At 39.0% G+C, this 72,089-nt stretch overlaps 1 pseudogene; it reads right to left on the bottom strand.

The window, feature by feature from the left end:
• Window positions 1–26,419: 26,419 nt before the first annotated feature.
• On the bottom strand, window positions 26,420–27,517 carry LOC127527995 (THAP domain-containing protein 6-like; annotated as a pseudogene).
• Between the last annotated feature and the right edge of the window lie 44,572 nt (window positions 27,518–72,089).

Here is a 72,089-nt window from a genome sequence, read left to right as displayed (position 1 = left end):
CCCCACAAAGGTAACGGAAAACACCAATGGCTATTTTGCTGAGTTGTGTCATCTTAGTGTCATAGCCAGTGATGGCACAGATCTGTGGAGATTAAATATATTCCACATCCACATGCGATCATACTATGTCTGGCACAAAATCAAGTTTTGCTTTTTCCCCAATTGTTTTTATAATTGATAATAGGGCAAATAATTTTGGTACTTCACTGTCACTTGTTTCTGTCTTTGACTGAGAAAAAATTCAGTTTCAGAATGAAACTATGAGCACAAACTTTAAAATAAATGGAGCTGTGAATCATACGTGGCTTCTGGTCAGCAAAATTAGATAACAAGCCAGCAATTTAACAAAGAAAGTTCCATAGGAAATTACATCTAAACAGGCCAATGAATAAATAGGGATTTATTGAGACATCATGAATGTCAAGACAGTAAAATCTACTAAAGTCTGAGTTGAAAGTGAAAGTAAAATATGTGGCCGAGGAGTCTGGTATCTAGCTGCATCTGTTGTAGGGCTAATTCTTATCTTTTAACCATTGCATGAACCATTTTAATAGAATTTCAGACATGGAAAATCATTCAATGTATTGCAATAGAGTGATTTACAACCATTTTTGTACAGGATTGGTTTATCCCAGTCATTCTTAATGGGGGCCATATGAAGTTTTGGGGACAGTAGGAAGTTTCTAGGAGGCTGAAATATTTTTGAGTACTAGTAAGTGCTCAAAATTAAATTTTGAATCATGCACTTACTCAAACACTCATTCAGCGGTGAAAGCCAGTCAGTATCGATCTGGAATCGATATGGACCCCAGTGATGATATCTTCTTCCATCCCATTCCTCCATCAGTTCTTTGTCAGTCAGTTATCAGTCTCCTTTCAAATAGTTGGTGATTGTAGTGATCAAGAATCAAGAATCTTTATCAAGAAATTTCACTGCCTTTGACCTATACGTTTTGTCTTTTGATACTTTTGCATTATCTGTACACCACTGATAATTGAGAAGATGTCCGCTTAGTCTCTTATTTTGGCGAAATTAGTTGCATCATGAGTGTTGTACGAGTATAGTTGAATATTTTGTGAGGTGTTTGTCTATAATAGAAGTGAGTATATTCTTTATGTGACTTACTCAAATCTCCGTGATGTCGCATTCATGAATTCACAGTCCCTGTCTTAATATGTTTTAATTCAAATAGTCAACCACTCTAAAAAGATACTGGGAAGTTCTCTCTATCTTGCTCAGATATAACTCTGAAAACCCTGAGAGGGGAAAGCTTTCAACATAAATTAAGATAAAATTTTAAATGTGACCTTTTTTTACTGTTTTTATTCTTGCTCTTATGTCTGCAGCAGATTTGTTCATTCCTTTGAATGAATTTGTATGATTATGATTTTTTTGCCCACTTGGAATTTTTTCTGTTGTTTGCTAATGAAAATCTAATGAACATTTTTGTTGGCTCTTACAATTTTTTTTTGTGATATGTTGTGTTTTTTTTGTCCATTTTCCATTTACCGTATTTTAGCTAGTCGTAAATCTTATTAAGATCTCTGTCGGCTTTTGTAAGTTCTTGTTTGTTCATTTGCCATCATTGTTTTATTTCTGTTGCTTGCTAGTCAAGAATCTTTGTTGGCTCTGAAAACTTTATGATATGTTAATGTTTACTTTTTCCACTTTACTTTAATGTTTACTTATTCTTGCCTACATGCTTTTTTTTTAACTGTTTGGTAGTCGAAAATGAAATGAAGGTCTTCATTAGCTTCTGAAAATTTATGATGTGCTAATAAGCAAAAGTTGCATAAAAACAATTCATTAAAGTTCCAAAATAAGACTGTATTAAAAATTTTGGAATGTTGAATTTAATATTCAATTTAATTGAAACATATTCATTCAAATACATATTATTACTTGAGATTGATTTGAATTGCACCCCTTTCTTTTCCTTGTTCCCCCTTTTTTTATTTTTGTAATATATATGCAGTCCTAAACTATTAAATTGTCAAAACGCTTGAGTTTCCAGACAAGGGAGTCTGCAGTAAATGGAAGATTAAAAAAGGGGACTCTAAGAAAAAAAGGCTGAGATTGACTGGTCTGTCCAGTTGAATTGCTGAATTTTATTTTGTTTCATAATTTATTTTAGGTATCTGTTATTGAAAATATGTAAATTAGTAAACATAGAAAGAAATACAATAATCGTAAATCATATACAATTACTTTATTTCAAATAATGGTAAACACCAAAGAAATCAAATGTAATTTTGTTTGTAGGTCATCTTAAATAATAGCATCAGTCAAATTAATTATTACTATTCATGCATGAATAATAATAATAATAATAATAATAATATTAATAATAATAATATTCTGCAACTTTCATATTGTAATTCAGGGCTGTGGAAGCCAGAGTTTATCACAGCTTCATCCATTGGATCCAATGCATAACTGGGGTCTAAATCCATTGTAAGGCTCACTCATGAACACTCAAACAAGAAGAATCAACTTAATCCTTAAAACTGCTAATCATCCTGACCTTCACACCTTTGGAATTTAAGAGAAAAATTCCAGACAAAAACCCACCCAGACATGGCAAGAATGTGGAAATTCTACACAGACGGTGACCAGGCCAGGATGCTGGATTTGTACACCTCAGTACACTGGCACCAATAATAATAATAATAATTTAGACTTTATGTTTCAGTGGTGTTTTTTATACGTTCACAATTTGTTTTAAATGATTTATTTAATAAATGAATTTAATTGATTAATAATTACAGAGCTGCGGTGGGTTGGCACACTGCCCGGGATTGGTTCCTGCCTTGTGCCCAGTGTTGGCTGGGATTGGCTCCAGCAGACCCCCATGACCCTGTGTTCGGATTCAGCGGGTTGGAAAATGGATGGATGGATAATAATTACAGAGCCACTTTGAAAAATCACAACACAATTACATTTTTATATATTACTCTATACATTTAATGTAGCCAATAGTTTCAAACTATTCTTTTAATTGTTTGAATTGCTAACACTTACTTTTATTCCAAAACAAATAACATTTTAAGGGTGGGTTGTACTTATAGAAATAAATTGTCTGATTTTTTTACATGATATATTTGAGTTTAAATAGTCTACATTACTAACGAATGAAGCATGTCAAAAATTATAACAAATGTAAAAAAGCAGAATTTAGTAAAATTAGTAAAATTTTAGTAAAAATGTGTAATCTTACACTACAAAGACTTCCTTCCATAGCTGCCACATTTAATGTAAAGAGTAGCTGTTGAATGCAGACACATTACTGTGTCTCTCTATTATATAAAAAAAATCCTTGGACGAGATGTGACTTTTTCAGAGAGATAATTTCAAGTCCCACTAGACAAGACTTTGTGTCAAGAGATTTAACCATGCCCTGGGCCGGAAATAAAAGACACAGAGTAGATGACAAAGTAGAATGTAATAAAGAGGTTAAAAAATGTTGGCACGATACACGTGCAGAGCAGGTTAGAGATAATGAAAGTACTAAAATTCAAAAGTCTCAAAAAACTGATAGTAAAGATCGCATTAGTGTAAACAAGCGGAAATTATTACTCAGTGAAATAACGGATCAGCTAAAAGAGATTGAATATATGGACATAGGTGATATGACAGTAATATGTAGATATTGTTCAGCTTTAAAGTTTAAGTCGGAGTTACATATGATTTTTGGGTGGAGTATTCCTTGAAGGAGGTTGGCATAGGAGGAGTTAAATGATGTGATAACCCAGCAATATATTGTAAAACAGTTAACACCACATAGCTAGATAAAGGTTTTGAGTACCAACGGTAATACCATTTAGTAGCCTGCCATCACTGTAGACAAAAAGAACAATGGTTCTGGGTTCTCTCTTGTGCTGTCTGGTCATAAAGACAATTTTTTAGTGCTGAAGCTCCAGAAAGACTGGATTCATAGGTGGAATTGGGTGATGTCATGCGGTGCCTGCTCCTCCATACTAACAGCAGCAAAAGAAAACAGTAGATTTTGCAGCCTATGTAATTTGTATTTGAAAGATTATGAAAGATTTCTAATCTCATATTTTCATGAAGCAAGTACAAAACAAAGATTGCGATTGAACAAAACTCACTGGTGACCAACAGCAAACGATGTTAAAAAGTCCATAGAAATTTTTTTTTTTTTTAAATTCTCATGTAACTCATATTGCATCATCCACATGTCTATTATCCATTCACATGCTCTAATTGTGCCCAAAACATTCATTTTTTTTCTAAAATGTTATAAATACTTACTGTACTTCTGGAGAACTCAGTGTCCAATGCAAACAGGAAAAGCACATTCCCAAAATACAATGCTTTTGGATTTAAGATGCACCTCTTCCCCTCATTTACTGGTCAAGAATCCTGTCTTCAATTCAAGCAGATATCAATGCCTTTGGGGATTCTGAAGTCCTGAATTAGGTACCCATGCAGAATTTTCTGCTTCAGACTGAAGGGGTTTCATTCCAGAAGCCTGTTAAAGCAAGACATGCCATTTAGTTCTGAAATGCACTTGGTTGCTCTGTTCCCCCACTGCTCAGTCACAAATGCCAATATGTCTTTTTTGTAGTGTGGTGACCAGAACTGCACACACAACATCAGATATAATCTAATATTTTATTTACACTGTAATATAAGGTGTAAATTGGCTCACAAGGTTAATATAAAGCCTTAACAGTGAGAAACTGCCTCCCAAAGCCATGTGTCCCTGGGGCTGGCATTGTGACCTAGTTGTTAAGGCTTTAGCTTTTAAACCCTGAGGTTGTGGGTTCAAATCCTACTACTAATACTGTGTGGCCACAAGCAACTCACTCCACCTGTTTGTGTTCAAACTGGAAAAACAAAATAAATGTAATCAGTTGTATCCCAAATATTGAAAGTTGCCTTGGGTAAAGTAATAATAATTAATACGTTTCCCTGGTATTCTGGGAGGAAACATCCTTCTGGACGAGCCCTTGTTTGGACACACGCAGAGCCTTAGAGAGTTGTAGCTCCAACAGGTAGCCCTATTACAGTCTTTGAATGCCTTTGGGTGAAGCTACTGAGAGGGGTTCCACCTAACCACTTTTATACAGGAAATACTTAAGAGTTCATCTAGAAATTAAGCCCCTCCTCAGCCAGGTGAGCTGTAGTCCAGAGTGGATGAAGACAACACTCATCTGTGAGAGAAGGGGAAGGAAAATAGAAAGAGTACATTTTCAGTGGCTTTTGAGTATCTTTATGGTGTGTTTTGTGTATGAAAAGTGGTTGTGTCTGGGGGTACATGAAGTCCCCTACAGGCCACACCATTTTAATATAATATGCAAATTGCTTATACTGTATGTACCTTTCAATTCTTTTCACAGTTTGTTTCCTGTAGGTCAGCATCATCAATAACATATTTTTAATTAACGTTCCATTTGCCTGCATGTAATCGTTTTCAAGTGTTTGTCTGGTTCTGAAAATAGTTTTTTGCATTGTTTTTGCTGCCTCTTCATTATCTTCTCTCCTTCTAATTTATATAGATTTTGACCTGGAAAATTAGCAGGTTCATTTTCCCCAAATGTTTAAATCCAGCAATTTTCGTACATGCCTTAAACCAGGGGTCTCCAACTCCAGTCCCGGAGAGCTACTGTGGCTGTGAGTTTTCATTCTAACTCTTTTCTTAATTAGTGACCAGTTTTTGCTGCTAATTAACTATTACCCTTTCTTTTAATTGACTGTTTTTGAGACTCTGACCGCTGAATTGATTCTTTTTTCCTTAAACGACATCTAAACATAAATTTGATGTGAAGTGAGTCAACAGATGACCAACTAAGTTGGGGCCTCCAACTCCAACCAACTTTACTTCATTCAGTTTCTTAATTTGAAGCCAGTTCTTGTTTCTAATTAAACCCGTTATTTAATTCCATGGTGCTCATTCTGTCATGGCAGATATTTCCAAAACTGTTTTCTTTTTTAAGTGCACTGTCAAAATGTTTTGTGGACCTGAGCAGATCAACATTACTGAGGCCTTCACCTTTCTTTATTTTCAGTTATTGCATGATGGACACAGGTTGTTGTTTATGTGTTGGTACATTTTGTGTCTTAATATTGTTTGGTTGCAAATTAAGGAAAAAAGAAATAATTAAGAGGACTGAGTCTTGAGATGTGCATCAATTAAAATTAAGGCAAAGAGTTAATTAGCAGCAAAATCTGGTCACTAATTAAGAAAAGGGTTAGAATGAAAACCTGCAGCCACAGTAGCTCTCCAGGACTGGAGTTGAAGACCCTCACCTTAAACCCTACAAGGGGGCTTTAATGTATAACAGGGGCTGAAAAAATATGTGAGTTTACCATGAGAAGAAGTAATACAATTCTTTGGAGCTCTGCTCAATCATTAACCAGACAGTTGTGAATTAAAACACAATGATTTAGTTTTTAAACAAGTGTTCTGAATTAAATCATTATCTGTTTAAATGTTGCCAGAAGGCTTTTTCAAGAGTCCACACTTTAGAATGGTTTAAATATATTACACATTATAGAACTGATTAAAAATAGCATATTGTATGTATGTATGTATGTATGTGTCTTAAAGCCTAGCAACAATGTGCAAAATTGAATATAACCCTCTGACTTTAACTTACATCATGTTATAATATTTTGGTAAGCTGAAATGCAAAAAGGTACAACACCTTAACTATAATAACACAGCAGTAGCTGCCCATAACATATTAAAGCCCAGACTTGATAGGGCACGCGGACAAATGAGCAGAATGCCAAAGCCATCGGCATAAACATAGAATTGCAGATTTTACCTGCCATGGGGCTCACGATCACAGCAGCAAGGCAAATTTAATCAGGCATGGAGTGTCTTTTGATCCAACTGACAAGTTTTTCATTTCAAAAAGAACTTGGCAGGCTGAATATCTTTCACGCTATGAATCATAAACATATTTGTCCTGCATACAATTCACTGACATTACAGATGCCTTACAGAAATCACAAAATACAATACGCTCAATAATTGTCTTTTAAATCTCAGCAAGTAGCCAGCCAAAGCCTTCTTTTTTTCCTTTCATTTCTTCTTCAGGGAGTCAGCTCCAACAAACCAGGTGATACCTTCCTATGATGGAGTGCATTCCCTTTATAAAGGCTCTCCTTGTGGTTTAAATGTCAGGAAGAATCTGGCTGAGCAGTCCGATGGGGTAAAAGGTCAGCAGCGGGTGTCTGAACTGAAAGAAAGCCATTTGGTGGAGTGATGAAATGTTAGCTTCTTGATCCATGCCTGGGTTAATGTGTTTCTGGAACTGAGCCACATGTCGCATACAAGAAAAAGCTAACCTTTGAGTGAAGCGCTTCAGATATGAAGAATAAAGGCAGCCTGGGTCTCCTGTTCTATCAACTCAGTTTTAGTGTCTGTTTAGATTAGTTGAAGTTATTATTTAGCCTTGAGTTTTAAAACACTTTATAATTGAGGTTCTGTGTGAACTAATCATTTGTTAATTATTTGGCACTGCTACCTTTTGTATCCCAAGCTCAGCTGTTGTCTATATGAGTTTACTGTATATTCTTTCCCCATGTCTACATGGGTATTCCAATGGATACTCTGGGTTTTTCTCCTTATCCCCTAAGATACTCAGGTTGAGTAAACTTTTAACTCTAAAATGGCATCATTGTGAATGAGACTATAATTGAGAGGCTCCTGTAATGCAGTGGCAACCTGTTTTCTGTCTTGTGCTGAGTAATGCTAGGTAGCCTCCTGGCCTGCACCCCTCAAGTGGATTATGTGTGTTTGAGAAACTCATATTATATTTGTTATGTAAGGCGATAAAAAAAGTCTTTTTTTATGCTTTGTTTTTTGTACAGTGAGTGCAGTTCCAGCTCTTTTTTACAGTGATCAAGTTGATCCAAGTAACTGCAGGCCAGTAAGCATTACATATTAAGAATGTATCGTGGCATGAAGATTCAGCTCCCCAAACCTGACACAGACAGACATAGACACAGGCACAAGTCTCTGCAATAAAGGCTTTTTATTCAGCTGTGGGAAACTCTTCCCTAAGTGTTTCCTACCAGCACACAGCATAATACAAATAAAGCAGCACACAGCAATGCCCCTTTTCATTCTTTCTGTCTCTCTCTCTTAACCTCTGCCTCCACTTCTCCTAGTATGCTTCATCTTCCCTCCTCCTGACTCTGGCTCTTGGAGCAGTGGCAGCTGGCTCCTTTTATGTAATTCCCGGAGTACTTCTAGTGTCCTGTAAGGTTAGTCTGGAAGAACTTGTAGGTAAGGTGAAAGCCTGATGAAGCAGAGCTCTGCAGTCCCTGCAACACCCCGTGGTGACACCCAAAAGGGGTGAGGCACCAAACTCCAAGTCCCAGCATGTCCTGTGGGAATCGGGGTTCTTTAGCAACCTATGAGGATCGCCATCTAGTAATCCAGGGGAGAAAATGCCCTGAGCCCACTTTCTCCACTGGTCCTTTGATTAAGAAGGCATCCTGGCAGGCAAGGGTGACAGCCTTGAGCCACAGTGTATATCAATAAACAGCATGGGTTTAGATGGACTGATCATGTTTACATTTACATCTACTTATTTGGCTGACGCTTTTATCTGAGGTGACTTAAAACATTTAAGATACAATTGATTACATTTCTGTTGGTTTTCCAATTGGAGCACAAGCAGGTCAAATGACTTGCTCATGGTCTCACACTGTCAGCAGCATGATTTGAACCCACAACTTGAGGGTTTGAAGTCCAAAGTCTTAACTGCTATATCACTCTGCCTGTCTGTGTTTTACTTGTGTGGTGGACTTCTATAAAGGAAAGAACCAAAACATACAACCAAAGAGATTCAAATGAAATTGTTTAAGTTGGTTTTCAGAAAGCTCACAAGTTCTGATGATTAAACAAAAAAAAAGTGGGAACTGAAGGAGCAGGATGGCTGCAAAATTGCCTTAAATGTGAGGAACAAAGGATTATGGTGAGAGGAGCCTTATCAGAATTAGGAGATTTTAAAAGTTGTGTTTAAGTGGATCATTGTTTTTTCTTAATATATACAAAAATGATAGAGATAGTAATATAAATTACAAGATGATGACGTTTACAGGTGATACCAGAGTAGGTGGAATAACAGATGATCTAGAATCCACAGAATATTATTATATTATTATTAGTACAGAATACAGGCTTGGGCAGGTTTGTGGCAGGTGAAATTTAATGTAAGTAAATGTAATGCATTACATGTAGGAAGTAAAAATAATGCATTTTAATATGCAAAGGGCGAGGGGAAGTTGAAACATATACTGTACATGCACCAACTGAATTGGACCTAGCAGTTGTAGTTTTTTTATATCCAGACAGTGTACAGAAGTGATTAAGAAGGCTAATAGGATGCAAGGTTCCATAACATGTTATGCAGAGTATAAGTCAAGACAAGTTATGCTTGAGCTTCATAAAGCACAGATGAGGCCTCACCTGGAATAGAAGATATAGTTTTGGTCTCCATATTACAAAAAGAAAACAAGCATAACATTGCTAGCAAAAGTCCAGAGAAGAGTGATTGCACTGATTTCGGGACTGTGAAATATGAGCTATGTGTAGAGATTGAAGGAGTTGAAACTTTTCAGTTTATGCAAATGGAGATTAAGAGGAGACATGACTGAAGTATTTAAAATTAGGAAGGGAATTTGTTCAGCTATCTCACAGGACACAAATGCAAATTGCCGATTCTCACTTTGTTGAAGAGGAATTTCTTCAAGTGCTCCAGCATTCTCCAAATCCCAATGGCATTTAGATTAGGTGAAATGGTGACTTTATGTTTATTTTATATATGAGTACTTGGGAGTTCAAACATGTCCTGCTATGTACTGATTCCATGTTTGAGCTCAGATCTACCAGTGGCTCTGCAATGGGAAAAGCACATCAAAAAATGAATAGCTAGAGTGTTATTTTATTATAGAACAGCTCCAGTACCCTGGATTAAGCCAATAGGCAGATGGACACATGTTTATTATACAAATGATGCTATCTTTTTAATTGTCGCTCATATTTTCTCTGCCATTAATTAATTATCTATTTTTTCCCTTATCACAAAGGTGATGTTATGGGTATCACTACCATTTCACAGACTCAATATCCTGGGTTCAGATGCTTCACCTGGATTTGGTCAGTGTGTGGAGTTTATGTATTCTTTCTATGCCTTTATGTTTTTTTCCTTTGGGTAGCCTACATTTCCGGTTACAGCATACATCTATTGATGCACTTGGACTCTTCATCAGTGATGTAACCCTGGGTGATTGGGTGTTTCAGGTCTTTTAATATCAGACACACTCACCCAGGTGACACAACCAGAAGTGATCAGTTCCTGGATAATACTCAAGGAGCAAATGCCCACAGTGTACTCCTCTTAATCCACAGCCATCTGGAGGCTTTTTCTGCTGCCTCTGCAATGGTTCTGATGGCTTTACTCCTGCACACACCTCTCATGCACAGAAGACAGTAGGCCTTACACAGAAACAAGGCTGCAGTGCCTCTGTGGCCCACTTCTATGGATACACATCATATTCACCACCCCAGTCTGCAGCACACCTCCACCAGCCTTAATTACTTGGCACGCCTGTGTTAAATGGCTTCCTCCATTCTCTTCTCCCAAGGTACTGTGAGTTCCAGCATAACCATTTGTTTAGATGTTTTTGAGAATAAGATGAATTCAGGCCTCAGGGTGGTGTCTGTGATGTGGGAATTCTGGGAATTGAATCTGCTTCCCCAAGTCTACTTTCCACTGACAGTCAGGTGATGTTCCCTAGACCCCCAACTGCTGCTCTGGGCTGTGATTGGAGTATTTCCACATCTCTGGCAGTCCTCAGCCTGATTGGCCCAACGCACGTGGTTGGGCCTTTGGCACAATAGATGGTTTAAGCAATTACCTTAAGCACATGATCATAAGGCCAATGATAGCACCCCTCATCTAGTGCTTTCGGGCAGCTGCAAAGGATGCGTTTGACTGTTACTCTTTTCTGGTACAAAAGACATGCAGGAGAGCCAGTCTTGCCCCAGCAGAAGAGGTTGGTTGAGCTAGATAGGGCATCATAGACAGACTGTATCAAGAAGTTGATACAGAAGGTCACAGCTAGTCAGAGCTTGGACCAGGTGATCTGCCCAACACATACAGGTTAATTTAATTGGCAAATCCATATTGGTCTGTGTGTGTGTGTGCATGAGTGGCTGTACAGATGGACCAGTGTCCTGTCCAGAGTCATTTCCTGGCTTACACATAGTGCTGTCAGGATAGCTTTCAGCCCACTATGACACTAAATTATATTCTGCTGGTATTAGAATTTTATGTAATTTTAAGCACATCATAAACATGCAATTTGAATCCATAGTTAAGTGATAGCCTCAGCACAGTAATAAATACAAAAATAAGGGAACATGAGAGTTCAGCATATTTATTTGATTTCTGCTTTGTTCTCCTTTTCCACTCAGCTAAACATAAGGAGACAATAAAAATTTATGTGAAATGAACGACTTTTAAAGCCTAAAATGATCTGATTCGGATCTTATTCTCAATGGCTCAGTTCTTAATCCAGACAAATAACAAGACAGGCACAGCCTGGTCTGTGGTGTCTGCAAAGGAGGAATTTAAACTCTGGAAAAAAAGAAAGTGGATCATGAACATTCAAAACACCAAGAGCCAAATTACTTTATTCAACCTCTTGCCATTTTTAAGTCATAATTTTAAGTTTGCCTTATGTAATGTGATTCAGCAATAGTAGAAGAAGTGGAAAAAAAATGCAATTGATTATTTCTACAAGTGGGCTAAGAATTCAATCCATTGCTATTAAGCAGCAATGCATAATTATGTGGAGTTTTGTGAAAAGCACAGAGTTGAATTTTAATTGGAAACATCCTGAGGCTAAGGATCTGCACTGGTATTTGGAAGGTTGCCGGATTAAATCCCATTATTACCAGAAGGGATTCTACTCCATTGGGCCCTTGAGCAATGCCCATAACTTGAAAATTGCTCGAGGGGAGCTGCACAATGGCTGACCCTGTGCTCTGTCTTCCAAAGGTCATGCCCATTTGGAGATTAATAAAGTGTACCAAAATAAAAATAAAAAAAAAGTTTAACAAAAGGTTATTGTTTTTCTGAAAACCATAAAAAACATATCCCAGAAGCTCCATTAAACATTTTGCAAATACAAATGAGATACAATAAAATAAACCAATAGAGAAGAGATATGAGTAACTATGAATTAGCAGATCATATTCAAAATTGTAGGTAAGTAGTCAATTTTAAGATTGTGTATTAAATGAGAAAGGCTCTTTAAATTTTATTTTGTTATAATAACAAAATTGCATATACATAAATAGTGTAAATAAATGTGCCACAAACTGTAATGCCTAAGAATTATCCACCATAATAAAACGATAAGTGTCTGTGTGTCCATCCAGTTGCTATGTCATTCCAAAAGATGATGCATCGAAAAACATTTTTAACAATAAATTACGTTGCATTTGTCCTTCCAATAGATGGCACATCTATTATATTATTAATGAATTTGCCCTTTTGATCAACTCTGTTATTAATATGGTATTTCTTAACATACTTACTTTTGTATTTGCAAGTCAGGAACTGTGAATATGCCTAACATCCCCATTTGTTCTCCCAATGGGAGAGAATTGTTTTATCTAGTAATGAGAAGAACTTTGGTAGTATTCAATAAGTAATATTATGGCATCTACCATTAGACAATCTTAGGCAATACTCAGATACGGAGTAGAATTTAATTATTTATAACATTAATTCTTCATCAGTTTCTGCAAAACATGCTGTAATTCATCTTAAACGTATACATAGGACATAATTCCCTTGATTAAAATGATCTAAAATATCTCAGGGATGGGATTCTAACTGCTGCTGTGTCATGTAGTCCGAGCTTTATTAGGTCATATGTTTTGAGAATGTCCTAAATTGAACCCTGGGAAAAATATTTACTTATCTGTCAGATAGTGCCAGATTTACCATCATCCCAAATCCTCTTACAGCAGTATTTGGAGTAACATCAGATATTAGACTATCTAGTGGCAAACCTACTATGATTTCCTTTACTACACAGACAGGGCATTAACTCATTTTTGAAGAATCCTAATGCACACTCCATAACTCAGTGACCAGACAATATCTTATATTATCTAACATTCAAAGAAGGCAAGACTACTTTGTGTGGAGCTATCCTTAGCTTCTTTAGAATTTGTGAATAATTCATTAAAGCTTTTCTAAAGTAAGTCTGTTGAGCTTCTGCCAACATTTGTGTTGACCTCCTGTTATTTTCATGAATATGAAGAAGTATCATGTAACAGACATTTCATTATTATTTCCGCATTGGGTAAAGGTGCAGTATTTTAGTGTTGTTCAAGATTAATGGATAGTATTTCTTTGTTATTTATCAGTTTAAGTGAATTCTTTATTAGACTCATTTTTCATCTTTTGGTTATTGTAATTGGTGTTTAATTGTTGTACTGTATTATTACTTACTTATTGTAAGATTTAATTAAAAAATAATTTCTGAAAAAATGTTTTCTCTGTAGCATGTTTAACATTCGCAGCATCTAAACTTCAAACAATGTAATTTCATTGGTGTTATTAGCAGAAAATCATATCTATAAAGATGGAAATGTCTTGCTTACATGTTGATATTAATAAAATATGTTTTCACAGTATGCTTTGCCCAATTGCAGGAAACTATCTAGGAGCTCGTAAAAACTAGGGAAAACTGGGAAATCCTCGCAAAAATTAAAAATGATATAGATAGATAGATAGATAGATAGATAGATAGATAGATAGATAGATAGATAGATAGATAGATAGATAGATAGATAGATAGATAGATAGATAGATAGATAGATAGATACTTTATTAATCCCAAGGGGAAATTCACAATTATATTGCATATACACAGTTATATTGCAATATAACCAAAAAATATGTGGACATTATTTTACTAAAATGTAAAACATATGTATTGCAAATGTATATCTTAAGAATATATCTGGAATGTATTGAACCATATATTTTTACATTACATAACATCCATCCATCCATTTTCCAACCCCGCCTAATCCGAACACAGGGTCAAGGGGTCTGCTGGAGCCAATCCCAGGCAACACAGGGCACAAGGCAGGAACCAATCCCGGGCAGGGTGCCAACCCACCGCAGGACACACACAAACACACCCACCACACACTAGGGCCAATTTAGAATCGCCAATCCACCTAACCAGCATGTCTTTGGACTGTGGGAGGAAACTGGAGCGCCCGGAGGAAACCCACGCAGACACAGGGAGAACATGCAAACTCCACGCAGGGAGGACCCGGGAAGCGAACCCAGGTCCCCAGATCACCCAACTGCAAGGCAGCAGCGCTACCCACTGCGCCACCGTGCCACCCAACATTACATAACAAGCATTTTATATTTACATTGTGTATAAGACATGCAGTATACAGTGTGTTCAGACCCAATTTCTCTGACAGATTATTCATTTATTTGGCTTATTATTTTACCTGGAATAATTTGAAAACAGTCTTCCCCAGTGAATCTAATTTATTTTGAACTCCAAATAACTTACTAAAAACATTTCAAGTAGGTAACTGCCTCCATATGTAAGCTTTTCAGGAAATTCCTTAATTATTTCACATTATAAGCACTGAAATTGGACAGTAAATTAGAATAATTAATGTTAAAACGAAGCATGGTGAGCTGCAATGGATCTTACTATATCCCATTCCAGTGAACATGCACTTCCCAACAGGAATATTGTGATGGAATGTAACGCCCTGGTGTCCTCAGCCTGTCTGTGGGGCAGGACCCAGGAGACCAAGGCCAGTGGATCAGTAAGGTACAGTTTGAAAAAATGTAAATATATTGTACAATGAATAGATCAAAAAATTAAAACAGTTCCAAAAGAGTGCTTTCAAAAATGTGAAGAATAACAAAAACATGGTCAAAATGTGACATATGTATAAAAAATCCACAATTAATACCTCAATTTTAAAAAATATACAAAATCTTGGAGATTATGCACACCCGGTTCATCTTCCTCTATGTGCAATTCAAATACAAACAGATTCAGTCCCAAAAAATTTGAATGTATTTACAGTATATAGTAGCATTGCCTTCCCTCTAACAAAGCTTGGAGGAACTATAAGCTTTTCCTTAAAAAGTATTCCAGACCGCCTTTGGTCTAATGTGGCAGCTTGCCATTAAACTATCTTTTCTTCAAAGCATGCTCATAGTCATAACGTGCTTTGCTGCCTACATAACCAGAATTTGCTTCTCTAACCTAAGACTGACCTCCCCATACTGAACTTTCACAAATCTTTAATAATTATCATCCTGACCGGCTTTAAGATGACAAGTCAGTCCATTCATTGTTTCACATGTGCACACAATTCTTTAGATACAAGATAACAACCCGTGCGTATGCTCACTTGCTCACAGAATGGCACAGGAGCATGCTCAAGAAAGTCTTGTGGTTCCAGCGTCCTCTTGTGTGGATTGGGTAGTGACAGCCTCATTTATACTCGGGTGTGTGAAGCTACAGATGCTGTCATGCATGGAGGACGTGCACCCTGGTCTGGTTATAGTTAAAGTGTTCAGTGCATGACACTGTGTAGTTGTAGAACATTCCGGCTTTACAAGCAAAGTTTTTTCTTTGTCTTTTCAAATCAGTATTCACAGATATTTACATTTCTGCCTGCAAAAACGTTCATCTTTGCCCGGGGTCTGGGCGTTTTCTCACCTTGAATCTGTAGACATTTGGCTATCACTGTGTGCTTTTAATGTGGGTTTGTGCAGTTGCAGGTAGTGATACATAACAAAAATGTCCCTCCAATGAGCGCATGTCTTCTTGTTTAGTGCATGCAAAGTCGTCACGTTGATACCAGCAATGTTACAAAATTCTGGAGGCAGGTGTTGAAAAGTAAGCAGCGGAGGCCTCATGTATAAACGGTGCGTACACACAAAAATGTTGCGTACTCCCGTTTCCACGCTCAAATCGCGATGTATAAAACCTAAACTTGCCGTAAAGCCACGCACATTTTCACGCTAGCTAAAACCCTGGTGTACGCAAGTTCTCCACTCGGTTTTGCAAACTGGCGGCACCCAGCGTCAAAGCAGTGCTGCTGTTCCTGTGTGGTTTCCCTTTCTTTTTTAGATTCACATACCTGACGTGGCTTTATCATATACACTGAAATTAACTACATATTGTTTATTAGTTTAAGGCATCTGATTGTAATTAACCTGTAACAATATAATGGTCCACGGAATAGCTAAAGTATTCCAAATATCATAGCTGCTTTAGTGTTGTTACTCTCACTGCACCTTCTTCTTCTTTCAGCTGCTCCCGTTTGGGGTTGCCACAGCGGATCATCTTTTTCCATATTACTCTCACTGCACCACTCGGAGTATTTATATCACTGTATCTGAGTATTGGATCACAGATCTACAGCAGAGAATTATCGGCATACAGCATCAAGCACACGCTGCCTCAGAAATGTTGCCTGTTTGAACTGATCTCATGCGACAAATGCTTCAGAGCATTTCCAGTACTGACTTCGCGGTTCAGAAACAGTTTCATCCCAAGAACTATAAACGCACTCAATCAGTCCATCAAGTGCTCCTTATAAAACTGTTTGAACTTATTAGTATAATTACCTCACTGTAAACTTGCGATACAGTTATAATATTGCACAACCTGAGCCACTTTTTAAACCACATATTTACATATGAGGACAATATAATTTTTAAGATGAAATGCAGAAAAATATGTTTATTATATTATACAGATAAAACTTTAACTTCATTTAAATAATCTATATTGTTAATAAATAAACATGTGAGGACAAGGTATCGCAGCGCTAGCAAGGTCCTGGTGCTCCATTTATGGATTGTTCCTGCCTCACGCTGTATTCTTGCTGGGGCTGGCGCGACACTGGAAGGATAGATGGCTAGAATAATTAAACACGTACTATGAAGATATTTCAGTGTTCCTTAATAGTTTTTATTTTTCCAAGTATATCTTAAAGTATATTAATCCTGGTACTTCAAAAATGAATTAAAATATTTTTATATTCTGGAAAATGTATATCAATATCAAAAATTGTAATACTTTAAATATTTTAAAATACATTTACATATACTGTGAGATTTGTAACATATTTATTCTTGAAGTAAATCATAAGATATTTTAAAAAATTAATATTGGTAATAATATTTTTTTCTAAATATATTTTACGTTTATATCATTTTCCTAAGTCCAGTTAGAATTTAATAATTTTCTGAAAAGAAGTACATTTTTATAAAAGTTTATTCTTTTTTCAAGAGGCTGCACTAAAAAATGTTATATTTAAACTAGTGAAACATGTGGACCTATGGTACTAAAAGTAAATTCTACAAAAGGCTGAACATAAACAGCAGCAAACTCTCCGCCCGTTGTTTCCAAACATAAGAACTTGCACTTGATATGAATTCTGAATACATGTGTACTGTGTCCTGAAGAATTACAAATAGGTGGTCTTGCAGGAGGGCGGCACGGTGGCGCAGTGGGTAGCGCTGCTGCCTTGCAGTTGGGAGACCTGGGGACTCGGGTTCGCTTCCTGGGTCCTCCCTGCGTGGAGTTTGCATGTTCTCCCCGTGTCTGCGTGGGTTTCCTCCGGGCGCTCCGGTTTCCTCCCACAGTCCAAAGACATGCAGGTTAGGTGGATTGGCGATTCTAAATTGGCCCTAGTGTGTGCTTGGTGTGTGGGTGTGTTTGTGTGTGTCCTGCGGTGGGTTGGCACCCTGCCCAGGATTGGTTCCCTGTGTTGGCTGGGATTGGCTCCAGCAGACCCCCGTGACCCTGTGTTCGGATTCAGCGGGTTGGAAAATGGATGGATGGTCTTGCAGGAACTAGGGTTTAATTAAAATAGAATTTTCTGCTCACCAGGTTGCCGCTACCTACATTTTTTTTAATTTCAAGAACATCAGTTTTTCGATTAAGATCAAGATCAACCCCATTAATTCACAACTTAACGCCTGACAGACTGACAGACATTAGCATTTTTATATACAGATGTTGTTTTTATTTTACCAGAATACTATGTTTGTTTATTGGTGGCACTGCTGTTTTGTGGCTTTTATGCTAACTGCAACATATGATTGCTGTGTGCTTGGCCTTTGAAGATGGCTATGCTGTCGTCATCTCATCAATATTATAAAAGGTCGCCATTTTCATTAGTGTAATGTCCAGCTTTGTGGATGTGAAAAAGAAAATGTGCATGTGTGTCTGTGTTTCTTAGTGATATTCTGGTCTTGATTCTTGCTTGTTTAAAATTACTACACTTAGTGTTCTCCCTTGGGTTTCTGTTGCTTTTGAGTTTGTTTCTATATGTTGTGGTGTTTCCACTGCGCTTACTTCCTGGTCCCATACTCCTTATTTACACTGTGAGCGGTTTCATAACACCACTGATTCCTGAGAGTCTGTTCCTGTTTTTTGAAGGAAATTGCCAGAGATAGGAAAGGTCATAGTTAAAGTCAAAAGAGAGGTAAGTAGACAACCTCTGTCACATGTCCCCAGAGAGCTATAAACTAGGATTGATTGAGTTTGCTTGTGGTGTGTACAAGAGATGGGATTCCAAATGAAAGGCTGCACCCGGTAGTATATAATTTCTAAAACAAATTCCCTACTGTGATATATGGGGAGTGGCGTTTCCTTGCTAAAGGTTTATTTTCACAAGACAACACATCTTCGTAATATAAAGAAAATTGCACCTTTACAACTTAACCAGCATGCTTGGAAAGACAAATCAATTCAGTGGATCTGTGCCTTGGTTTACTAAGCACTCCTAGCAATCAAAGTTTTAATTTGAATTTAATGTATTTACCTTTACTCATTTTTCTTGAGTAGGCTGCCCATTTTGAGTGTCCTCAGAGGCAGCAGTAGTGATGATACTTTTCCAAAAGGTTAGCAGTAGACCTTTGTCAGTGTAATGCATTAGCTACAGGAAATGATATTTGTGGCAAATAAACCATTATGAAGATACTGGAAATGAGAATGTGAAAGAAAATAATGGCAGTAGACTGGGAAAAGTAAATATCAAAGACCATTTCAGATTGATTTAGTGGCTAAGGCACTAGATGTTAAATCTGAAGGATGTCTACTCAGTTCCCACATCTGTCTCACTGCATGACCCTGGGCCAGTGCTCCTATTCTAAGACATATCCATAAGCAGTTGTAATCTATCTCGATCTCATAAATGCCATCCAAATATACAATTACAAATTGTGAGAAACAAAATTAGTCAATAAAGAATTGGAAACAAATGAGGCTGTCACAAAAGAAAGTAACTGTAACAACTTGAATGGCTATATCCCTCTGTGTTTTTTGTTTAACATAACTTCAAGGCTGATGCTTTCTTTTTGTGTACCCCAGTGTCAACATTTCAGAAGAAATCATCAAAGCGTTCAAATGCATCAAAGCCAACAGAGTAAAAGAGTCAACAAGATCACCCAGTGGGATATCGAGGAAAATGGAAATGGCAGAGCTGTCTATACAGAACTGTTTATTTGGGCAAAGGGTGGAGAAAAGAAATGTAAAAGTGACCACCGTGATGGCAAATAAAGGCAAGGATGGGATGATTGAATCAGCAACAGTGTATTTTTTGTCTATTTTAAAAGTTTTAATATTTTTTAAGTTTATAAAGGTAACATAGAAACCTTGTAAACCTACTAGTTTACCTGAAGGTTTTCTGATGCTGCTAGCCTTCTTGCTTTCTCAAACTGATGACACAAAACTCTTTAAAGTTTCCATTCACCTTTCCAGCTTCTTTGGTTGGGAACTCAGTGGAGCCCAAAAGACACACCTAGTAACCGAGCATGAAGTTCACATGTCTACTACAAACCAACCCACCTATTTTATTCATGTTTTACTTTCTATTAATTCTCTTAAAATGTATTATTTATATTAACACCTGGCAGCATGTTGGTGTACTGGTTAACATTGAAACAGCAGGTTTTTCCCAGGGTTTTCCTTCCATATCTGTGATGCTCTGTGCCAGTACCTATGAGCACAATGCATTTTCTGGAGCATCTGAGGATGAACTGAGGCAAGTGAGAACACAACAAAAAATTGAAGATGCAAAATGTGCAAAAGCACATGTTTATGAAGCAAAACCAAAAAAACAGTACCAAAATGCAGTGCAGTTAAAAATCTTCATCAGTACCTGCTTAGTTGACTAGTGCCCACTCTTCTCTCTGCTACCTCTACCATTCAGCCTGGCTCTCCCTCTCTGACTTGCTTGCTGCCATCTCCACCAGACACCGCAACAAGGCCCCCTAGAGCCCATGATCTTCCCCTGCTCCTTCCAAATAACTAGAAACCATGACCAACATCTTGTGAGATGGTACTCCTTGCTAGTTCCCTGAATTATCCACAAGACCAGTCTGTTCTCTTTCTCTTACACTAGCTTTGTTTTGCTGGTTCTCACTTTAATGAAACTATTGTTTTTGACTTTAATCCCATTTCTCTCTTGGCTCAGGCTTTTATCCTGCAAAAGTAGACTCTGTGCTGAATGACCTGTGGAGCTGTAAATGAAGGGGTGGCTGTGCTAATCTTTCTCTGCACATGAACAGCTAATTAGTCCGTTCCCCCTGTAAGCACTCTGAGGCCGCCCAGCACTCCTGCACACATTTACACTAATGAGTATGAGTGGCACAGTTTATCAAAACCTGAACATCTCTGATCCACCACTGACCCATGACATACAGTGCCATGTGTGATAAGGTAATTGGCAACACTGAACTGGCCTAGTGTGTGTGAGGGTGCCATGGGATAGATGGACGTTTCCTTGAGGGTTTGTCCCTACCTTGGGATTGAATCAGTCAAGATGGTGCCTGCCCCTGTTGTGATAAGCCAAGGTCAGTGGCTGTAGATAATTTAAATAAAGAGGCAGACACTTGGCTTGTCACAGACATTTGGGGGGAAAAATGTTAAAGAATTGAAGTTTTTATTTACCTGCTTTAGCACCGATTCACAGATTAACACAGCAGCAGCACAAAGTTATACCAGCAGTTTCAGCGCCAGGATGCTCGAATGGCTGTCTGGTGGCTTACAGGTGCTCCAAGAACAAGCAGTGGGGCTCAAACTTCTTGATGCAGAGGTATGCGCCTGAGGCCGTTTTTTGAGCGCATTCACAGTTTCTGACGGCCGAGTGCAGAGGTGCGCTTCCGTAACAATTGGAGGAGAGAAGGTGAAAGTACAATATTTAAAGTCAGAGAAACAGGTCACATGATTACAAAGCTCAGTTTTAAAGTAACTGGCAAAAGGAATTCACACGTGTGGCAAATCATAGAATTGAAAGTGGGAGAAAGTTAAACAGTACTCACTTTACACTCACTGCACACGCACACACGCTAGAGCAGGAATATTTAAATAGGGTGGACCATAGACATATATAGGTAGACGCCACATTCACTGTGTTGCCCAGTTGATACAATACGTCAGCGCGTCTGCCATATTGCGAGTGGCAAAAGTGCCATTTAAACTAATACTGGTAGACGTGGAAACCGGGTTTTCTGATGAAAAAGCAATAACGTTTAAAAAAGTATCATTTACATACAACAGATTTTGGCGAATCGCTTAAATGCAATTATTTATATTCATTTATACACTAATAATGGCAATTATTGAGACGAAAACTTGACTAATAGATAGATAGATAGATAGATAGATAGATAGATAGATAGATAGATAGATAGATAGATAGATAGATAGATAGATAGATAGATAGATAGATAGATAGATAGATCGGATAACACGCTCAGCGACTTTGACCACCTTGACTGTACCCTCAGAAGGAATCATCAAACCTCCTTTGCTTTTTAATGTGAGCAAGTGGTAGCTTTGATCATGTGATGCCAGTACAGCATCTGTTGCCAAACTAGCACAGCACACATCACAAGACAGCTTTCTCAAAATCTGTCAAATGACAAACCCTGAGATGTAAACAAGGGCATTTTTCACCCGGCCACCAAAACGGGTTGGTAAGTAGCTATGGTCACAGACAATTGCAGGGATATTTGCAAAAGGGGATGGAAGCTCTTCTTCTGCTGCTGCTGGTGTAGATGACATCTCAACAGCAGACAGGGAGACAGTCTCAACCTGTGCTGCCACGTTTCCAGATGTGCTTGGAGAGGCACCACACCGAACCATGAGATGACGGAAAATGGCCTGGAATTGACCAGCTGAAGGGTTGTTATTCCAGCCCCCAAAACACACATGCACCACTTTTACAGATTTTTACTCCTCTTCAGTTGAACTTCTTGAGAAAGAAAAAAAACTTGCACTGCTGGTAACAGTTTGGCTTCATAAATTGTACAAAGTGATAGATTTACATGCTTGTCTGTCTGTCCCCACAAAGTCGATCAATCACAGCTGTCAGTCTGAAGATATTATAAAGACAATGCAATTACCAAGGTAACACAGGATAGCTGTGACTGGTCACAACAAGGCACCATGGTAAACAAATAGTCATAAGCAAACCTTTATAGAAACAGACAGATATCCATACATACACACAAATTGTTGTGCGTGGTTAAATAAATAAAACTAAACTCTAAAATACCTACCCGATGCCCTGATTGAATTAAATAGGAGCTCTAAGTAGTCTTGTCTGAAACGATATGTGCAGATGTATCGCTGACACTGAGGCAGTTCTGGAATCATCATCATCATCAGGGTGTCAATGTTGATGATGAACCCCACGGCAGATGGATACCTTCAAAACAAAATGTTTTGTCAATATTATCACTGTTAACCAAGATACATCAAGAGAGCACAATATAAGACAACTAGAAAAAATACAACAAAACTGGCCAAGGTTGAAAATATGAACACTGCCATACATATGGCATACTGTAGGTGTCATGGTGCCATACTGCCATTATGACACCTCCAAGAACTGGAAAAAAACAAAAAAACAGCAGACTGCAACAACATTAGAAGCAGAGAACAGAGCATCATATGAACTTATGATGCAGCATGCAGGAAAAGAAAACAGAGTAGGATTAGTAATGTAATACGAGTCAAAAGTTTAGACAATTACTCTTTATGGGGCTGTTTTATGACTAAAAATATGATATAACAAAGATGGGGTTATGAAGTAAAGAAAATAAGTGTACACAAAGCTAAAGGAAAGGAATTCCCTCCAACAGTCCTGAAAGAGTTCCATATGTGTTGAGCACTTGTTGGCTGTTTTGAAACCTACTTTGTTTTTCTTCAGTTAAAAAACACGAAATGCACACCTAAATTTTTGACTGGTACCATATGAACATAAATGAAAGTTGCTGCTGGAGTATGTGAATTTTCCCTTGGGATTAATAAAGTATCTATCTATCTATCTATCTATCTATCTATCTATCTATCTATCTATCTATCTATCTATCTATCTATCTATCTATCTATCTATCTATCTATCTATCTATCTGAAAGCATCAGTAGCCATCTCTACAATATTCTTTGAATATTGATAGAGGTGTTTTGGTCAAAAAATTATTTTGTCCATTTCACCCAGCCTTGAAATAACATCATATGAACTTGATGTCATGAACTTATGAACTCATCATGAAAACAAAAGCTTTACTATTTCCTAAAACCTCTTTGATCGATGAAGGGGTGTGCCATCTTTTATCACCAAACTCATCAAGTAGTTCCTGCCTCTCAACAAAAACTCTACTCTCTCTGCCCAATTCAAAGAATTCAGTGGAGTTTTGAAACCTTTCACATGGGGATTGCGCTGTTCATGATGTCAAAGAGCTTGCCAATCATCTAAAAGCAAATACTGTATATGCATTATAACAGAAGGAATCTGAATCATCAGCATAAATAACATGTTTCCATTTATCATTAGCTAATTACTAAAATATAGCATCAATGTTTTTCATTATTTGCTTCAAACTTTTCATTTAACATTACCTCAATTAATTCAGCTGTTACTTCACAGTGTTGAAACTGTGAATAGCCGAGGTCCCTCAATGTGCGCAGAGCTACTATCACAGAGTGAGTCCGTTTTTGCGCAGCCACGGACACCTTCATTTTCTCTGAATCAAAATTCACATGCTTGTCTGTGATTTTGTTGGCACCATGCAGTCCTTCTTTTGCATTCCCCAGATTTTATCAGCATGTACATTGTGAAACCAGAGGGGAAAACACCTTAGACCAGTCTATACAAACATAAAAGACGCCTATAAGGTCATTCCACGCCCCCACCTTGGCAAATCTGATCATCTCTCTTTGTTTCTTGTTCCAGCGCACAAAGCCCTTATCAACAGTACTAATCCAATTAGCAAGACTGTTAGAGTTTGGCCTGAAGCTGCCATTTGCCAACTCCAGGACTGCTTTGAACAAACAGACTGGAATATATTTTTTAATCAGACAGACTTAGAGGCATATACTTCATCTGTGCTATATTATATTAATTACTGTGTGGACAATGTCACTGTCAACAAAAGGATTAAGGTCTACCCAAATGAGAAACCATGGATGAATAGTGAAGTCAAACAGCTACTCAGGGAAAGGGACAAAGCCTTTAAATTAGGAGACACCTCAGCCTATAGAGCTGCCAGAGCTAACCTCAAGAAGGGCATCAAGTCTGCTAAACTAATGTACAAACAACGGATTAAGGAGAACTTTGACAGTAACTCGAACTCACAGCAGATGTGGCAAGGCATCCAATTAATCATGGATTACAAAAAGAAAAATGATGTACAATACCCACTGGCCAATAACAATGCCAACCTAGCAGAGGAACTTAACAGTTTCTTTGCACGGTTTGGCAAGGACAATAACCAGCCTCCAGTCAGCTTCGAGCTGACCAGAGACTCACAGCCTTTAGTCGTACACATACATGATGTGCGGCTGGCACTCGAAAACATCAATACAAGGAAGGCAGCAGGTCCTGATAATGTGCAAGGACGTGTGCTCCAGGCCTGCGCTGACCAATTAGAGGAGGTATTTACACACATATTCAACCTCTCTCTCTCCTCAGGTGTAGTCCCCTTGTGCCTGAAATCCACAACCATTGTACCTGTTCCCAAAAAACTGAGAATAACCTGTCTTAATGACTATCGACCAGTCGCTCTCACCCCTGTCATCGCAAAGTGCTTTGAACGACTGGTAATCACCCACATCAAAGCCTCCATCCCAGCTGATCTAGACCAACACCAGTTTGCCTATTGGTCAAACAGATCAACTGAGGACGCCATCTGTGTGGCTCTACATGCTGCCCTCTTGCACCTAGAAAAGCCCAACACCTATGTTAGGATGGTCTTCATTGACTATAGCTCTGCATTTAATACCATCATACCTAACCAGCTGATCTAAAAACTCTATGCAGTAGGACTTGCTCCGTCCATTTGCAACTGGTTACTGGATTTTCTCACCAACTGCCACCAGTCTGTCAGGATGGGCAAACACACATCCTCCACCCTTACCCTGAGCACTGGTGTGCCACAAGGATGTGTACTAAGTCCCCTTCTCTTTGCACTCTTCACCCATGACTGTCTACCCATCCACCAATCAAACATTATTGTTAAATTTGCGGATGATACGACTGTCATTGGGCTTGTAACAGACAACAATGAAGCTGCATATAGGGAAGAGGTTCAGAATCTGACAGCATGGTGCAACACTAACAACCTGGTCTTAAATACCAAAAAGACCAAAGAAGTTATTCTGGACTTTAGGACCACTAAAAAGACCAATCATAGTCCGATAACAATCAATACAGATGCTGTGGAGAGAGTTTCCAGCTTTAAGTTTCTAGGAGTCACCATTTCAGAGGACCTGTCCTGGGCTGACAACAACTTGGCTATAATAGGCAAAGCACAACAACGCCTCTATTTTCTCAGGAAACTAAAGAGAGCTGACCTCCTCCAGAAGTTGCTGGTTAATTTCTATAGATGCACTATAGAGAGCATCTTAACTAACTGCATGATGGCCTGGTACAACAGCTGTACCAAGGCTGCTAAAGAAGCCCTGCAGTGGGTCATAAAAACTGCAGAGGCCATTATTGGAACTGAACTGCCATTACTCGAACTCTTGTATAAGACTCGCAGTGTGAGAAGGGCCAAAAACATTCTCAAGGACAAAACTCATCCTGGAAATTCTTTGTTTGAGCTCCTCCCGTCAGGAAGACACTTTAGGTCAATCCGTGTACGCACAAACAGACTAAAAGATAGCTTTTTCCCATCTGCCATAAACTTTCTGAACTCTGAATCTCCTCAGTCTGAGATCATTTTTAATTGAACATGTGCAATAAGCTATATTGGTAAAGTGCAAAATACCCTCTTCATTAATGAGGTTCTTCTCCCTCAAATCTTGCAGAAGACCACGCACTGTTTTCTTTGCTCTCCGTTCTCAATCCTTAGCATTTCTCTTCTCTCTTTCCATGCTCTCCACCCTAGATATGGTTTCATTGAGTCTAGCCCTTAGATTTTCAAGAGATGCAGGCAGCGCATAGAAGTGGTCCTAGTAGACACAAGGAATCAAGTTTATATCACATCAGTCAATTCATAGTTAGTACAATGTGCTGTCTGCTGGTCTGCATTTGTAATCACATCACCCCTCAATTCCACTGTGAGCACTGGATGTGTGCGTGTATCTGATTCAACAGCAGCATGTTTCAATATATATGCATGTGTATGCATTAGTTTATCTGAAAAGCATGATGGGGGGGAAGGGGTTGTGTTAAAAGAGGTTTGAAAAGGACCTTAGTACTCACAACATTGGGATCAGGCAGAGCTTCAGTCTCTTGGACAGGCAAAGAACAGTCTACTGACAGGCTGTCCTGTGCCCTCACTGAAGACAGTGTGGTCCTGGTTGCCACTGGCTAATGTGAAAGAAAATAAAATGCTTAAAAACATGAACAGAGTTAGGTATGTCACAGCATAACGTTATGGAATACATCACTGATTCCTTTAAAAAACTCACTTTTCACTGACTATTTAATCCTTATAGCCTAACTACGCACCTACTCTTTGGAGATGAGTTGGAAACCTGAACACAGAGGGAACAGTTCCATCTCTGATTCTCACAGTCAGACCTTGTCCAGTCAAAATCCTCCTGTCTAAAGTGCTCACTGCAGAGCCTGGATGTGTCATTGGCGCTGAAACCTTCCCGTCTAAGGGCTACCTCCCACTGCTTCCTGAGGTGGATTTCTTTGGGAAACCTTCAAAGTTTGAGAAATGTTAACAGTTTAACAGCAATAGTTAGTGACTAAATGCGTTTAGCCAAAACATTGTTTGGAGGCTCACTTGAGCACATAAATGCATAGCTTTGCTAGGTTAGCCAAGCGTAGCTAAAGTTAAGATTACAAAGCAGGATTTTCTAATGGCCAAATATAACCAAAACAATTGTCCAGCCTTACCTATGAAATGTAATCACTTGGGATCTGGCTTGGAGCGTACCGCGGTTGGTATAATCCCAAGCAGCACATGCGTGAGCCATCTTTATCCACTACTGTACTCCACAGCAGTGCCACTCGCAATATGGCGGCGATGTTGACGTTGACGTACGATGCTGCTGGTCATGCGGCGTCTACGTAATTCTATGTCTATGATTGGGAGCCGGCAAGTCACCAAGACGGATGGTTGCTCAAGCACGTGAGAGCAGGAATATTTAAATAGGGTGGACTGCACCTTAGCAGCTGTTGACAAATTGTGTACATCCTGACATGACAAATTATTGGAAGTCCGTGGGTAACGTAAAGGGAGATTGGATGGTCAAAAGGGCTTGCTGTATAAAACCAGGGTCCGAATGCCAGAGGTCGTCTTTTGACCAGGTCTTCAGGCTTCAATGTAGATCTGGTTACTGATTTATTTAACTGCGTAGTGGAGATATGTACCGTATAGTTAGGGGCTTAGGTTTTCATTTTATTTTGATTATTTTTTTTTAACCTGTCCTTCGTGATCGGTTCTATAGCTGGATGAAGGAGGTGGAAGAGGTTTTTTTTTGTTCTTTTCTTCACTTTTGATTTGGAAACCACTGTAAATATTATAAGTAACACATTTTAAATATTATAAGTAACAATTTTTCTTTTTGCAAGTGTCTTTGCAATGGACTTTGTAAATATCATTGGTTTGTAAAATAGATTGAACACTGCTGGAATAAAACAGAATCCTATTATTGAGTAGTTTTTTTAGTCTGTCTATTGACACCCCAAGTCTGGAATTGTACAACAGGGACCTTACCCAGGGTGTCACACCTTTCAATTGAAAAACGAATGAATGGATGGGTGAGTTAGTTTGGGCATGTCCTGGGTCTCCATGACCCTGTATAACAATTGAACATTCTCAGAGTCGGTTAAACCAAAGAAGGGCCTATCCTGCCAGCACTGAACAGAAGAAAAGAAACAGCCCTTAACCTCACAGGGGCCCAGTGATGCATACATCCACATTCACACAGTGTTGATTTAGAATTGCCAGTTCACCTAACCTGTAAACCTTTTGAGTTGTGGGAGTAAAACTGGAGATATGGAAAGAATGTGCAAGCTGTACATGGACGATTGGATATAAGATTTAAACCTAGGACACTGTGTCACCATTCTACCCTCCTTGCATAATTGTTGTGATGTGAGATTTTGCATATACAGTAAGTTGATAAATATTTTGTATGTCTTTATTTGTAGCTTAGGCAAAGCAATGTAATATTAGTGTTACATTAGTGAGAAGTATTCATGTTTACAAACCCCCCCAACTTCCCGCCACCCCAGGATTAAGTGTCTTTGAATTTTACGGCAGGATTTAATAATAATAATAAAATAATTCATTACATTTATATAGCGCTTTTCTCAGTACTCAAAGCGCTATCCACACAGGGAGGAACCGGGAAGCGAACCCACAATCTTCCACAATCTCCTTACTGCAAAGCAGCAGCACTACCACTGCGCCACCTGTGATTTGGGGGAAGTGCCTTAAACAAGTTTAGTAAATGTTTCTCTGAAGTCTCTCAACTCCCACACAAAGCCAGGCTGCCTAACTGTCAAACTTTACCTTAACACAGTGTTTCCCAACCTCGGTCCTGGGGACACAGTGTGGCTGCAGGTTTTTGTTCCAACCGGATTCCTAATCAGTGACGACTCCTGATAGCACTGAGCTCACTTACTTAGCTGGTATGTTTTTTTCTCATATTCTACATTCAGAAAAGTACAGCAGCATGATTTTTACATTTATAAGACATTTAGAAATATTTCTGCTTTTGCTAAAGATTTAAATGCTTAACTCTCTTCTGTTGATTTCATTATATTTTGCCCTTTCTCTGTGCAGTTTTTCCCATTCACTGTATCTTATTAATGACAATTAAAAATGAGCAGAGCAGACACCCAGGCAAACAACACTGAATAATCAAAGGCTGCAAGTACTTTAGCGTCAGACCCACTAATTAATAAATAATGGATTAAACAAAAAAGTAGAACACCTAGAAAAGTAGAATGAAAATCAAGATGAAAATATTGCTAAAAAGAAAAAAAAAAAACATTATTCCTGTATAACTGTTTGATAGAGAGATAAGAGACAGATAAAAAAACTTGGTTTACTAATTTCTGTATTGTTCCCAAAACACAGAACTTGGGAAATGACACATCATTTAATTAGCCCAGGAGTCCAATTAAAAACAGAAGCTGGTTGGAACACAAACCTGCAGCCACAATGTGCCCCCAGGACCGAGGTTGGGAAACACTGCTTAACGTATGGTTTTGGGAGATGGTAGGTGTTAAGATGTTCTTTGCTCCATTGGTTTGAAGTATGGCTGTTTGGAATTGGCTTGTATCAAAAGCCTTTAAGTACCATGATGCCCTATTGGCTGTAGGGGTTGGACAGAAAACCTATAAATTCGCTTGCTTTATTTCACCCTCTCTCTCTCTTACCTACTGATGAAGGAGCAGCTCACACACACCATGAACTGAAAAGGGCAATACAATGAAGAGCACAGCTCGGCAGTCATATTGAGACAGGCATGTTGCCTGTTCTGAAGAAAGCTGACCACCAATGATTCCTTAACTAGAGACATTTTAAGTAACTAACAAGTCTGTGTGCCACCTGAAACTACAGCATTTATCAGGTTGTATGGTTGACAATATTCAAATGTACGTTGCATATTGTTATTATTTATGACTATTATCAATAATACATTGTTTAAATTGTAACTTAACTCCTGCTTGTCTTTTACTACACCTAATTGCCTGAGGTTATAGTTGTAGGACGGAAGGTGGGGAGAAGTTATAAACTATAATACCTTATAAACAGTGGTAAGTCTGTGAGATCAGAGGCGTTCTGACAGAGGCTACATATTAATAATACAATAGGGGAAAGTAGAATAATATAATACTCTACCAAGACAAAACAATAATTGTTTACCTAAATATTATTTTTCTAATATTGATTGTGCTGATTGATGTATATGCATCTTCATTACCTATTGTATAATTCTATATTGATTCTAGGACATTTGCAGATTCAGAATTCTGTCATGTCTTTTATTTTACCTTATTATGTATCCTGCTCAGCTTTGTATGATATTCTTGAGTGATTTGTGAAGTGAGGTTATATTTAAAAGTGTTTTATATACAATAAACATCCATGAATTGATTGATAAATTGAACTGCCTTTTACTGTTAGTTCTATTAAAAATCACTTTAAGAGCAATCAGGATTACACTACAAAATACTTGGGATAACTGAAATCTAAACAATTGGAGAGGTGACAAGACTAGGTTTGGAGTATGATTTTGTTCTGTTATGAAAATGGCAGAAACATTTGTTTCATCATATAAGTCGAGGATATTTGTAAAACAGTTAGGATCAGACTGGAAGTCAGATACCGAGGCTTTTCTCGCACCACTGAATGACCATGCAGTCTTAAGCAAATCACATCACCTATCTGTACTCCGTGTGCAGTAATTAAGCGCTGTACAGATTCAGGCAGTACAAGGAAATCTATTTGTTACAATTTTTCCCATGAAAGGTAATTGTACTCGATTGATTAAGAAATATCTAATTGTGACTACCTAAAGACAGCAATTAGTTGGTGGAAATAAAGTGCAGTGATTAATATTGAATTGATTTGGTAAAAGCCTTGAACAAGATGAATAAGATTTAATAAGACAGTGTATGAGCCAGTGGGTTTTTTTTAGAACCCTTTTTTAAGGAAAGTTGAAATGCAGAAAAGCTGCAAATAATAACAGCATTAATGATTTTACTATTCTGTTTTTCATAATGAAAGTGACAGCAAAATGGAGCATGTCTAGTTTTTTGAAAGGTCAAAAGAGAGCATCAGCTTTGGAGAAAGTGGCTTAAAAAGCAATTCACACCAATTAAGGTGATGCCAGCAAAGGGATGCCCACAAGTACAGCTTGAAGAACTGAAGCAAAATGTTGTCAAAATTGCTCCTATTACTAGGCCCAAGTTGTCCTATTGAGAAAAAATGTGCTATCAACAGGCATGAAAATTTCTCTTTTTTGCCATCTCTCACAGGCCATGAGCTATTTAATTCCCTTTTTACAAGCTGGCTCTTTCCCAGGAATTGAAGCACAATAAAGGACCTCGGAGAAATTAAATGAGTTTCAGTCCTGCAAGTTAAACAGAATGATCTGGTAAAGACCACAGATATTGTTTGTCCAAAGTAGATGCTCATTTAGGCCAAGCTGTACATTAATCCAGTCATTCTGAATCAGGCAGCATTAAATGAGTATGAAATGTGAAATTAGTAACTCCCTGTATGATGTACAGTGGATTCAGGAAATATTCATACCCCTTCACTTTCTGCACACTTTAGTGTGTTGTAGAATTACTTTTATAAGGATAAATTTTAAATATTTGACCACCAATCTACACCTGAAAGTCTTTCACTGTCCTTGAGTGCCCAAGTCAAAGCCCAGACATAAACCACATAGAACATCATTGGAGAGACCTGAAGATGGCAGTTTACAGATACTTTAAATCCAATCTAACTGAGCTTGAAAGGATCTGTCAGGAAGAATGGGATAAACTGCCCAAATCCAGCTGTGCAAAGCTTGTAGCGATTTACCCAAGAAGACTCAAAGCTATAATTGCTACCAAAAGCGGCTTCTACAGAGTACTGAATTTAAGGGCCTTAATACTTATATAAATGAGAGATTTCAGTTTTTCAGTTTTAATACATTTTACAGACCTTTCAGAACTGTTTTCACTTTGTCAATGAAAGTTATTGAGCGTAGCTGGATTGACAAAAATGGCAAATTTGTCCATTTAAAATTAAATCTACAAGACAATAAAGTGTGCATAAAGAGGTATTAATACTTTCTGAATTCCTTTGATTGATTTTAATAATAATATTAATAATAATAATTCTTTTCATTTACATAGCACTTTTCTCACTACTCTTTACATTGGGCATGGGGAGCCACTTCAGCCACCACCAATATGCAGCATCCACTTGGATGATGTGACTGCAGCCATTTTGTGCCAGTGCACTCACCACAAATTAACTGTTAGGTGGTGAAGGGGCAACTTAAACAGAACATCAGGATAAACCCTACTCTTTACGAAAGATGCCCAGGGATCTTTTATGACCATAGAGAGTCAGGTCCTCAACTTTAATTCTCATATGAAGGAAAGTGCCATTTTTATAGCACAGTGTCCCCGTCACTGCACTGGGGCATTAGGATCCACATTCAGACCACAGGGTAAGTGCCTCCTGCTGGCCTCACCAACACCTTTTCCAGAAGCAACCCAAGCTTTTCCTGTACTGGCCAGGCCCGAACATGTTTAGCTTCATGTGGATTACCTGTTCTGAAGTGCATGTGGTATGGCTGCTTTACTTAAAAACACGTTCTTCTGAGCATAAAACATGGATGGAATTTTCAGTGGTCTGTTAAGAACCAGCTCTCTGTTGATTCTGCAGCTGTTTTACTCATTTTTATTTTCCTGGTTTTAGTTCCTCCTGATATGTGTGGTAACCCTGCTAAACTAAGCCATTATTAAACCATGTGATAGGTTTTTAAAATCAGGTATGCTTCCTTTATGTACCAAAGGTTGTCGATTTACTTAATGACACTGAAAATGCAGACTACAGTGCTACCAAACACAATGTATTTAAAAAAACCTCCAAAGTATAGTGCTTGAGAATGATAATATATTTCTATATATGTAAAGTACATCTTGAACACTACTATTAGAACGCAAACATAACATGATACAAGCCAAGTTATGGGGCAAGCTTTCTAAGCAGAGTGTGAAATACCCTGTGGTAATCAAAGAGGTCCACTTGGTGCTTGGTTGAAGACTAAAATCTTACTCAGATAATATGTTCTGTACAATAGATTAGCTATTTAGACTGTTAGGATATGCATATCTTACTTAGACAAATTACACAAATCTGCCAATAAATGCTATGCCACCTTGTATTTGTGACCAGCATCACTCAGAACAGCCACTTTTTATGAGATATACACACCTAGATGGTGTGTGTCCATGGATGACTATTGATGACTATTTCAATAAAGTGAATCGTGTGCCTTAAACCAATTTGCAAAACTTCCACAGAGCATCACCACAGCTGAAGTTTTTTTAGGAGGGCTCCACCATATAGGCAAACTAGGCACTTGCCTAGGGCAGCCAAGTTTGTTGGGTGTGTTATTTTCTCATCCATCATAGATGTAGCATATATAAACACTTGTTCTCGAAACTCGATAGGAGAAACACCCATCTCCATGGGTCTGCAATTGGTTTCATGATTCTGAGGTTTAGACACAACCTGTTAATCTTCATCTAGGGCAGCAAAAAGGCTAAAACACTCCCTGGTTAAGGGCACAGAAGACAGAAGTCCATCATTTTGAGGGTAGTGCAGGGTTTTCCAGCTAATGTTAGTGTCACAGTACTCAAGAAAACAAACTTATAAAATAGCAACAATATGATTGTTATATTAAACTGTTTGTTATGCTCTGTTATTGGGCCACTAGGTAGAGATAGAGAAGGTGTAAAAGAAGAGAGAATTGTAATGTAAAATGTTTGGGAGGACGAATTGTTTCCTGTTGTTGCTTCCAGTTGTTGGATTAAAATCTTTAACTTTTGGGCACTGAATCTTTTCATTTTACCTTCTGACAACTTAAATTGGACACAAGGCACTTTCTTGCTTCTGGTGGGTTACAATGGCTGTTGCTGCTACTCCTTTTCCTCTGCCATTTCTGCCATGTCCGGGTAAACCTGCTATATATCGTTCGAAATGTGGCTGAAAATATTCAATAACTACATGCTGGTTCTTGGTGCATCAGGAGATGAATGGCTGGAAGCACGCAAAAAGGCACTTCTCCTTCATTGTCTTGGAGAAGGAAGTCAGAGATTGTTTTACATGCTTCTGAATCAAGGTATGTTAATAGAGTACGCCATTACAGCTTTACGAGTTCACTTTGCTCCATGGAGAAATATGGCTGCCAAGCGGCATGCTTTTAGAAAACGTGCTCAGGCCGCTAATGAAACTATTTTACAGTACGTTGCCCCACTATGAGACTTGGCAGTTAACTGTTAGTCTGATACTAAACTGGATGAAATGTTACGAGATCAGTTGAAGGAACATTTGGCTAGTCATCGCATACACGAACGATTACTTTTAGAAGCCAACTTGACTTTGGATAAAGCTGTTACAATTGCTATTTAAATTGAAGGTTCTGGTGAGCAGGCAAAGTTTATGTCAGGAGATAGACCAGTACCGGTACAAACTTTACATACTAAACCTGCGTCTGCTGCTGACTGCCACCACTGCAACAGCCACAGACCTCCTTCCAAACCCCCGCCAGTTTCACAGCCTAAAGCTGCTGCGCCTCCTGCAGCCCCTGTTCATGCTTGCTATTGCTGCGGATCTGATAAGCATCTTGCAAATGATAAAAACTGTCCTGCTGCTTCTGCTAAATGTAACAACTGACTGGTCATTTTGCACAGGTCTGCCGTTCTCCGCAAACATGTTCTGTGCAGGAAGTTGCCTTACCTGAGCTTCAGATCCTTTACTTAAGTGACTATTCAGTATCTGATAGAATCCGTTGCAGTGTCACAATGAAAACTTCAAGTGCTGCTGCACTCATGGATCTTAGGGCTCGTTTATACTTCACGCTCAGAACGCGTACGCTACCACACGTTCCCAGTGTTCATTTGACGTGTACTTTGAGCAGGTCCTCAGAAATTAACATGACGCGTGCGCGAGTTGCAGTACCAATAAAAAGTCGAGCGCGCAGTGTGATAAAAGTTGGAATGTGATGTCAGAGTCTCTATTTACTATCTACATGTGACAGAAAAATGCTATGCGGATCCTACGGGATCGATGTTGGCACTTCGGCGTTTGATGAATGGTTTGATGTGGTGAAGCAAAATGCTGACACACAGATACATTCGTGATGCTTTTATATTCAAGAGTCACATATTCCCGATCGTAATGACACAATACATTTTAAAAGTCTCACATACCATCTTTTGTGCCGTCTTTTTTTTTCTGGGGCTTCCTCTTGACCTGACAGCAGCGGGAAACAGCAATAGATCACCACACAGAACACATTAAATGTATGATATTCCAACTCTCTGCACATTTAGAATCCTTAGATTTATACTTGATAACACTTTCATGATTAAATGCATTAAAGTATGTATGTTACGTTTTACAGATAAATCGTTAATTTCATTTAAATAATGAATACTGTTAATAATTACACACATGGGAGTGACACGTTGGCAGGGAGTCACATCGCTGGTATTCCCTGCCTGCAGTTTACATGTTTACCTTCTGGGTTTCCACAGTGTGCTCTGGTTTCCTTCCAAAGATATGCTGATTTGGTGACACTAAAATGACACCAGTGTATGTGAGTGCTTGTATTCACCTTGTGATGAGTTGATGTCTAAGGATTGTTTCTGTCTCATGCACAATGCTTGCTGGAATTGACACATCCCTGGATTGATGGATTTAATCATTAAACATCCTTTTCAGAGATATTGCGTTAAGGTGTAAGGTGTCATCAGAATTTAATGGGTGTTCCAGGCAATTCACAGCACAGCGAAGCTGAACCTGTTCTCACTGTGATGATGTCTTGTACTTCCACCTGGTGGATTCTTCCAGATTTATGTAAAGTACGCATGCAAGTATAAAAAGTAAAATGCTTGAGTAGCAAGAGCATGAGTCAAAACAGGAGGTGATAAATAACAGAAGACCATCGCCGGTGCTAAAAGGTTTGGTTCAAACTAAGGAAGAACTAAATTTTGACTTTAAATAAAATATTCTTTTGTTTTTCTTGTTATCCTTTTGTTGAACAGTCTGCATTATATTTGATTAAAGAATTAGAATTAAATTTCAATTAAGGTCAAAATTCAAATTTGTTTTTATACACCACTCTATACTTTCATTTGTATTGAATGAGTATGAATTGTTGAATTGCAACTGCAAATTTAGAACACATGGAAGGTGCAGAGCAAATGCTCTCTCTCCGCTGTCTCTCACCGCTATACATGTAAAGTTCTTTCTTAGCCAAATATGTGCCTTACCTATGTGTGTGTAAAGAATGCTAATGAGGTATGAAATATAACCAGTAGTCAATGTGCATGCTGCTAAGTGAATAGTGAATAAGCTACTCTTTTGGGTTCACATATTTGTAAATCTGACTCTGAAGGAGTCACTGCCTCACCAGCCATGAACCTCACCACACGTCACTGCCATTTTGCCTAAATCCATATATGATGCAAACTTTCAAGGAGAACCTTTACTGCCACCTTCAGTTAAGTTAGCGACTTATTCATGTTCTCCACTCCCTGTGCTTGGTTGCTTATCTGTTACTGTGTCCAAGGATGATGTTACATGCTCTAAATCGGTCTTCAAAGTGTAGTCTGGGAATGCTTTGTTGGCAATGGATTTAATAAAAGGTATAGATTTATGCTTTAACGGCAGTACTGTCTTACCATGTGCTACCACAAACTCTGTTACTGTCATGCGTGTTTCTACAGCTCCATCACCTCTGCTTACCCTAGGTTGTGCAAAAGGCTTCATACACAAAGTTAAAGTATTAGACTCTGTTACTCCTTTGCGACAAAAATGACATCATTTACCTCTGTCAGTTTGGCATGATGTCAGTGCAGAGCTAAATCGCCTTCTTCAAGCAGAGATTATTGAAAGCATTGATGAATCTCCCTGGGTCTCGCCCATTGTGGTGGTCCAAAAGAGGACTTGTGGTATTCATATGTGCATTGACTTGAGAGAGCCAAATAAAGCTATTATTACAGACAGCTTTCCTCTTCCTCATGTTGCTGAAAGTACAGTGTTCTCTACTATCTATTCTATATATATAAAAAATCCTAAGCCTAAAAGTGCAACGATTTTGTGCAACAATTTTATGTCACGTTTTTTGTCATGCTTTAAATCAACATATACAGTATATGTTTGGTATCATTCTTTTCATAATTTATCAAACTTTAATGTAATGTTGTTAGAACAACAGCCACAGTCCAATCACTTCTCATTTGTGTGAATGCTATTGTCAGACACATTTCTTGCGCTCTCAGATCCAAGCAGGGTTGGAAATAAAAGACAAAGAGTAGAAGACAAAGTAGAATGTCCTAAAGTGGTTAAAAAATGTTGGTGCAATACACATGCAGAGCAGGTTAGAGATTATGAAAGTGCTAAAATTGGAAAGTCTCAAAAAACTAGTACAGATTGCATTAGCGCTAACACACGGAAAATATTACTGGATGAAATAACGGAACATCGAACAGAGATTGAATATATGGATATAGGTGATATGACAGAAGTAAGTCATATCATCTATGACTTTAAGCTTTAAGTTGGAAACTTGTAGATCATTTAATTTGTTTTGCCATCAGGGAAAAATAGTGTTTCTTCCCAATGAAGAGGGGTATCTGCAAGAATTAAAAGATTTGTCATTTGATGAAAGTGAAATCCACATATGCGAGTGGCGTGAAGTGGCTAGTATGAAGCACAGGCCAGGCGGGTTGGCGAGCGAAGCAAGCTGGGTGCAAAGCCCCCTAGTTGATTTATAAAGTGCATACTTTCAGCTTTTGCTTCATGAAGACAACCGTGATCTGTCTGCCTTTATTACTCATGAAGGACTGTTCAGGTTCTGCCGGGTCCCGTATGGGTTAGCATCTGCTCCATCTGCTTTTCAAAAGATGCTTGCTACAATCTTGCAGGGTTTGCCAAATGTCACAAACTACTTATATGATGTGGGAACGAACACAAGCCGACCATGACTGAACACTTCAAGCAGTTATTAAACACATAAAAGATGCAGGATTGCAGTTAAAGGAATCAAAATGTCATTTCAGTCAGGCCAGTCTGCATTTTCTGGGTCATGCTGTTATAGCAAAAGGGATACAGCCTGATCAGGAGCATCTTGCTGTTCTTCTGCATGCTCCAGCTCCAACTGATGTTTCCAAGGTACGTTCATTCCTTGGATTTCCATTTTGGTATAATAAGTTTATCCCAAACTTTGCCACCATTGTTGAATCCCTATGCACCTGCCTCCACCAAAATATGCAGTTTTCCTGTTCTGAGGAAGCTCAGCAGAGCTTGATGTCAATGAAACAGCAGCTAATTGACAGTCCATCCTTGGTTTTATTTGACTCTGATTTGCCTACTATAGTTTCCACTGACACGTCTGATTATGGGCTCGGAGCTGTAGTTGCTCAAGTCCAACCTGACCACACAGAACGGACTGTTGCCTTTGCACCTAGGACTCTTACTGCTGTGGAAAGGAAATATTTTACAGTTGAAAAAGAAGCTCTTGGATGTGTGTGGGCTGTTGAAAAATGGAGGACTGACTTCTGGGGTTTTAAATTTATCCTCTGCACTGATCATCATACATTGACCACTCTAGTGTCCTCAAAAGGGTCTGATCATACAGGCATGTGGATTGCACGCTGGGCAGTGCAAGTGCTGTGTTTCAACTATACTGTTGCTTATCTTCCTGGGTCACAGAATTACATTGATGGTTGTTTGTCTCACTTGCCTTTGCCTGCTGCTGCTGAAGACATTTCTGAAACTGAATCTGAGTTTGTGGAAATATTGTCTCCTACTTTGACTGCCCTGTCACCTGGTGAGTTTGCTTCTGCCCCTGCCTCTCGCAGTGAGTTGTCCGCTCTGCGAAATCAGATTACCCGTGGTTGACCTTCTTCTCTTAATGCAGTTGACACAGTTATGTGTCCATATTTCCAATTACGTGATGAATTCAGAGCACAAGATGAGTTTGTGTTGTGTGGTGCCCGTCTCATTGCTACTGTTTCTCTGTGCCATGCTTTGGTAGCACTTGCTCATGAAGGTCACCAAGGCATTGTGCAAACTAAACAACATCTGTGTGAGCTATACTGGTGGCCGGGTATAGATGACATGGTTGCAGCTCAAGTTAAAAACTGTCAGCTGTGCCAGTCATCTGACAAGACAGCCAGTTCTTCTGCTATACCTTTACAACCCGTTCCATTTCCATTAGAACCCTGGCAAAAGTTGGCTGTAGATATAGTGGGTCCATTTGAAACAGCTGTCTGGAATTGTTGTTATGCCCTAACCCTCATTGATTATCGTGGCAAGAGGTCAGAAGTTGCCTTCACTGCTTCTATTACTACTCAGAATGTTATAGATTTCCTCACTTCAGTCTTTAGCAGATTTGGAAATCCACATTCCATAGTGTTAGATAATGGATGTCAATTCACATCAACAGACTTTGCAGCATTTCTGAAAGAAAGAGATATACAACACATACACACTTCAGTATACCATCCAGCAGCAAATGGTGCCTTTGAAAGATTTCATCGTGTTCTCAAAGGCTGCTTCCAATCTGCTGTCTTACAAGCAAAACCCTGGAAACCTGCTGTCTCAGAATTCCTTCAGGTATATTGTGTAACACCACATGCTACTACAGGAGTTTCTCCTTTTGAATTGCTTCATGGCCGGAAAATGTGAACACGTCTCAGTGTCCTTCCTCCTCCAATTGCCTGCAAGGCTGATGATGATATTGTTGGTAAGAGAGTCCCCTCATTTCAACAGAAAATGAAAAAGTATCCAGCTATCAGATGTGGAGCATGGATTCCTGCTTTTCAAAAAGGGAACAAGGTGCGTATTCGGAATCCAATACATGTTCCAAAAGCACATCCAAGATTTTCACAACCTGTGGAAATTCAAAAAGAAATCGGTCCATGTACGTACCTGTTGGCAGATGGAAAAAAATGTCATTCTTCCCATTTATCCAAGTCAAATGCACCCTTGACAAATGATGCTTCAGGAGTTGCTACAGTAGAATTACCACGCCAGTCTACATTGATGTCAATACCTGAGGTTTCTCACATTCCTCCAGCTTGTATGAGAAGAACCCCTCGTTGGCTTGAGGACTTTGTTACATAAATTTCAATGTCTGATGTAATTTAGTGATCATTACAATGCTAGTGATGTTTCACTTACCTACTGTAACTTTAGTACTATTCTTAAGTCAAGGGGGAATATGTTATGTTCTGTGCTTGGGCCACTAGGTGGAGATAGAGAAGGTGTAAAAGAAGAGAGTGATAAGGAAAAATGTAAAATGTTTGGGAGGACTAATTTGTTTCCCGTTGTTGTCTCCAGTTGTTGGATTAAAATCTTGAACTTTTGGACACTGAGTCTTTTCATTTTACCTTCTCACAACTTAACACTGTTTCTGAGGTCTGTTCCTCATTTTGATTTAGTTTTTCAAAGTTTATTTTCATTCATGTCTTGTTTGTTTTTATGTGATGCACATTTGAAGCATCACATGCTGATGACTTCACAAGGGTGACCACATATGTTATCCCCCAGTGGATACACATTGTGTTGTAATTGTTCTCTTAGTGTAGTTAGCTTCTTTTCTAAGTAGGCCCTATGTTTAGGTTTTAAATTCTATATTGACTTTGTTTTGCTTTTTATCTACTGATTAACTTCTCACTCTTTTGGTCTTGGTTGCTTGATTCTATGTTTGATTTCCTGGATTTGACCTTGGCCTATCCTCACCATGTCTCTATGTTTGTTAACCATCTCCTGGTTAACCTTTAATTTCTCACAATAATTCTTGGACACATAACATGTCACAGTATACAGTAGGTGCTGAAATAATGGTAAAAATAACAAATAAAAACACATCATTTCTTTTGTAATTCTGAAACTCTGTATCAATGGTTGGTCACAAACCATTCCTATTGGAAACAAATAGAGGTCATATTAAGTATTAATGGAGGGCAGGCAGGTCTCTTAAGTGGCAAATTGGAGGTCAGGGAAACAGAACTACCTGGACTCATCAGTGGTCTCATTTATAAAACTTTGTGTGGTTTTGAGCTTGAAAATATGTGGTCACCGAAAATCATCCCTGGTATACACACATTTTACCCTTTATAAATCACAATTGCCTTATAAATAAGTGTATATTAATTCACCTTGAACGTGAACTCAATTATTCATATATGAAGCATGTTAATAAACCTCATACATATACAGTCTTCGTGCTGATCCTCACTGGGTGGTAGACCTCGCCACCTGCATATAGAGAATATCTGGCAGTGTTCTGCAACTGAGAGCATAAGATCATTCACGGCATTACGACACCTCTCTTCTGTGATTTAATGGTTTGGAAAAGGTGTAAGGCACCATCGCCTGAGTGGGCAGACACTATTACTGGATCTCCAGTTGATTAACCGGCAGGAGACAAAAGGTACCGATAAGAGGAAAATGCTCCACATGGCGCAAGGTCATTCAAGAGTCTGTCTTTGGACCATTACTTTTCCTGATTTATATTAATGACATTGATTCTGGTATAGATAGTAAACTTGTCAATTTCACAGATGACCAGTAGCGGCTCACGTATAGGCACTGTAGAAATGCAGCACCCCCTATTTCCACTTGATATTATCGATAACATTTAATATAATGAGTCCTTTTTTCTTTAATTCTTTCTTTATACTTGTATAATATAAAATCCTTAAGCGTAATGTCAGTAGCCATCCCCCAGTTTATGAAAAAGATACAAAAATCTTTGTATGGAACTGTGCGCTTCACAGTTCCAGCAGCGTGGTGTTTGGCTGTTGTGCGCATGCACACATAGGAAGCTGCACACAAGCCTGCGAGGGAGAGAGAGCTGTGTCGCTCCCGCAGTACCGACCCTGGCGTGCTGGTGGAAGGTAGTGTTTTTTTTTTTACTCCGCGTGTTTTGTGCTTAAAAACCGTGTACCCATATTCTTGAATGTGATAAAGTGTAGAATTAGATTATTATCCTGCTTCTAGCTATTCTATTTGATTAATTTTTTTTCAGTTTCTGAATAAATTTTCTTTTTATACATGTTTGTTTCCTTTTACACAATTTTAAAACAAAGGCTAAAAATTTTCTGGAGCAGCACCCCCACTAATTTTAGCTACGAGCCGCCACTGCAGATGACACTAAAACTGGAGGTATGGCAGACACTGAGGAGGCAGCAAAAAAATCAAAAAGACCTGGACAACCTTCAGAACTGGATGAACACTTTGAAAGTGCATTTTAATGCAGAAAGGGCAAAGTGCTACACATAGGCAAAAGGAGCTCCAATTATAAATACAAGATGGGAGACACTGCCATACAAGAAACAACCTCTGAAAAGGATTTAGCAGTATACGTTGACACAACATATTCATCAACTAAGCAATGCATAGAAGCATATTAAAAGGCAAATATGTCATAAAAACTTTTAAATTTAAGTCAAGGGATGGTATGCTCAAACTATATAATGCACTAGTAAGACTGCATCTGGATTATTGTGTGGAGTTCTGATCACCACAGTAGAAGAAAGACATAGTAGCACCTGAAGCTGTGCAACCAAGTGCATGCTAGGAATTAAGGACATGTCCTGCTCTGACAGACTCAAGAGAATAAAACCTGTTTAGTCTTGAGTAGAGGAGACTATGTGGGGACCTAATCCAAGTATTTAAAATCTTCAAAGGCCTTGATAAAGTAAATCCAGCAACATTCTTTCGGCTTAAAGGTGAATCACGTGCTCAAGAACATCAGTGGAAATTAAGGGCAAGTGCATTTAAAACTGAAGCCAGAAAGCACTTCTTTACTCAAATAGTTGGGGAATTCTGGAACAAACTACCGAGACATGGAGTTAAAGCAGAAACCTTGACAAAGTTTTAAAAGAATCTGAAGAAGATATTGGGACAGTTTAGCTATTACCTAAACAAACAGGCTTGATAGAATGAATTGTCTCCTCTCATTTGCTGCTACAAAGAATAGTACAGGAAATATGAAAGACTAAGGGTTGAGCAATTTACTCTACAAACAAGCCAACCACCATGTACAGCACCATCACATCTGCCAAAGCTACTTTGCTTCAAAATAAATGAATCACGGTGGAGATCTTCCCATGGCAAACAAAAGGGGCTTCATTCTCACTAGATGCCCTTATTGCAATATGAGTACAGTGAATCGAACTGATTACTTTAGGAGAACCAGACACTGCTACAAATTGCTTTTTTATGTTGGTAAAAACATGTTATGTTTCATGTATGTACACCAATACCACATGAAAACTGGACGTGACGCCTCACCAGTGAGTTAAAGTCTTCCAGCACAGATAACATACAGAGTAAAGCTAGGCTGAGATACTTTTGGCCTGTCAGCAAAATCTCTGAGAACTGACAACAGGAAGCTGATATAAACTGACAAATAAAACAAAAACGTTTATTTCAGTATAAATATGCCACATTGGCCCTCTTAATAGGGAACTAAAATACAGTCCATACATCATATTCATTGCTTTTAAGGTGTAATATGAATAATTCTAGATTAGGGGTACAATGAGAAGTCAAGTAAAATGACACCTTTCATTGGCTAACTGAACAGAATGATACCTTTTATTCACTAACTAAACAGATTCTGTTCAGTTAGCCAATAAAAAGTGTCATTTTGCTTGGCTTCTCATTGCATCCATAATGGCTAACATGGTACAACATCCTACGACTGTAGATTAGGGGAAAAGAAAACCAAGGTAATGTTAGGATTTTCAACTTATTCCTGCTAACAACTTTTTTGATGAACTTTATAGTGATATAACATCATCAGAGTTTCTTTGCAGCCTTTGTCAATTTTCATAAAGCGTTCGACTCAGTTGATCGAGCTTCCCTGTGGGACATCCTGAGGGTTCGTGGGATCCCCTCGAGGTTGCTGGATATCATGGTCCGCCTGTACACTGGTACTGTGAGTCCTGTGCAGAGTGGAAGTAGAACCTCTGTATTTTTCCCAGTTGATTCTGGGGTTCGTGAGGGGTGTGTTCTTGCTCTTACTCTGTTCAATGCTTGTATGGACTGAGTGTTGGGCAAGGTCATGGGGTACAGCGGCTGTGGGGCATCTGTTGGTGAAGAAACATTCACGGATCTTGACTTTGCTGACAATGCTGTGATCTTCGTGTAGTTAATGGAGGCTCTGATCGGGGCGCTCAAGAGACTGAGTGAGGAGTCTGAGTGTCTGGGCTTGCGAGTGTCCTGGATAAAAACCAAGATCCAGGCCTTTAATGACCTCTTGGGAGCAGCCATCGGGAGTGTGTCTGTTTGCGGAGAGAGTGTCGACATTGTTGAGAGGTTTACTTACCTTGGCAGTGACATTCATGTCTCTGGTGACTCTTCCTATGAAGTCAGCAGACGGATTGGGAGAGCATGGAGGGGGTCATGAGGTCGCTGGAAAGGGGTGTGTGGCGCTCCCGATATCTATGCAAAAGTACGAAGGTCCAAGTCTTTAGAGTCCTGGTGCTTCATGTCTTGCTATATGGTTGTGAGACATGGACGCTATCCAGTGACCTGAGACGAAGGCTGGACTCCTTTGGTACTGTGTCTCTCCGGAAAATCCTTGGTTACCATTGGTTTGACTTTGTGTCGAATGAGCGCACATTACCTGCATTGTGAGGAAGCATCAGTTACGGCACTACAGCCATGTGGCGCATTTCCCCAAGGGTGATCCAGCTTGTAGGATCCTCATTGTTGGGGACCCGAGTGGCTGGACCAGGCCAAGGGATCGTCTCACATAACAAGTCACGGCTGTGGCAGATACAGGGTCATTTCTGGAGTGTGGGACTGGACCGCGTGTCTACCTGGGGGGTTGCCAACTGGGATCCTGAGTTGTTTCGTCATGTAGTGGGTGCGGCAATGTAGGTTACAAGTGCATGCTCCCCAGCTTGACTTGAATTGATAGTGTAGTTCTTTCGACCTTTCGACCCTGACCTGTCCTCAGTATTGCCTCACTCTTCTGGACTTCAATTCCTGACAGCCCTATTCAACCCCCCTTCTGGTGACAGGTAGTGTGGTGTTGTGGGTAAGGCATTAAACTTTTTTACTTTCATGTGACTGATTAAATGTCCACCTTTGTCTCAATGTGTGACCCTAAACAAGTCACTTACTCTGCGTATGCAGAAACTAAAAAAATATAAATATCAACAGAAATGAATAGTATCTTGATATCAAGGAAAACTGAAATGTTATCTTTACAAACACAAAGACACAGCTTTGTTTTTTTTATTAAGGATGAACAATCTATGAAGTAAACATGGCATTAAGAAACCTTTAGAATATGAAATAATTACTGCAATAACTACAGTATTTTTTTAAAAGTCCTACAATAATGTTAAGACATTTGTTCTCTTGTGCCCAAGGTGTATATGATTTGGTTAAAAAGAAATTTGTTGTTTTTTACCCAATAGTATAATCATCCTTCAGAACATTTGGCAATGAAATTGATTTTTCCCCAACCAGCTGTCGTGTTACCGAAGTGTTCATTTAGCAGCTCCCACATGCTGTCAACAACTTGCTCATCATCTAAATGTCACTGGCCTAAAATGTGAAACAAAGTAGAGGAGAGAGAACCTGTAGGAGAAACAAAATAAAAGAAAATGGATGCCATAACCTAACTTAAATGGAGAATGCTAACATGACATTAAGAGATAGCGAAAGTAGAGAATGCTAAATTGACATTAGACAGAGTTCAAAGGCCAAGTTACTCAGTTTAATTTTCATCAATCTCATCTAAATCTTAGGGATCACTCTTTTATCTATTATCATCTATGAGGTAACAAATATAACATACCATACATGACATTCATCAAATCCCAGGTCATCTATTCCAGAAGCATCAGGTATACAAGGCAGAACCCAACTCTAGATGGCATTGAAATGTGGACTTCTGCACCACCATGGCACCCTGCTGGGCAACAAAGCACAAATGAAGTCAAAAGCAAAAGTAGGCAAAACCAAAACAACAACATGAGGAACTCAGAAGAGAACTCTGCTATGAGCTTTTGTCAAAGTATTAATAAAGAATCAGAGCTCTAGATGGGTGCCTAGAGCAGCCTCAAACCCAGCAGTTAAACATTCTGTTGGGAACAATGAGGGATGGTCAAGTAAGAAAGCAGATAGCATGTAAAGTATCACAATAAACTTCATTTGGCAGGTCTTGTTCTGTTGGGGGAAAAAAATAAAAAATAAACTTTCATCTAACTTTAGTCAGGAGGTTTTTCAGTTTTTTAATGTAATGCATGTGAGACAGCTAAATTAATCATTTCTGAAGTTATTGTGAATGCTGCTGACAAAGGAGTGTCATTACAGTAAACAAGAACATTTAAGAGCCTCTTTTTAAAATGCTGCATGTTTTGTTTTTTAATCCATGATTTTTATTGGATTTAATATATTATTACAATATAAACATTCCATTCTCAGATCTACTTATTCAGTTCATGTTGACTGTGGGCCAGAACCTGACCCAGAAACATTGGATATTAATCAGTAAGCAACTGTGGTTGGGGCACAAGTCCATTGTGGGGCCCACTCATACACAGATGGACATTAGATCAGTTTAAAATTGCCAGTTCACATAACAGTCACGTCTTTGGGATGTGGGAGGAAAGCTACAGTACCCAGAAAAAAAGTCTATACAGACATGGGAAGATTATGCAGATATTGAACTCACAGCAGCAGGGGGCAGGATTTAAACGTAGGAAGCCAGATCAATGAGGCATCAGGATTAATACTGAGACATTATTTTTCCCACAGTAAAACAAGAGCCAATGAGTCAATAACATTGATGCTTACGCTATACAGTGACTTAACTTTCAACACCCCAGTCCTCGCTATTTTAATGTACTACACACATTTTAACACCGCTAGAAATAATAACAAAGACTGGCATTTTATGTGTAATGTTTTAGTTGGGGTTTGTTTGTTAACTTACAAGGGGGAGTCAATTTAAAGTTAGAAAATGGGATTCATATGAAAATTGAACAAACCTTAACAAAACTGATAAAGTCATTGCACAATGTAGCCTCCAACCATCTCAATGCACTTGTGCCACTTGCCTGGAAGTGCCTGGATAGCAGCAGAATAAAAAGTTTTGTCTTGTCCTTGCAACCACTCGTGCACTGCTTTCTTCACTTCATCATCTGTCTTGAATCGATGACCACCCAGATGTTTTTTTAGCGGTCCAAAAAGGTGGAAATCACACAGTGCAAAATCTGTCAAATAAGGAGGATATGGCAATATCTCAAACTTCAGTTTCTCCAGACAAGCCTTGGTGTTCTTAGCAGTATATGGGTGGGCTTGAATTGTCTTCCACCAAAAGGACACCTTGAGACAGCAGTCCCTGCCACTTGAATAGCAGGTCTCACAGTCTCCAGCAAGTCACAGTAACTTGCACTAGTGACTGTAGTGCCCTTCGGCATGTAGTGTTTAACAATAACTCAGGTACATGAGTGGTTGCGAGGACAAGACAAAACCTTTAATTCTGCTGGAATCCAGGCACTTCCAGGCAGGTGGTGCAAGTGCATTGAGAAGGGTGGAGCCTTCATTGAGAAATGACATTATCAGTTTTGTTAAGGTTCATTCCATTTTCTAATCAATCCCATTTTCTAACTTTAGCTTGACTCCCCCTCATATATTTGTTATTTCTGTTGCTTTTCAACTATTATCTTATGCTTTTTGTTTTGTAATTTTTGAAACTATTGGTCTATCTGTTTATTTAATACCTGTGTGTTATGTATTTTTGTTTGCCGGTTTCCTTGTTTTCTCTTAATGGAACCCAAAAAGGCAGGGCCACCATGATGTCACAGCTGAGGGACCGCCCTCGGCCAATATAATTCTGGCTGGAGAGGAGGTCACGGAGATGTTCATTGATTGTGGTGGACTGTGCTTCTTAACGCTATCATTATGTAACATTTTTTGTATGGCATACTGTTATTGTGTATAAAATCTACATCTTATTCTGTATTGTATTTTGCTCAATCCCAACAAGATGAATTCAGATGTAGGAGGCATTATAATAAAAAAGGCATATCCTCTTCCTTTACATCTCACTTTTATAACAGTTGTTCACAGCTTAGTGCTAATTTAGTATTACATCCTGGGAAACGAAGACTGAGCCGACACCACAGCTATTGATTACTTTATGAATGGACATCTGGGACAACAATTTGGTTTACAGCCTGGGAAAGGAGGACATGAGGCAATATCAAAGAACTTTATTATCTGGGTAAAGATAGATTAAAGAGTTTGAGCAAAATTCATCCATCATATTGGTGCATGGAACATTCATATGTTGTGAAACCACAGCAATAAACTTTATAATAAATATACCTCATTTTCAAAGCAACGTCAGAAGAAAAAGAGAACGACTGAAGAGTGACGTCAGAGAATAAAACAAAGACACGTGTGACCAGTTTTCATCCGATCGTCAGTTAACAACATTTTCATGAATATTGATTGCTAAATCAAACGCCGCCCTGAGACTTTCATCCTTGACATCACTGATTCCTTTCAGTAATCTTTTTTTAAGACTATTTTATCCAGACTTTACTATCGATCTTATTTTCTATTGCTTATTATTGTTCTTTAATAAATAGTAACTTGTTTTCATCTTTCTATGCTTCATCTTAATGTCTAGAGTGATTGAAGTAATAAGGCAGATTTCTTTGAGCACCTAGAGCAGCTAGAGATTTGTTATTAGCTCTGTGCTGCGGGGTTTTAAGGCTGAGAGTGAGAGCTCCACTCAATAGTAGGGACAGTACGAGAAGAAGGTATTCTTGGCTGATAAATGGCCTATAGTCAAGGATGCTGAATCTTTGTATGTTTTAATATTTTCTTGGAGACCAAAAGTAATATTTAGGTCTGAGATCTATTTAAAACATTGTATGTTGTTTGTGCTGATAATGAATAAGTCTCTTGATGTGCTGAGAGAGTGACAAGTGGTGTTATTCTTAAAGCACTTGTGTGGTTTTAAGTGCTAAAGTTAGCTAACTGTATGTGTGTGTCATTCATAGGGCACTGTTGTGGTTAGGGTCTGTGTGTGTGTATCTATGTATGTGTGTGTTATTATTTAGGGTGTGGAAGTATACCAATCCAATAACGAAATTGACAAGTTACAAAGGGTAAATAGATGATAACAAACATACAATTCTAATTTACAGTAGAATTGTAAAATCCAAAGGTACTGGATTTCTTACATGCACAAAAATGCAAATAAAATTAAGGTAATGGCTTAAAGATTGTTTATTTACAAAGCCTTGCCAGAATACACATATACTGTAGAACAGGGAAAATTCAGATATGTTATTATTCTTGACTTGGCTTATTTTTTTTAATTCATAGGGTTATTTATTATTTTTCAAATAATTAATCGTTTGTTTTGTTTACTTCTGGTCACTGCTATTTTGTGTTGCAGTAGCAGTTTTGCACTTCTGGTTATCATGTAGAGCATTCCCTGAAGTTATATGTATCACGTCAATTTTCTGATGGTTTAAACTTTGGCATGCTGGAACCATAATTATCCAAGACAGATTCTTATAAAAATATTTATTTATTTATTTTCATTAATTCCTTATTTGTCTTTTCGGCTCCTAACTTCTTGTTATTGTTTAGGTACAAATTAAACAGCATGATCATAGCAATCAAGGAGATCATGTATTCATTTACGATTAGGAAACATTTCTTAGTATTGGAAAACTGATGATGCAGTGTTAATGACACTAATTTTTAAAGATCTCTCTCTCTTAATTTTCATGTTTGCCTGTTTTAAATGGTGTCACACATGTGCAGTGGAGGACGTCCTCACAGGCTCTGTCAAGGTATGTAATATCCTGCCAGGATGAGAGATGGCGCTATTGCTAAGGCTGTCATTTCCTTCTTTTCCCAGAGTGCTGAGAAGCCACTCAGAGAAGGCAACTGACCCTACCGTCTTCAGGCTCAGCCTTTGTAAAATCCCAGGTCTCCAGGAAGGAGATGTAATTACTGGCATGAAGGACCCATTGGGTGGAGCTTCAGTATTACTATGACCTTCCTTAACCAGCCTGACAAACATCACTTTAATTTGGTTATCCACAATAGTGGAAAATCCCCCATTTTTGTTTTGCATTTTGTGTCCTTGTACAGTAAATGGGACGAACTGATTGGTGCCCGAAATTTTCTTGCTTCGTGGAGCTGTCATTCCAGCATCTGGCCACAATGGTCATTCCATTCAGATTTGGTTGCATTCCAGTGCTACCTTAACACAAAATCTGCAAAACGTAAGAAGGCAAAATGAATTAAGTGGAGAACCAGGCATGGCTCCCAAGTCCATGAGCCCCTTGGGCTGACAAGACATTGGGTCCCACTCTTTCAACCCCTGCCACCAGCCAGAACAAACCTACAGACACACCAAATAGAAGTGCCTCATTTAACCAAATGCAAATGTTTACTTATATTTATTGGACAATCTAATAACTATAGTGGCTTGTACTGGGTTTTGCCTCCGAGACTTAGTTGGTTAAATTTACATAAGGGTTCCCCTGACCTTTGGGCCCTTGGGCCTGTGCTCATCAAGCCCATTTGAGGATCCATGTGTGGGAAAAAATATTCATAATTCATAATGAATAGACTAAGTTGATGATGCTATTGGCAAACTATAGATGTAAGTATATGTAGCACACCTGAGGCAAGCTTAGAAAGGCGTATCTTTCCATCATTGCATTGTATTTAAATATGAAAGCAACGTCACAGACATGCTATGAACTCGAGAGGCATCATTGGCTAACACTTACCTGCAAAGTGAATGTGAATAACATCAAACTATTTCTACTCAATGGTTTGCCATGTACATATGCCTAGGTAAAATGTAGATATATACGGTATATACTGTATCTATTTATTTTTATATATATTAATTAGATCTGGTTGTTCTATTGTCAGTCATGATAAGACTGAATGTTTGTTTTGCAATTTAGTTGTTACATTTTGTTTAACAACACCTCATTTGATTTTGTATTTAGTATACTAACATTTATTAGAAATTATCATAGTATTAATTAATGATAATAATCTAAGTAAATGTACTATACCTTGACCTAGGACTATTGACCTACTGTATGCAAACAATAAAGATGCATACAGTGCCACCCCGCTGCCTGCGCTTGGGAAAGCAGATCATAATCTGGTTCTTCTTCAGCCTCACTACAAACCAAGAGTGAGGGAGCTACCTACAACCACATGCTCATTCAGGAAGTGGACCCCTGACGCAGAGCAGGCTCTGAGAGAATGCTTTGGAACTATGGACTGGGATATCCTGCAGGGATCATATAGTGAGAACATTGAGGAGATTGTTGACTGCACTACTGACTACATCAACTTCTGTGTGGACATTGTAGCTCCAGTAAGAATAGTACGCTGCTATGCTAACAACAAGCCATGGATTACAAGTGACATCAAGGGCCTTTTGAACCAGAAGAAAAGGGCTTTTAAAGGCGGTAATCAGCATGAGCTCAAGCGTGTGCAGAAGGAACTCCGAGTCCAGCTCAGGGCGGCAAAGGAGCAGTACAGGAGAAAGCTGGAGCAGAAGTTGCAGAATAACAGAATGAATGAAGTGTGGGATGGCATGAAGATCATCACTGGCTGCAGCTCGAAGCGGGGTGCCACCATCAAGAGAGACGTGGAGAGAGCAAACCAGATGAACAACTTCTTTAACAGGTTTGACCACCCTAACCCACTCTCACCTCAGAGTACTGCACCCTCCACCCATCCTTCTGCTGATACCAGCATAAGAGAGAGTTTCCCCCCACCCACAATTACAGCAGCCCAGGTAAGCAGAAAGCTGAGGAGACTTCGTGCCAGCAAAGCAGTGGGTCCAGATTGAGTATCGCTACGACTGCTGAAGGCCTGTGCATTGGAGCTGGGGAGTCCTCTACAGCGCATCTTCAACCTGAGCCTGGAACAGGGGAGAGTCCAGAGGCTTTGGAAAACATCTTGCATCACCACAGACCCAAAGGTATCATGTCCTAGTGAGCTGAATGACTTCCGGCCTGTCGCTCTGACGTCACATGTGATGAAGACCATGGAGAGGCTGCTGCTTCACCACCTGAGGTCACAGGTCCGCCACGCCCTCGACCCTCTGCAGTTCACATACCAGGAGAAGGTGGTAGTGGAAGATACCATCATCTATATGCTACACCGATCCCTCTCCCACTTGGACAGAGGCAGTGGTGCTGTAAGAATTATGTTTCTAGACTTCTCTAGCGCCTTCATCACCATCCAACCTCTGCTCCTCAGGGACAAGCTGACAGAGATGGAAGTAGATTCATACCAGGTAGCATGGATCGTGGACTATCTTACAGACAGACCTCAGTATGTGCGTCTCGGGAACTGCAGGTCTGACATTGTGGTCAGCAACACAGGAGCGCCGCAGGGGACTGTACTTTCTCCGGTCCTGTTCAGCCTATATACATTGGAATCCTGCCACATGCAAAATTTCGCTGACAACACTGCTATCGTGGGCTGCATCAGGAGTGGGCAGGAGGAGGAGTATAGGAACCTAATCAAGGGCTTTGTTAAATGGTGCGACTCAAACCACCTACAACTGAACACCAGCAAAACCAAGGAGCTGGTGATGGATTTTAGGAGGACCAGGCTCCTCATGGACCCCGTGATCATCAGGTGACTGTGTGCAGAGGGTGCAGACCTATAAATACCTGGGAGTGCTGCTGGGTGATAAATTGGACTGGACTGCCAATACTGATGATCTGTGCAAGAGAGGACAGAGCCAACTATACTTCCTTAGAAGGCTGGCGTCTTTCAACATCTGCAATAAGATGCTGCAGATGTTCTATCAGATGGTTGCGGCGAGCACCCTCTTCTACACAGTGGTGTGCTGGTGAGGAAGGCAGGCTCTATTGTAGGCACAGAGCTGGACAGTTTGACATCCGTGGCAGAGCGACGGGCACTGAGCAGGCTCCTGTCAATCATGGAGAATCCACTGCATCCACTAAACAGTGTCATCTCCAGACAGAGGAGCAGCTTCAGTGACAGACTGCTGTCACTTTCCTGCTCCACTGACAGACGGAGGAGATCGTTCCTCCCCCACACTATGCGACACTTCAATTCCACTCGGGGGGTGGGTGGGTAAACGTTAGCATTATTCAAAATTATTTTCTGTTATACCTACATTTTTATCACTCTTTAATTTAATATTGTTTTTATCAGTATGCTGCTGCTGGAGTATGTGAATTTCCCCTTGGGATTAATAAAGTATCTATCTATCTATCTATCTATCTATCTATCTATCTATCTATCTATCTATCTATCTATCTATCTATCTATCTATCTATCTATCTATCTATCTATCTATCTATCTATCTATCTATCTATCTATCTATCTATCTATCTATCTTGAGTTGTATGTAAATGTATGATAAGGTGCTATATAAATAAAGTTATTATCATTATTATTATAATTAAGAACCAGAATTTGAAGTAACTTTGCCTTTTTCAAGAATAACAATAATTTTTATATGAAAATACAAGTGATTCAGCAAAGAATAATTACAGCACCAATAAAGCTTTTATTAATGACAAGAATGGAGATAGTGTGATGCAGGGTAAAGGAGGAACTTCAGCTGGCGTTTGTTTCTCTTAAACAGCAGAGCCTTGCCTATATTTTATATTTGATTTGGAATTGTGAAACCATCAGTCACAAGTCAATGAGTTTAATTATTATAAGACTCTTTTACACATGTTTACTATAGTTATTTATTTTTTTAGAAAATAGACTATCATGGAGGCTCGCATCAACTTTTTCTGATGGAATCTTTAGATTTGTGCTTGCAGACAAGGAATTATTATTGAAAAATTAGTGACATTAACACTGCATGACCAGTTTTCCAAAACTAACAAATGTCTCTTAATCCTAAATGAATGCATGATCTGTTTGACCATTATTATAATGCTGTTTAATTAAGACAACTATTTATTTGTTTCTGGAAGCCTGTGCCTTCATTGCTGTCTTGTCTTATTAGTTTTTCACTGTAGCACAAATCCCATGACACAGTTACATGAGTTTAGCACTGCTGCCTTACACCTTGAGTAAACTGAGTATGAATCCCATCTTAGTGCCTGCCTGTGTGGAGATTTCCCACCAACTTCACGTCTTTCTGAGTCTTCCTCCTGTTTTCGTCTGCCTGCCAAAGATGTGTAAGATAGATAATTTGGCAATATTTGATTGGGCCTGTATGCTCTATGTGACCTGTCCAGAGTTGTTGCCTTGTGTCCAGTGATGCTAGGATGGCCACCTGCTATGCCCTAAAATGTAATGCAGGTTCAGGACTGGATGGATGTAATTTTTTCATTTCATTCTTTGTGAAACTTTCTGTGATAATGCTTTCTGAATAAAGCACTATATAAAATAAAGAAGGATTTAGATTTTTTTCTAACTTGCCCACGAATTACTAATAGACAATGCATAATGTCCCATCCACCTGCATGTTCAATATTGATCAGTGAATTTTAGCCTGCATTAAGTCAGTCACTCTTTAATATCAGATTGGCTTTTAATTTATACATATCACACATGTTTGTGCTGCAGGAGGACTAAAATAATGGGCAGCCTTCCATATTCATTTTCAAAAGTCTGACTCTATTAACCATCACCAACTTCGCACAAAATCTGTTACCTTCAGCTGGCTTCATTATGTGATGTTTGAAGAAGCGGTGACATTAACACATGCTCAAAGATGATTAAGGCTCTTCTGGCTGCCATAGTTTTGCTTGCGGGCAGTTGGATTTTTTTTTCAGCCTGGTGAGCAGTGATTTCCCTGTCAGACAGGTGGCAGCCTGTTGTTTTGCAGTGTGAAACTAAGAGCTTGCGGCATTTTCATATTTTTTAACAGCTGGCAGGCTCAGATGGAGAGACCATCCTGGAGCTGACAAAAAGACCTTACTGAAGCAATCAGCAGAAAGCCTACTAGTGCAGACACTCATTACTTTATCTTTAAACTGGCAAGGATACCCTATGACAGGAGACCTGAGGCAACCATGTCCCATGACCACTCAGTCCAAGACTAACCTCTGATTCAGAAGCTTTGATTGTAATACAAGCCATGTATTTGAATTCCTTTGTCACTAAGGAACAAAAACAGCAGATTAGAAAGAAGTGTTATTGGTTCAGATCACTGTCAGTTTAGGCATAACATTACAATGACTTTCTTACCTAAAGTCATGTAAATTGCTTCAAATAGTTCAGAATGTTTAAAAATCCCTAACACTAACCCTAACCTTTCTGCTCCCAAAAAACCTTGACATTTCCCTAAATCCTACCTTAAATGTGATTAGAGCATTATAAACCAGCTCTTTATGAAAGCTGACGATGTTCAGGAATTTGTAATTTCTAAAAAAAGTGCACATATTAGAGCAACACGACAAGCAAGAGACAAAATGTACATTTTTGGCAATATGATTGTGTCCACTAAACAGGAGATAGAAGGCAAACAGAATAAAAATGGTACATTAAAAAACAAACAAACAAAATTGGGAATAATTGAGCTGGGTGTTAGAAGCACATGCCTTTGAGTACCTGCAAGGTTTATCACCTTAGTGCTGTTGGGTAAATTTTATCAGCAACTTGCATTTTAAGCTTTCTTCATTTTTTCACTTTTGGTATAAGTTTCCCAGACAGGCCTAAAACAGTATGGGAAAACATTTTTTTTTGAAAATGAGATACATAAAATAGTAATTATGAAAATTATGGGTCACTAATTAGGGAAAATTGCATAATTAAATAAAAGTCATCTAATTATCATGAAATGCAATGTCATCAGTATATTTTGGTTCAGTTAATTTTAATTGGTTGTAAGAAAGAATGCACAACTGTGAAGTTGGGGCACTCGAATGCAAACCCAGTATAATTTTTAACAAAATGCGAGTTATAAACAAATTGAAAAGTAAAGAAAAATGTCTTTGCAGATGCGAGTCTCCAAGTAGAGTATATCAAGATGGCGGAGCTTCCGCTGAAGAGGCGGGTCCAGGCAGGCAGATACCGGAAGTGACATCAAGTGTGGTAAAGCCACCAATCTTTCGGGTTGCAGACAGAGGAAGAGATAGGGTGTTAGTCAACAGCGGCATCCTGTGTTCCAGCAGGAAATTACCATTTTTTTTACCATTTAAGCTGCCCTCAGTGCACACGCGTGTTAACATAGTGCCGGTTTTATTTCCCTCTGTTTTTAAAACTGTTTTTATTTAACAATGAGACTTTTCCAAAATGAACATTTTAGAATGTCTCTTTTAATGCCAGCTCTATTTAATTCAAAATTCGTCTTTTCTTGGCTGATTTGTCACTTTTCAATGAAGACAAAGACCAACGAGTTGCACCTTTTCTTATTAGTTAATCATTTGCTGTCCATTGCTTTTCCCTGATTGTAGCTTGTAGACTACCAAAGAATTTCAGGACTACTTGCACTCCAACTGGTAAAGACATGGAGGCAGTTAATTACTCTGGCACACAAATTAGAAGCAGATCATTTAACACACCTTTCTATTTAGAGGCTAATTAAGAATGGTTAAATATTTTATAAAAATAATGAGTGGCACAGAAAAATTGAACCCGTAAATAATAGAGTACACAAAGACATGACCTTCATGGCCTATTGTACATGTTGTTGTAATTTTTCTTTGACATGAGGATTTTTTTCTGTACAGATTCAGAGATCCTTTGTAATTCATCTAGGGATCTTGGAGGCCAATGGTGCTTTTCATTCTTTTCCAAATGCTTTTCAAAATCTTTTTCTTTCCTTAGTCATCTTTATTGTTGTCTGTTGTACTACTCCTAGCCATTCTTTGATGTCATCGATCCATCTACTTACTGGTGTTCCTACGTGCTGTTTCCAATTTCTTTTTCTCTCTATCATCATTCTCCAAATGCTTTTTTTGTCATTTGCGATCTTTTCTAATTATTTCATTTGTTAATTTTTGTCTCCATTCAATTTTCAGACTCTCCCTGTAACATCTCATTTCAAACACATTCAGTTTCAAGAGTTCCTTCTTTCTCAATGTCCATGTTTCACAGGTATTAAGTAATATGATTGGGAATGGTGGCCATGGCCTCTGGGTTACAAATGGAAGGATTTATTAGTGGAAGTGCATTGCTCACAGAACCAGTAGTATCCCCTCTTTCCCAGCAATTTCTGAGTTGTGCATTTCACTGGAACATTTGCACTGTTAGGTTGCCTAACACTTCTCTCCTACGTCAACTTGAAAAATCCTGTATACACTCAGAGTGAGACATTAGGTTATTAATGATAAGGACTGAGAGATGTCAGGAAGAAGCCAAGGTTAAAGCCGAAAGTCAAACAAATTTGTGGTCAAAATTAAACCACTAACCAGAACTCAAACACTTAAAACAAAAACTAGGATTTCTATATTGGAAAGGTAAAGATCAAAATATTTTAGTTGGCATGCTATGCAGGAGTTTATCCATCTAAAACAGTGTCAGATATGCTGGAAATGCATGTGCCAATCTATATATTGTAGCTCTGGTTACGTTACGTGTGTTCCACATTCTGGTGAATTCTGAGAACAATTACTATGGAAACTTTTGCTGTAAAATTCCAGTGCCATTTGGTTTGTCTGCACATTTCGCAATTTACTTATAATACTTTGAGTCCAGGGTACTATTGTTGGGTACTATTGTGTCTGAGATTTAGAGCTCAGTGGTGGCCCATCATGGTCACACCATCTGTTTTATGTTTGTACTCATGTTTTATTTGTAATATTAATAATAACAGTAGTAGTATTGGCATGTGTACAGAGTCCAGTGAAATTCTTGAATGCATATCAAGCCATGATAAATAGGGAAGTATTAAAATACATAACTTCATTTTATTTAGGTATTTCACCAAATCAAAGTTCATTTAACTGTCGTGGTAATAAACCAAAGAAAAAAAATATCACTTACCTGCAAGCATTTAAAAGCAGACACTGCAGCAGAGCTCAGAACAATACTTACCTGAAGGCATGGCTTCAGTTCTCTGCTGCCTTTATGAGCGGATCCAGGGTTGACTCTTGCCATCCATGCAGGATAGACTCGCTGTAACTGTATAACCGTGTAGTGTAAAATGCATGCTGCCCTGCAGTGACTTGGAATGGCTTAGATCCACAGTCTGGACAGACCTTCAAGACTTGTTTATTTAAATCTCCCATTGGCAAAAATTAAATATGAATGAGGAGACCTAATGCACCTTTGGTAGTGTGCTAGGTCCACGGTGAAAGCACTCCACTTAATGCCAAGTAAGCAAACACAGTCCCAAAACCCCACCAGCTTTTAACAACTTCAACAAAAATACCACAAGGTTCAAGCTTATACTGGTTTCCCCCAAACTACGAACAACCATTTTACAAAAATGTGTGTAATACTGTTTTCATCTTGTGAACCACAATGAAGACTATTTTTTGCATATATAAGACCTGATTGTCAAACGTGCTGCTATGGCTAACACCTGTTTATCTTTACAACCATTCCTAATGTACCGCGCTGCAGCCTGCAAACTGGATTACATCTGGCTGTTTAGGGGCAAAGCTAGATTTTGGTGATTGGGAATCACAGTGTCAGTTTTCTCACCCCTGTGGCTGCATTTAGAGACTGTTCTTACAGCAGCGTGATGAACAGGGTGGAGTTGGATCTGATGAGGGGTGCTTGTATATTGATGTGTTTGGGTTCACTCTGTAATTTGTCACATGTGCTGCCTACATGTCTTCTCGAATTATCCTATTCCAAAGGCCATTCCTTGAATGTGAAACTTGAAGTAGTAAAAAAATACGTAAACACCTTTCATAAATAGTATTTAATGAAGGACAATGTCTCATTTTAGTTTGCTTTGATGACTAATTACTAATCCAATCAATTTTCATGTATTTCAATGTTATTTGAACAAAAATGGGGGACATTTTTGAGCTAAGGAAATGTTTTGAAATATTTTGTTCTTCAATTACTGGTTTTTAGGTGTTCACCATTTAAAAATTCACTGAGAGTTTTAGGAATGGATTTGCTTTGTAAAGAAGTAAACTCTTACTAGTGTACGGATTACATATAAACAGCGTGGCCACGGATTGGTAACACCACATAGTCCTGTGGAACCCATGTTGATGTATCCATGTTGAGCTGGAATGTGACTTCCATACTGAGAAGGTGAATGGTGAAAGAAAGGTGAATGATACTTGCAAGCCAATGTCATTAATTTCAACACATACGTTCATCCTTTGACATAATGTAAATAAATATTATTCTTTCTTACTACATTTTGTACAAATCCACAGAGAAAGGAAAATCACTGAACATGAAGCTTTTAGCACCTATGAAGGATTACAGACTTTTTGAAAGCCACTTGAATTGTTATTCTGATGAAAAGTGTTTATATTTCTGATAGAGCCAGTGTTTTTTTTCATTTGTAGGAGCTCTTCATACATTTCAAGGGCCATACTCATTTTGAGTAACCTTTTGCAAATAATTTTTTGGATGATAAAATGTTCACATCAATATTGTATCTTTTATCTCTAAATAGAATTTGAAACACTTTATTGAGATGACCATTATTTCTAGAACTACTCCCGGGTTATTAATTCTGAAATCACAGTTTTCACATTCAAGGTACAAAAAAGAATCAAGTAAAAAGGTTAAGATCATAAAATAATCAGAAACTTGAAGATGTGTTCAAGTAATAAAACTTTTATGCTTCTGTCTTAACATCTGTTAAGATTCAATCGATTATTTAAGAATAATTAACAAAATTATGTTATTTTCAAATATGTCTAAATATTTCTTGATTCTTCATACGTATAATGCAGTATACAACAGCTGGAAAACATCAGCTGGTAAAGTCACTGGTGTGTGTAACAGGTTACAAAGCTGTAAGTGTGTGGGTGGATTCTCAAAACAGAAGTTAAGGATGAATTTTATTTTGACCAGAATAAAGATAGAACATAAGTCAATACATTTAAACTTGAACCTGAATTTGAATTCATGCAAGGCCAACCCAAATAATGTTAACAAAAGTAATATCACAACATCTGTATGGTGAATCATTAAGAGTCCCTCAGATAAAATGTTTAGCAAGAGTTAATAGCACATGCGTGTCCTCCTGATACTTTGCATGCTTCACAAGTAACCTGAAGTTGGCCTGGTCCTTCAAGTGGGAATTGGAAGCCATAATTTTAGGGACACCTTGGGCTACAAGGGAAGACAGTAACAGGACAGCTAAATAGTTCCTTTGAGACAGTTATAAAATTGGAGGTGGTTCCCAGGCTTGCCCTGAACATCAGTTTGGCTGGAGCTTTAAATTTTCTTCTAACCACGATAGAAGTGAAATTAGAGTCTAGAAAATTCAACTATGTAGGACATCACCTGGTAGGAGGTAAAGTAGCTAGAAGAGTGAGAATATCTCTTCCTTGGGCTTTTTCATTGTTATGGTTTGTAACTTTCCTAGATGATGGCTTCTCCGATTCACTGGCATGATTATTAGAGTTGGCAATAACAGTGACCTTCCTATTGGGTCAACGAAGTTCCACTTCTTGCCTTGGACAATCTGCAATAGGCTGCAATCCCAGTGCCTATGCCATCTAAGCCAGATTTTACTAAGAGTACAAGGCTTTTTGTTTCTCAGATCAAGCCATTTTAGCATATATATAGGTGCTGGTCATAAAATTAGAATATCATGACAAAGTTGATTTATTTCAGTAATTCCATTCAAAAAGTGAAACTTGTATATTAGATTCATTCATTACACAAAAACTGATGTATTTCAAATGTTTTATTTCTTTTAATGTTGATGATTATAACTGACAACTAATGAAAGTCCCAAATTCAGTATCTCGGAAAATTAGAATATCAATTAAGACCAATGCAAAAAAAGGATTTTTAGAAATGTTGGCCAACTGAAAGGTATGAACATGAAAAGTATGAGCACGTACAGCACTCAATATTTAGTTGGGGCTCCTTTGGCCTGGATTACTGCAGCAATGCGGCGTGGCATGGAGTCGATCAGTCTGTGGCACTGCTCAGGTGTTATGAGAGCCCATGTTGCTCTGATAGTGGCCTTCAGCTCTTCTGAATTGTTGGGTCTGGCATATTGCATCTTCCTCTTCACAATACCCCATAGATTTTCTATGGGGTTAAGGTCAGGCGAGTTTGCTGGCCAATCAAGAACAGGGATACCATGGTCCTTAAACCAGGTACTGGTAGCTTTGGCACTGTGTGCAGGTGCCAGGTCCTGTTGGAAAAGGAAATCTGAATCTCCATAAAGTTCATCAGCAGCAGGAAGCATGAAGTGCTCTAAAACTTCCTGGTAGACGGCTGCATTGACCTTGGACCTCAGAAAACACAATGAACCAACACCAGCAGATGACATGGCACCCCAAACCATCACTGACTGTGGAAACTTTACACTGGACCTCACACAACGTGGATTCTGTGCCTCTCCTCTCTTCCTCCAGACTCTGGGATCTTGATTTCCAAAGGAAATGCAAAATTTACTTTCATCAGAGAACATAACTTTGGACCACTCAGCAGCAGTCCAGTCCATTTTGTCTTTAGCCCAGGCTTGACGCTTCTGACGCTGTCTCTTGTTCAAGAGTGGCTTGACACAAGGAATGCGACAGCTGAAACCCATGTCTTGCATACGTCTGTGTGTGGTGGTTCTTGAAGCACCGACTCCAGCTGCAGTCCACTCTTTATGAATCTCCCCCACATTTTTGAATGGGTTTTGTTTCACAATCCTCTCCAGGGTGCGGTTATCCCTATTGCTTGTACACTTTTTTCTACCACATCTTGTCCTTCCCTTCGCCTCTCTATTAATGTGCTTGGACACAGAGCTCTGTGAACAGCCAGCTTCTTTAGCAATGACCTTTTGTGTCTTGCCCTCCTTCTGCAAGGTGTCAATGGTCGTCTTTTGGACAACTGTCAAGTCAGCAGTCTTCCCCATGATTGTGTAGCCTACAGAACTAGACTGAGAGACCATTTAAAGGCTTTTGCAGGTGTTTTGAGTTAATTAGCTGATTAGAGTGTGGCACCAGGTGTCTTCAACCTTTTCACAATATTCTAATTTTCCGAGATACTGAATTTGGGACTTTCATTAGTTGTCAGTTATAATCATCAACATTAAAAGAAATAAACATTTGAAATACATCAGTCTGTGTGTAATGAATGAATCTAGTATACAAGTTTCACTTTTTGAATGGAATTACTGAAATAAATCAACTTTGTCATGATATTCTAATTTTATGACCAGCACCTGTAGATGGCTATTAATTTGATGAAAACGTGAAGCATGGCTATGATATGCATGGTTTTGCTTATTGATAAAGCGGGGAGCCTTACTGCTATGCACCAATGGTGAGATACTTATGTTAAAGAGAAACAACAGCAGATTACCAAATGGCAAATATAAGGCTTCAATATTAAAAAGTGACTGATCAAAGAGAATATCTACATCACCCAGGCCTTACTAGTCTGTGTCAGAAAGTTTTAATGCATTCTCCTGACACTACAATGTAAATACTTATACTCTTTAAGTTCATTTTGCAATTTTAAATTCATTTTGCAATTTTTGCACCATATACATTATTTATTGATTGTATTATTTGTCCTATGAGCTGGTATTCTAGTTTTTTTTCTGCTGCTGTATGCATCTAAATTTCCCCTTGGTATTAATAAAGTTTATTTAATCTAATCAAATTAAGTAAAGGTATTGATGAGCCTTCTTTAAAATAGCCAGAGCTGTCTTTTGTCCACTTCAACTCATAGAAATGTAAAGCTGTTGACCTTCTGAATTACAAACAAATTTTGGTTAGTGTATCTCCCCGACCCTTTAACATGTTTTATAAACTGCTATTTTCAATCAAAACAGTACATCGCCCTGCTCTTGCCAAGAATGGGACAAAGGCTTTTAAAGTCACGAATACTCAAAATGAGTAGAGGAAAATTAGAAAAATGTCTGGTGTTCTTTCTTCTTCTTCATCTTCTGTTGGCTGCTCCCGTTAGGGGTTGCCGCAGCGGATCATTTTGTTCCTTATCTTCCTGTCTTCTACATCTTGCTCTGTCACACGCATCACCTGCTTATCCTCTCTCACCACATCCATAAACCTTTTCTTATAGGACAAAAAATATTTATTATAAAGAGTCAAAAAAGAATTCAACTAAAGAGCAAGGCAGAAACAAAGGGCAAAAAGCAAACAAATTTTTAAATAGAAACAGTCGATTAAAGGGAAAGCAGGGAGTTGAATCTACCCAAATCTTCTTCTTCTTCTTCTTTGTCTTTCCCTTTCATTCTCGCTGGTACCCGTCTGTCACCCACTCCACTCTGTCCGCACTCAATAAGAATGGCAAAAAACAGAAAAATTAAAAATCAAAAAAATATGCTATAGTTTCAGGACAACCTGAAGCTTCTTCTTCTATACAACAGGGGCAGCACATACAAAGAAAACTAAGACATTGAAACTTATCATAATACAAAAATGAAAAATAATGAATAAACTATAGCATTTTACACACACACATTCATACTGAACAAATGCTCAAAGACAATTAACATAACCTGAAAAATTAAAGAAAACAACAACAAAAAGATTGAATAAACAAAAAAGTAAACTTAAGACAAATCAACAACCGTAGTTGAAACATAGAAGGAAAATGGATTGAGGCTGGCACAAAGCTTGTGCTAAGAATCCTGTATTTTTCTAGTAACTCCTTCCAATGATAAAATGTGAAATTTGTCTTTTTTCAAGCCTTCACACATCTGTGTCTACTTTGAAGCCACATAATCTTTTTTTATTAGAGAGGAACTGAATTCTTAGTGTTATATAAGAAACAGGCACACTGGAGTTTAACAAGTGCTCCATGAAGGTGGTACCCTGTCTACTTTGGTTATGCACTGCTGAAGGATCGTCAGGTTAATAGTAATGTTTCACAAGAGTCTAGTAGGACTCCAAAATGATTTTCACAGCCTGCTAAATCTCTGTTGTGAGCGTCAGTTCCTTCGAATATAAAAAAGCACTTTAAGATTGCAGGTAAAATATAATGGCATGGTGGCCTGACCTCTGAAGTTACTCTGGGATTGTCCCAGAACTTAACACTAATATAAACACATAAATAGCTACTGCCTGTCAGTGTTCCAAGTGCTGCAACATATGTTAAGAAGAGCTGAATTGTGTGTTTGGGTGGGCAAATAACCAGAACACAAACCACCAATAATAAACCTGCTTGTAGAAGCTATGCTCAAAAATACTAAAGAATAAGCAGGGAAATTTAACTAAATGAAATTATACTGAAAAGTATACAGAAAATAATGATCAGTGCAAAAGTGTATATATATATGTATATATATATATATATATATATATATATATATATATATATATATATATATATATATATATATATATATATATACACACATACAATGCATCCAGAAAGTATTCACAGTGCATCACTTTTTCCACATTTTGTTATGTTACAGCCTTATTCCAAAATGGATTAAATTCATTTTTTTCCTCAGAATTCTACACACAACACCCCATAATGACAACGTGAAAAAAGTTTGCTTGAGATTTTTGCAAATTTATTAAAAGTAAAAAAATTGAGAAAGCACATGTACATAAGTATTCACATTGCCATGAAGCTCAAAATTGAGCTCAGGTGCATCCTTGAGATGTTTCTGCAGCTTAATTGGAGTCCATCTGTGGTAAATTCAGTTGATTGGACATGATTTGGAAAGGCACACACCTGTCTATATAAGGTCCCACAGTTGACAGTTCATGTCAGAGCACAAACCAAGCATGAAGTCAAAGGAATTGTCTGTAGACCTCCGAGACAGGATTGTCTCGAGGCACAAATCTGGGGAAGGTTACAGAAAAATTTCTGCTGCTTACAATAGGAAGCCTGCAAAAAAATCCACAAAAACAAACACATTTAGATTCCAAAAATCTAGTGATTCATAAATAAATTGCCTGAAAATACAAATAAAATAAGTAAAACAAAGGTGTGGAAAATAAATAGATAAAAAATATCAGGTGGTCTAAAACAACAAACATATGATAAAAAGCTCACAAACCACTGCTGTATTCAAATGTCAGTGCCTCTAACTATAAACCTGTGGCATAACTGGACAGGTCTGACCACATCTTAGTGCCACCTGCCAGCCTGTTAGAAGAGGGCAGCAGCACTCTTGTTATCCAAGCCATAATGTTTTTATGTGCTTGTTTTGGGCTTGTTGGTTATTATAATATTTATATTTTCCTTGAGCTTCTGTAAAGTTTTAATTTCCCTTTGAAGGCAAATGCAGCATCTATCTACCTATCTACTGTATTTACTGTAAGGAACAGAATTCAAAAGGCACAAGGGTAGCGTGAGAACATCAAAAGCGGGTAAATCAGTTCTCAACTGAGAGTTCCATAAACTTCATTCATCTGGCTGAGTGTACTAGAGATTGTGTCGTACTAGCATCATATCTAGACCAGACTATGTAATGTGCTACATGCAGGCGATTCTCTTTGGGTATATGTGTTGTTACAGTGAACAACAGAAGGAATCAAGACTAGGTGTAACTAATCCACAGCCAGTCCTGTTGTGGTCTGTTGCTTATCAGTTGCATTGTATGCTAAGCACCAGTAATCATCAACTTGCTGCAATGCATTCCCTCGCATTTGCAGGAAAAAAAATGGAATTTTTTTTTTCAACCTTATGAAACATATTTGGAAACACTATATTAAATTTTCTATGCTCGTCATACATTCTTGTAAATCAAAATGACTGTTTTTGTACACTGCAGAATTATGGTAATTATTATTGCTCTGGGGCTTGTGGAAAGGCCTTTAAATTCTTAGATTGGTACCATTCTCTGTAAAATATCACCTGGAACATATTGAAAACCAATTTCTGCTCCTGCCTTTGTGTATTGTACCATTCTTTTTAATCCTCTTTAATAAATCTTTAAATATAAAGGAACTTTGTTTAGTTTGGGAAACTGAGACTGATGTGTTGTCATCATCGTTGAGAGTGGATGTGAAAGTACTGATGTGGAAGGATTAATTAAAATACAAATTTTGCTCCTAAAAACTTTGTTTTGGTTGTCACTATGGAGCATGATGGGAGAATTGTTTAAGCTTTTTTTCCCTTTAGAAGGATTTATTCTTTTTTTTCACCTGCACAGGAGCAAAAGGAGCCAAGTGTCTGGAAAACCATTCAGAAAAGTTGCATGTATTCAAAACTAAAGTCTGAAAGGCGTGGGGTAGAAAGCACAGTAAATGGTTGCAAAAACCGGCCAGTCCATGAGTAAATAACTGACATTGTAGTGATGAATAGTTAAAAGTAACAGTGATTCCTTAGTGGGAAGAAGTTAAGGTACACAAAGAATATTTGGATATAGCACTATATTGCACTCATATTGTAAAGCATTAGCACTAGAAGAAAATGAGGACAGGAACATAAATTCTAGTCCAAAGTTTAAGTGCAAAACTAAAATAAGTAACACATTAAAAATAACTTTCCTTAATACAAGATGTATCAAAAAAGAGAGAGAATTGGATTTGTATGTAGCTGAGCATAATTATGATATAATAGCAATAACAGAAACCTAGCTAAATAACAAAGATGGGGATGAATATAACAAAGAGGGGTTCACATTTTTTAGGAATATAGAATGATCAGTAAAGGAGGATAGGTTGCCATTTATGTGAAACGGAATTTATATTTAAAAGTCTTCTTCAGCTGAATGATGAACCACATCTTAGTGAGGACATCTGGATTCATCTGTACAGTAGTAAGGAAAGAGGCCTTATTTTAATAGTGTGCTATAGGCCCACCTGAAGACAGTAATTTTAATATGCATCTTTTTAGTAATATTGAAAAGGCAAGTTTACATGGGGATATTATACTGATAGGGGAATTTCCATGCCAGAGTCATGCCTGTTTTCAATGCAGAGCTGCCTGAGGGCCCACAGATCATGGGCATCCAATATTGATTTTCAGCCTTGTCTCTTGTGCACAGAGATTTCTCAAGATTCTCTGAATCTTTGGCTGATATTATGTACTGTAGATGATGAGATATTTAAAGTCTCCACAGTTTTATGTTGAGAAACATTATTCTGAAATTGTTCAACAATTTGTAGACGCAATTTTTTGAAGATTTGCGATAAGGTAAAATTCCATTACAACGAATATCTTTACAACGAAATTTTCATTACAATGAAGTATTTTTAAGATCCCGACAGTTTCTCCATATGACACGAGTCTATAGAAATCTCGTTACTATGAAATAAATTCAGCAGATGCTTTCATTACAACGAAGTGCCCTAAAGACCTTGAAATGCATGAATGAATCATCCACAGAGCAGTTAGTTCTGTGGTCGCAGCTCAGTTGTGCACAACAATCAAACAGAAACACTGTAAAAAAAAACTTTCTTTCTTTGAACTTTCCTCATACTGTTTTTTTTTTTTTTTTGCTGTTTCTGTTTTCTGTGGTTTTTAGTGATACCTTTTGCTTATTGCTCATCTACCTCTGAAAATCATCCATTGAAATTTAACTCATTGTCACCCTCCTATAGAAGATAGCAGATATGAAAAAACAATAACAGTTCATATTAGAAAAAAAAAAACTTTACATTTTGGCAGCTCTTGATTGTGGCAAAAAGAAAAAAGATGTTGCCAGAGTATTCGGAATTTCGCAATGGACACTGTCAACTTTCTTGAAAGACCGAGCAAAAAAGAAGAAAAATCTCGGGTTGCAAACGTATGCGAACTGGTGCATTTGGAGATGTCAAAAAGCAGTTTTATGTGGTTCAACGATGGTCGTTCAAGAAACTTTCCTATTAATGCGCCATTCATTCAAGAAAATGTGAGGTTTCAAAACTCTCTTGGGACCTCCCCCAACTGGACAACATGCCAAAGAGCATCCTGAAGTGCAATCACTGCATCTGTGGAAGACTGTTTATCCATTGCCGGGTTAAGAACAGGCTCACAGCTCTGCTGTGGCTCTTCACCAAATCAAACAGAAAAGATCTCGATGGGTGATGCAAGAAACATTGTAAATGCAGGGAACAGGATTACTTGGCCACTAACCTGGCCTCAACCCTGCCTGACTGCTGTGTCTGTGTATAGGAAGAGTGGCAAATCCTGCTACAATAAACCCTGCTGATCCTATTTCAAGCTGAATAAAGCTGGTTTTGCTAAATTACTGAGACTAAGCCTTGTGTTTTGGGGTGCAAGACAGGGACTTATATCGTGACCCCGATCTTTTAGGATTTGCTTCTATGTCGATTCACTGCAACAATGTGAGCCTGCTGTTGCCCTGCCCCAGCAACAGACAATCTTTCACAGACGCAGCAATCGCACTTTGGGACGCACTTCAGCATGTCGGTCCCGTTGGGTGGGGGGTGGGGGAGATCCCAAAAGAGTTCAGAAATCTCACAATATGAAGAAGAAGAAAAGTATGATTCGGCTTCTGATTGATAACTGTGCTGCCCACAACATCCTTTCACATTTAGATAATGTTCGCGTTGAATTTCAGTGCTTCAGCCATTGGATTTATGTATCATTTGCACCCTGAAAGTGTATTATCGCAAGGAAATATTGAGAAACATTTTCGTCAGCGTAACTTATAGACAGGAGATTAAAATGAACGCGAAAGAAGCTATTGAAATGATTGCAAATGCCTGGGCGCAAGTGAAAGAAAGCACTATAGTGACAAATACAGAATCTCATCACAACAAAATTTTCATTACAATGAAATATTTTTTAGGTCCCTGGCAGTTCGTTGTAGCGGAATTTTACCTGTTGTGAAGGATTGCCGGCTTTCTACTCCGGCCCTCACCCCCAGGCCGCCAAGAGGAGCTCTCCCGACAGCATGAACGTGCCCCGAATTCCAGCAGGGCATCATGGACTCTGTAGTTTATATGTACAGCCCTTCTGGATATCATGGGGGCCTCCAGGAGTCGCTGTAGGGAGGTTGTCGGACTCTTATGTGCCCTATAACCCGGAGGTGCGTCAAGATCACATGACAGGAAGAAACGACGTGCCTCCAGGGTAAAGAAGAGTTTTTATATGACCCGGAAGTGTTCCTAGTCACGTGGACAGAGAGGACGAAACACTTCCGGATCAGGACTATAAAAGGACTATGGGAAATCCCAGATGGCGAGCTGAGCTGGGAGGAAGGGTGGCAAAGTGTCTGGGAGTGTGGAGGATTGATTATTGTGGTTTGTTATTGAGTATTGTGGAGAGGAGGGTGCTTTGTGCACTTATTTATAATAATAAATATTATATTTGGACTTTTACCTGGTGTCTGACGTCTAGTCTGAGGGTTCAAGGGGTCACGGAGACCTCAAACTATCACAGTTGGCGTAGTCTCGGCAGGATTCTCTGGCCGTCGATTTGGCAGAGGACCTGTACATAAATAAATTTTACTGTGGGCAGAGAACCCGGAGAAGGCAGCGTCCAGACACGCAGAAAAATCGCCAAACCTCACCTTTACCATGGGAAAGAAGAAGACAAAGCAGAGCGCCAGCAACAGCGGAGGTCTAAGGCTCAACATTGCCTGCTCTCATGATGAGCCACGGAGTGGCTACGTGCTTCGGGAGAAGCATCCGGAAGAGGACGATGGAAATGAGGTATGTGCCGGGAGCGAATTTGAAAACTTATTTAAAATAACGCATTTTGTCCCGTGCGCATACCCCCCAGGGGTCCATCCGGAGGTTCTGCGGGAGGCAGGAGAGAATACAGAAGGCAGTAGTGCACTCACATCAGTGGAGCAGTTGAGCGAGAAAGACTTCCGCATGTCGGGTGCTGGCGATGGACACGTGACTCACCCCGAAGGAGAAGGTCCGTGTCCAGCTGTTTACATCTTCAACCCGGAAAAGACGGACTTGGTTTTTCCGAAAAGGAAGGGGGAGGCGAATGAAGCACTGCTCAACCCGCAAGAAGGTAAGGAGGGCTGGGATGTAGCTGTTCGATCTGTCGACAAATTATTAAAGACAGACGGCAGTTTGCCAAAGAAGGCAACCCGGCCCTCGGACAAAGAAAACTCCAAATCCCAGAAGCCTCCGCGAATCCCGTCAGAGAACGTGCCGACAGCGGACGTGCTCATTGGCTCCCAGCTGGAGGGTAAGGCTAGTGATCTCCTGAGCATACCTCCGGCTGAATTAAATAACTTTTTGGATGTGCACAAGCTGGAGAAGTTGCTTCAGCCTGTGCACAATTTCTTACAGGTTGTGGCGACGATAAAGAAGATCGTTGGGGATCTGGGAGCAGCGGCCGAAGCGCCTTTTAGAAAGGTGGAGGAATACCTGCGGCGACTAGGTCGGGAGCGTCCCGTGTTATATGATTTGGCGGTACAAGTAGGAAATACCGGTACCGTATATAATGAAATAGGGACGCAGTATGAAATGGGCCCGTGTTTGATAAGTAGCGGGTGCCAAACCATTGCGAGCCCTACACGAGAGTGTGGGATAAGGACAGAAGGGGCGGAGGAAGCGCCAATCAAACCGGAGCAGTTGGAAGGTACTGTCTCTCGGGGCGATAAGGTGCTGAAGACGCCGCCTCAGGTTAATGTAAAGTCAAAGGGCGTTCAGACAGTAAAAGGACTCTTTTCTGTTAATAAAGAGATCCAAACTGCGGACAAGCCCCAAATTAAAAAGGAGATCCTAAAAGAGAAACGGGAGTCTCCTGATAAAGTGATAAGGGAGTTGTCATTAGTTATTGGAGGGGCGGAGGAAGTGCCAATCAAACCAGGGCAGCTGGAAAGTGCTGTTACCCGGAACGATGTGGTGCTAATGACGCCGCCTCCTATAATACATAGGACAACGGGCGTGCAAACAGCAAAGAGGCTCTCTCTTCTCCATAGAGAGCCTCACGCTGTGCACAAGCCCCAGAGTAAGCAGGAGATCCCTGAAATAAAAAGCGGGTCTCCTGACAAAGTAAAGAAATGGCAGAGAGCAACAAAGCGGCCGAAAAACCCTCCTTAGCGGAGGAGAGGGTGGAACTGACAGAATTCCCGAGATGTTTCAGGTCTCGGGAAGAGAGACTACCAGGAGGGCAGCGTCGGTGCTACAACTGCCGTCGGCCAGGCCACTTGTGGCGAAGTTGTCCCCAGAGGACAGGGGAGCAGTGGGACAGAAGATACACCGTTCCCCCAAGGTTCGCTGGGGAGCCTAGACAACGTCGCCAAGGTTCGGCTAACGCGTCCTCCTGGAGGAGGACGTCCCTCGCGGGGCTGGTCGCTTCGCCCCAGTTGGCTTCGCTAAGGGGGGGGTATTGTGAAGGATTGCCGGCTTTCTACTCCGGCCCTCACCCCCAGGCCGCCAGGAGGAGCTCTCCCGACAGCATGAACGTGCCCCGAATTCCAGCAGGGCATCATGGACTCTGTAGTTTATATGCACAGCCCTGCTGGATACCATGGGGGCCTCCAGGAGTCGCTGTAGGGAGGTTGTCGGACTCTTATGTGCCCTATAACCCGGAGGTGCGTCAAGATCACATGACAGGAAGAAACGACGTGCCTCCGGGGTAAAGAAGACTTTTTATATGACCCGGAAGTGTTCCTAGTCACGTGGACAGAGAAGACGAAACACTTCCGGATCAGGACTATAAAAGGACTATGGGAAATCCCAGATGGCGAGCTGAGCTGGGAGGAAGGGTGGCAAAGTGTCTGGGAGTGTGGAGGATTGATTATTGTGGTTTGTTATTGAGTATTGTGGAGAGGAGGGTGCTTTGTGCACTTATTTATAATAATAAATATTAT

Source organism: Erpetoichthys calabaricus, chromosome 5, assembly GCF_900747795.2.
Source record: "Erpetoichthys calabaricus chromosome 5, fErpCal1.3, whole genome shotgun sequence".
NCBI lineage: Eukaryota > Metazoa > Chordata > Cladistia > Polypteriformes > Polypteridae > Erpetoichthys > Erpetoichthys calabaricus.
Note: the sequence above shows the minus strand (reverse complement) of the source record. Positions and strands in the feature narration are given on the sequence as shown.